General features: G+C 33.3%; 3 protein-coding genes and 1 long non-coding RNA gene across 4 annotated transcripts; 2 read left to right on the top strand and 2 right to left on the bottom strand.

The window, feature by feature from the left end:
* The first annotated feature begins 31,611 nt into the window (after positions 1-31,611).
* LOC112940903 (uncharacterized) lies at positions 31,612-33,716 on the top strand. Its single transcript, XR_003245175.2, has 2 exons — positions 31,612-32,675; positions 32,791-33,716. It is a non-coding gene; the product is annotated as an uncharacterized lncRNA (long non-coding RNA).
* Positions 33,717-34,171: 455 nt separating this feature from the next.
* Positions 34,172-35,444, bottom strand: LOC104645539 (uncharacterized). The gene is made up of 2 exons (XM_010317352.4): positions 34,896-35,444; positions 34,172-34,820 (listed from the first exon to the last, which is right to left on the bottom strand). The coding sequence occupies exons 1-2, from the start codon at positions 34,903-34,905 to the stop codon at positions 34,471-34,473; spliced, it is 360 nt and encodes a 119-aa protein (XP_010315654.2). The 5' UTR covers positions 34,906-35,444; the 3' UTR covers positions 34,172-34,470.
* Positions 35,445-38,736: 3,292 nt separating this feature from the next.
* Positions 38,737-39,567, top strand: LOC138342043 (nuclear transport factor 2-like). Its single transcript, XM_069294225.1, has 2 exons — positions 38,737-39,019; positions 39,182-39,567. Exons 1-2 carry the CDS (start codon positions 38,737-38,739, stop codon positions 39,565-39,567), a joined length of 669 nt encoding a protein of 222 aa, XP_069150326.1.
* Positions 39,568-51,842: 12,275 nt separating this feature from the next.
* On the bottom strand, positions 51,843-53,389 carry LOC138342042 (uncharacterized). The gene is made up of 2 exons (XM_069294224.1): positions 52,963-53,389; positions 51,843-51,895 (listed from the first exon to the last, which is right to left on the bottom strand). Exons 1-2 carry the CDS (start codon positions 53,387-53,389, stop codon positions 51,843-51,845), a joined length of 480 nt encoding a protein of 159 aa, XP_069150325.1.
* Positions 53,390-72,089: the final 18,700 nt, after the last annotated feature.

Here is a 72,089-nt window from a genome sequence, read left to right as displayed (position 1 = left end):
AACATAAACAAGTAATTTCTTAGTGGTTCAATTCAATTCAACACAAATTTATGCATTAAAAAATTCTTATATGATTATGTATTTACATAAACACTCAATAAATTGTTATAAGTTAATAAAAATAAATTACTTAATCATTCCAAAGCATAAACTTGTGTCCATATATAAACACAAAGTGCTTCAATTCAAATATAGAAAGATAATTAACTAATCAATCTACTAAAATATTACTCCCTGCGTTAGGTATTATTTGTCATGGTTTCTATTTTTAGAGTCAAACTATAAAAACTTTGACTAATATTTTAAGTTGTATTTTTTCATCATAATAAGATGCAAAAAAAATTGCAATTTATAGTACTTTTCATATAATTTTAGACTATCAAATTTTTTTTGTTTAAAATATCAAATTAATATGATCAAATTTAACTTTAAAAATTAGTCAAATTGACTTTTAAAAAGTAAACATGACAAATAATTTATGTATACCTATTTTCAAACTTTGATAAACATTAAGCACAAAAAACTACGAATATAATTTTTTCCCCCACAAACACATCATTTTGTTAAATCTTATCTATCTCAAATAAACGATTTCAACCTTTTATCATAATTTCATAAGAATAATTGATCCAGATATTAAATCATATATATCACCTCAGATAATATCAATATTTTTCATATGAGAGTTAAATAAGAAAAAATTTTCCATTCCAAGAACCTAAATAGTTTTAGTATTTCCTAACATATAAAAATTATTATTTTTTGTTCTTTAACGTGGGTGTAATGCACAAATATACTTGGTACCATCCAAGTCTAACACTCAATCTTTTACATATTAGTCATAAGCCCACAAGATGCACAAATATATCATTTGCTTAGTAAAGTTTTTCTTAGAAGAATCATCATTTCTCTAAATCTTCTTCAACGTTGAGAAATCTATTGGCTCAATTTTCCACACACAAATAAATTAAAACTTTAAATATATAGTATTATCACATACCTTCTTCATGAACACAAAAAGTCTAATTATTCTCTCAGTTAAGGATTTACATGGAGTATGCTTGAACTTATCATTTGGCTGCATTGTACACATCAAATCAAATTCCCCATTGTCTCTTGACTATCACTTTGTTCGTTTGTCAGTATTGATTACCACCCTATCGATTTTATCGATTAGTACTATTTTTGGCAAGAAAATAAAGTACATAAAATACTCTTAAGATTGTGAAAAACTTACATAAAATACTTCATCACGAATATTAAAGAAAATTTTTATAAGTTGAAGTATGTACATCATCTACTGCCAAAGAAATGACTCATATAATTAATATATGTGTTATAAATAGCCAGGAGTTAAAAAAAGGCCAAACAAGACTATTTAGGAAATTTAACTATCATCAGAAATATGTTAGAATAACTAATTATATTAAATTTTCGTCAAAAAGTATAATTATATGAACCTAGACATAAGTATGAATATTTTCTTTTGAGATCTAAAATCATTTTTTACAACAATTTTTATATTAAAAATAATTATATTTCGATCAACACTACAAAATTAGTAAAAATTTTACTCGTATAACCAAAGTATCCTCCTCAAGTGCAGGGAAAACAATAGAAAACTCTAGAACATGCAATTAAGCTCTACATATCAGTTTCAATAACATCAGCTGAATTTCAGGGGCAAAATATTCAAGTTTTCAAATATTTGAATTGCTTCTATTACTGGAGATGATTTGAGGTTAGTGAATATAGTGTATCTATCCTTATATCACGAGATATATGTATGTGGATTATCTAGACACATCAAAATTTAATTAAAAAAATTATACTATTACAAACTAAAATATATCTAAATATTTTACTCCAAATTAACTGATAAAATTTCAGTAAGTTTTCTAATAATGTTTGATTATATAGAAAAAAAGAATCACAAAACAAGTTTCAAGTTCAAATTAAAAGAGCAATTTTAATAAGTTTTTCAAGTGAATATTTTATTTAACTTACAAAGTTTTCACTTTTGTTTTATCTAAACATAGCTTGATTTCTAAATAGGGGTACTTAATGGGATTCTTCATACTCCAGCACTCCCTCCTAAGACCACCACATGCAAATTTGCAATCATACAACTCAAGTCAGGAGGTTTTTCCTCCTCACCCTTTATTATAATTGAATGGGAAAAGGGACTGATATACCCTTCAACTTTGTCATTTGGAGCGGATATACCCCTCGTTATGAAAGTTATTTATATATGTCCTTACCGTCATACAAACGGCTCACATATAGCCCTGCCGTTATAAAATGGCTCACATATACCCTTCATTTATCAGAAGTTAAAAAAAACAGTTTTAAATTTATATTTATCACTTTTAATTTTTTTAAAAAAAATTATTTAGGGGTATATATGATTTTTCTATTAAAGTTCAAGGTATATTTTAATTTTTTAATACATAAATTATTTTTTGACTTCTTTATTATAATTATTTGAGTTTCTTATGCTTATTTTATTTTTTCTTTCACTCCTTTGTTTAAAGAAAAAAATTTTAAACTATGTTTTTTTTTCTATATTGTAATTTTATTTTTGTATTCGAAGAAAAAAATTTGGTCACCTACAATAAGTTTAACAAGAATATTAGTGAAACATAAATAAATTTGATTATCAATCTAAATTAGTCATTGAAACAAAAAAAAGTCAAAAATATGTTTGACGAGGATTAAATTTACTCATATGAGATTTTATATTGTAGAAAAAATAATAAAAAGTTAGATTAGAATTATCTTTTTTTTTCATTTCGTTACAGGAAAAGAGTATATGTAAGTCATTTGTTTATAAGTAGGGGTATATATAAATCACTTTCATAACAAGGGGTATATCAGCTCCAAATAACAAAGTTGAGGGGTATATCAAACCCTTTTCCCTAATTGAATTGAGATAAGGTATAGATTTTCTTTGAATTTATCTAAAAAATTTGATTATTCACTTGAATTATCATGTCGATCTATTATACATTTTAAATTTATTTAAAAGTAAATTTATTCACTCCTAAAATTAAAATGACAAAAAATAACCAAAAAAATGAACACACGAGTTAGGAAAATTAAAATTTAAAAATCAGTAAAAAAACAAAAATCGTCCTTACGGTACCCTCCACAACCTAGCGGTGTTGATCGTTGTGATTGTTTATTAGTTGTTCAGATCTGAAAGTGCGAAATTCATTGGAACGTTATCAGAATCATGACAGAAGCTTTGAGCTTGCTAAAACTCCTGCAAAATAAATCAAAAAATAAAATAAAAAAGGGATTAGGAAAAGGGGTTTCATTCGGAGTTTGTTGATGATGATTGATTTGAAGTTTTGGGTGGTTGTTTTTGGGTGTTCGATTGGTGGCTACTAGTTTGTCAGAAAAGGAGAGGGAACACCGTTGTGGAGGTAGGGTTGTGTTGGTGATGAGTTGGTGTTCTTTGGCGGAGAAGACAAAGAAAATTGTGGTATGAGTTGAAATGAACAATTTTCTTGGCAAGATTAGAGTTAAAGTGAGTGAAATTTATTGATGAAAAAAGTATAATTATCTAATAATTTTACTAATTAATTAGGAATTAATTAGTATAAAATATATAATTTATAAAAAAATGTTAATCATAACAAAAACAATAGAAAAAGAATATAAAAGAATTCGTTTCTGATGTGGCGTTGACATAGCATTGAAGTAGCACCTAGTATAATACATCACTTATTGGAAGAATGATATTATACATTTAAATGGTAATAAATTTATTTTTAAATAATAAATATATAATACATCTTTATAATAATTTAAACAAGTAGCTAATATTTTGAAAGAAGAGGAAATTTATGTATTTTTCCTTAAAAGCAATAACAATGTCATTTTACTGAACAGAAGATGCACACCTCGATGTTATTATAAAATTAAGTTTCAATATCTTTAGTCCTAATCATATTATTTGGCTAATAACTTTAGAAAATTAAACTTATTTTAAAATTTAAAAATAAAAAAAAACTTTATTAATTTTTTCCATGATCAATCATCATGATTTTTATCATAATAATAATAATATATTCAATATAATTTCATAAAATAAAGATTATTTTACTTCTGAAGTAATTTTAGTTAATTGTGTATTTTGAAAAGGTAAAAGGATAATTTAGACATGTATAATTTCGTTTATTTATATTCGGTGTAGAAAAAAAATTGTAAGGTAAAATATCAAATCTTCACTGATAATGTAAAATTTTAAATAACCAACAAACTGAATTGAATAATAAGATTCCTCTAAACTCTTACGATTATTGTTTACATAGTTTTCTGTAAATGTATAAGAAAACCTTAACATACAACTAATATGATAAAGTAGGACCGAAGCTTGAAACTTGTTTCATCAAACTATTGAAATTAGTTAATTTTTAAAAAAATTCCAATAATTTTTTTCTAAAAAAGAAAATCTTATGTGAGAATCAATTCGTTTTTGATCAATCAATTTAAAAAATACTTTTAAGTAGCAACTAAAAAGTGTTTAGCCAAATTTTTTACAAGAATCCAGTCAACTGATTATATAAGAATTAAAATAGATGTGTTCGAGAAGTATGACATTTAAGAAAGAATAAGTTGGGTACGGTACAATATCATAACATCAGTGATCTCCAAAATAAAAGAAAAAATAACTAACAAAATTTAGGTAACAAACAAATCAGAAAAGAAGCTTTAATTAGGCCTAATACAATTAGTAATTTTAAGAAAAGAAAAAAAACAAAAAATAAAAAATGACAGACATTCATAGGAATAAAATCATTAATTTGATATTCAAGAATCAATCAAAACAGTGATACTTTATTAAACAAAAAAATATAACTCAAATAATCGTATACTTGTTAACTCCAAACCACTTTGGTTAATATATATATATATATATATATATATTACTCCCTACGGCTTGATTTATATATGATTAAAATAATTTTGTAGGTACAAATAAAGTAGATGTTGAGCTCCTTTTTCTACTTTGTGTGTATATATATTTTTTTACTATATTTTGAACCCCCTTATTAAAAATTCTGGCTCCACCACTACTTCTTGAAGTCTATATGAAGAAAAAAAAATCAACAATTATCTTAAATTTAAGCAATTCAGTTATTTTAAACTAAGAAAAAAAATTAAAAGTTCATTAATACAGGGAGTTAAATAATCTGGTAATGACATTTAATAATATTTGACCAAAAAACAATCACATAATATAACATTTAATAAAATTTGCCCAAATTTTTTTTGAAATCAACATCAAATTGCATAAATACTATTTTTCACATCCGTGGTGTGAAAGTGAAAGCTTTTCACAATTTTGCATTTAGTGATTTTACATACACCTGTCAAGTTTCATTCTATTGCTCAGAAGATAATTATAACAAACAGGTATCCTTTTCAGTCAGTTACTTCTTATTTAGATTCTAGCTAAATTGTATTTTTGAATTAATTTTTCAAGTCCCTTCTTAAATCATGTGACAAGGAACTATTTTGTCATGAAAACTTACAACCACAGAATTAAAAAAATTCTTCACGGTTTTACCACTTTCACATCATGATTATATTATGAACGCCAACACTTTAAAGTAATTTCCTCAATAGGTTTATAATATTAAACTGATCATTAGCAAAATTTATAATGACCTTATTTCGTCGTCTTCTATTTATAATATTTTTCAAAATAAATAAGCATAATGGTCAATTGTTCAATATCTACCTATATATATATTTTTTAAGTTATTATTATACGCGTTATTAATGTTATCGTATGCGTTGATAAAATATCTTAATATTAGTGATCTCCATAACAGAACAAAGAATAACTTAAAAACAAATAGATAACAAACATATCAGAAAAGAAGCTTTAATTAAGCATAATACAATTTGTAATTTTCGGAAAAGAAGAACGAAAAATTAAAAATGACAGAAACTTGTAGGAATAAAATCATTAATTTGAAATTCAAGAATCAATCAAAATACTGATATTTTTCTTAAAAACTAAAAAATGACTCAGATAACCGTATACTTGTTAACTCCAAAACACTATGGTCAATAGATATATTTATTACTCCCAGCAATATGATTTATATAGGATTAAAATAAATTATTAGGTACATGTATAAGATGTTGAACCCCTTTTTCGCTAGTTCATATATTTTTTTTCTTCAGATTTTGAACCTCTTTTTAAAATTCCGGGCAGCCACTAGTTCCTGGAGTTTATATGAAGAATAAGAAATCAACAATTATCATAAATTTTAACAATTCATTTATTATAAACTATGAAAAAATTCAAAAATTTATTAATATAGGGAGTTAAAATAATATGATAATATTACATTTAATAAAATTTGCCCATAAAACAATTAGATGATACAACGTTTAATAAAATTTGCCGAAAAAAACTTTGAAATCAAATACAAAATGCATAAATAATATTTTCTTATGCGTATTGGGAAAGTGAATTTTTTTCGCAAATTTTCATGTAGTGATTTTTCAAACACGTGTCAAGTTCCGTTCTATTTTTAAATAGATAATCACAACGGACATGTGTCATTTTCAGTCGGTTCCTTATTATTTAGACTCTAGATAAATTATATTTTTGGATCATTTCCCAACCTCCTACTTAAATCACGTGACAAGGAGCTATTTCGTCATTAAAACTTACACCCACGAAAATAAAAACGTCTGCACTTTTTCTCCACTTTCACACCTTGATTATATTATGAACACCAACACTTAATATTATCAATAGGTTTATAACATTGAACTGATCATTAGCAAAGTTTATAATAACCTTATTCCATTGTCTTCTATTTCATAATATTTTTCAAAAGAAATAAGCACAATGGTCAATTGTTCAATATCTACCCATACATATATTTTAAGTTATTATTATACATGGTGATAATATTATTAAATGAGATGATAAAATATCATAAGATTAGTGATCTCCAAAACAAAAGAAAGAATAACTAAAAAAATTTAGACAACAAATAAATCAGAAAAGAAGTTTTAATTAAGCATAATACAATTAGTAAATTTTCAGAAAAGAAGAACGAAAAATTAAAAATGACAGAAACTTGTAGGAATAAAATCATTATTTTGATATTCAAGAATCAATCAAAATAGTGATATTTTTTTTAGAACTTAAAAGATATAACTCAGATAACCGTATACGTGTTAACTCCAAAACCATGGTTAATTGATACATTCATTACTCCATGCATTGTGATTTATATATGACTAAAATAATTTTTTAGGTACATATAGTAGATGTTGAACCTCTTTTTGCTATTTTGTGTGTATATATTTTTTTTCCCTAAATTTTGAACCCCCTAATTAAAAATTCTGGCTCCGCAACTACTTCTTGAAGTCTATACGAAGAAAAAAAATCAACAATTATCTTAAATATAAAGAATTCATTTATTTTAAACTATGAAAAAATTGAAAAGTTCATTAATAAAGAGAGTTAAATAATCTGATAATGACATTTAATAATATTTGCTAAAAAAACAATCAGATAATACAACATTTTTATAAAATTTGCCCAAAAACACTTAGAAATCAATATCAAATTGCATAAATAATATTTTTCACATCTGTGGTGTGAAAGTGAAAGCTTTTCACAATTTTGCATTTAGTGATTTTACATACACCTGTCAAGTTTCATTCTATTGCTCAGAAGATAATTATAACGGACAGGTATCCTTTTTCAGTCGGTTACTTCTTATTTAGATTCTAGCTAAATTGTATTTTTAAATTAATTTTTCAAGTCCCTTCTTAAATCATGTGACAAGAAACTATTTTGTCATTAAAACTTACAACCACAGAAATAAAAAAATTCTTCACGTTTTTCCCACTTTCACACCAGGATTATATTATGAACACCAACACTTTAAAGTAATTTCCTCAATAGGTTTATAATATTAAACTGATCATTAGCAAAATTTATAATGACCTTATTTCATCGTCTTCTATTTATAATATTTTTCAAAATAAATAAGCATAATGGTCAATTGTTCAATATCTACCTATATATATATTTTAAGTTATTATTATACGCGTTATTAATGTTATCATATGCGTTGATACAATATCTTAATATTAGTGATCTCCATAACAGAACAAAGAATAACTTTCAAAAAAATAGATAACAAACAAATCAGAAAAGAAGCTTTAATTAAGCATAATACAATTAGTAATTTTCGGAAAAGAAGAACGAAAAATTAAAAATGACAGAAACTTGTAGGAATAAAATCATTAATTTGAAATTCAAGAATCAATCAAAATACTGATATTTTTCTTAAAAACTAAAAAATGACTTAGATATATTTATTACTCCCAGCAATATGATTTATATATGATTAAAATAAATTATTAGGTACATATATTAGATGTTGAATCCCTTTTCGCTAGTTCATGTGTATATTTTTTTCTTCATATTTTGAACCTGTTTATTAAAATTCTGGGTCAGCCATTATTTACTGAAGTCTATTTGAAGAAAAAAAAAATCAACAATTATCTTCAATTTTAACAATTCATTTATTATAAACTATGGAAAAATTCAAAAATTCATTAATATAAGGAGTTGAAATAATATGATAATATGACATTTGATAAAATTTTCCCATAAAACAATTAGATGATACAAAATTTAATAAAATTTGCCCAAAAATTAATTAGATGATACAATATTTAATAAAACTTGCCCAAAATACTTTGATTTCACCGATGAAATGCATAAATAATATTTTTCACATCCATAGTGTGAAACTAAAAACTTTGTGCAAATTTTCATGTAGTAATTTTCCTTACACATGTCAAGTTCCAATCTGTTCCTCAGTAGATAATTACAACAGACAAGTGTCATTTTCAGTCGATTACTTCTTATTTAGACTCTAGCTAAATTATATTTTTGGATCAATTTCCCAAGTTCCTTCTTAAACCACGTGAAAAGGAGCTATCTCATCATTTTCACTTACACCCACGGAAATAAAATACCGCTTCACGTTTTTCCCACTTTCACACCTCAATTTTTTCCCTTTATAATCTCTCAATTGGCTGAAGGTTTCTCCAAGCATTCATCAATAAAAGTGAATTTCATACTTACATAGTTTTTTCCTATTAAGTTTATTTAGTTTGTAATTCAATAGCTTTCTTGTTTTTTTAGTTTTTGTTAACATGGAGAGAGCTAATTATCAAGACAAAAGAAAAAGGATTGTAGTTCTAATGCGATACCTCCAGCCAATGGCACATTGAAGCAAATCCAGCATCTGATTGTAGCAATTATCGAAGCTACTAATGAGCAATGAAGGAGAAGTGAAGATAGTTTGTCTTTGCTATGGCAAGTTTTTGACCCCACTGAATCTGTCAAACATGCAGGTGGAGATGATGTTGAAAAATGGTGATGTATAGAATAACAAAACAAGCGGGATGCCTAAAAAAAGCTTTATTATCTTAGATAGGAGGAACTTAGTCCTTCCTGTACAACAACAAGGAAAGATGAAATAACAACAACGATATAAAAGCTATTCCTTTGTTAAGATAATAAAGGGTTTTCCATCAACTCCACCAACATGTTTGACAAATTTGGCTGGGGTCAGAAAATTACCATGACAAAGAAAAACTATCTTCACTTTATTTATCTTTTTACACGAGTATAAAAGTCGTTCAATCTTCTTTCTTTCTTTTTGGTCCTTCACCTTTTGTGTGGATAGTGATTTCTATTCAATTGAAGATGATTTCACATTGAGAACTATAGGTAAAAATATAAATTATTTCCAACTTCAATTTTGGTACAAATTAAAATTGAATAAATATATATAAATCAATTCGTAAATTCTTGATACCTTGAGTAGGACGTTGTTGGATTTCAACCTTAGCTACACTTGAAACAATACATCCTTGTGATCCACCACCTGGAAACTTCAATGAATATTTTATTAGTTATTCACAAAAAATGATTCATTTTTTCGAGTGAACATCAAAATTACCATTCAATGAAAGCCCTAAATTTTCATTCTCTACATTCCATGAAGTTCCTATTGTTGATACCCAATTTTAGACCTCCGCACATAATTTAATTTTTGAGCTTCATTAATTTTGATTGATTTAAAATAATTAGCTTTATAAAATTTAAAATGTTTTTCAAGTTATTTTAGAGTAGTTTTAGTAGATTTATAATTTTTAAATAGTAAGTATGTTTTTATGTAATTAGTTTATTTTATAAATATTAAATATAATCCTGAAAAGATTTTAATTTTGGTAAGTATTTTATAAAATTAGTTTAGTTTAGGTAATGGTTAGTTTTAAAAATCAACTAGTTTATGGTTGAAATAATTATTTTATTTTGTTAACATTGAGAAGCTGCTAAATTAATTATATCAATTAATTTTATTTAGACTTTAACTGAATTTGCAAATTAAATTTGATCTGGCTAAATTAAAAATTCATTTAGCTAACCCATATTAAAGGACCAAATTATGGGCCTTTATAAAAGCATTTTCTCAGCAGCTCACTCTTTTGTTCTCGATTCCCGGCCCATTTCCTTATCCCCCAAAAAGAAATTCCCAAATGATAGAGCAACAACAATTCTTTTTCTGGAGGTTTCTTCGTCCGGTTTCGTTTGCTGTCCGGGAAAAGGTAATATCTACTCCTTTATTTATTTTTTATTATGTGATGAGTTTGTCTCTGTTAGGTTTTCTTTGGCTTCATTCTCACTTGGTTTGAATGTGAATGGCCATGGTTTATTATCGTTATTGGTGGAATTATTGGCTGATCATTATGTTATTCCTCGATTAGATGTTCCAATCAGTTTGTAATTGTTTAAGTTTATCTTTCGTGTTTTTTCGAATCACATGTTCGTCTTGCTTTGATTCTTATGCCTAACGTGTTCTTAAGCATTAGCTCATTTGTGTGTCGTTAGGTTGATTCTGTTTTCATGTAAAGAAAATTAGCTTGTTCCATGTATATAATAATTTTATTTCATTTTTCTTGTACTAGCATGCCTTTTCTCTTTATATAAAGTTATGTTTACCACTAATCATTTGTGTACCATAATGTGGGCAGCGCTTATAGATTTTATGGATAACTTATCTGTTGCCCCTTAAAGTTGGCATCAACTTTCACATGGACACTCTAAGTAAGATTTGTTCATTTTTAGCACCTCATATCAAACCTCATTGTATCATTTTGAAACTTTTTATGTTTTCAAAACCACATTTTAAGTGTGTACATCCAGACGCCTCTTATATGAAAAATAAACAAATCTGATACATAGAAATTTTATTTTATTATTTAATAAATTAGTTTTACTTTCTTTTTTATTTCTTCCAGATCCCAAACCTCATGGCCCACCTCTTCTCTTCTTTCTTCTTGTTTTCCTTTCCCTTTTGATTTGTTCTTCTCCTTTAAAAAGACAAAGAGCATAGATTAGTTCACTAAGTAAAATACGTTGGAGAATATGAAAAATCATATCAAATCAAAAAGGTTTTGTATGGCTACTACGACTGAGATTTACAATGACGGATTTATAAAATAAATTTCTTTTTTTTCAGTAGAGGTTGTTCTTTATTTTGTTTATCTCTTGAAATCAATATAATTTCGTAATTTTAATGGAGAAGGTAAGAATGCAAATCAGTTTTTCCATTTGAAAGAAGTTGATTTCATTTTTTGTTTCTTTGAAATCAGTTTTGTTTTTAAATATAAATCAAGTGGCAAATTCGATTTTCAAACAAGATGGAAGAATCAAAGAGTGTAACCTAGTAAAGTATTGTATATTTCTTTAAAAATTTGTGTGGTGATGAGGATGGTAAAAGGTGAAGAAGATGGAAGGGAGAAAGTAAGGAAGAAAAAGGAGAACAAAATATTTATAAAAAAGTCAAAATATTTACAATAAACGTCTTTGACCCGCTTTAAATTCGTGTAACACACATACCATGCTTAGTCAGCGAAAAGTGTTTAAAGACACAATGAAACGCGACATGAGGTGTCTAAATTGAACAAAGCCTAATTAAAGTGTCTAACTGAAAGTTTCTGCCAAGTTTAGGAGGCCACTAATGGACTAGGCCTAAATTTTATTGTGGCATATACGTATGTATCTGAAAGTGTCTCAAGTATGGTCTTTTCTTCGGTTTAATCATGTGTTTTGGTATTGCTACCCCACCATGCTATTTTCAATGGACATTATTTATGTAGTTTATGTCATCATTTAACATGTTTGATTTGAATAATGATATCATTTTGTTAGTTCTTTGATTGAAGCTATTTTCTTCTTTATGCTTCAAGTAAGCTAGCTTGCCCCTTTAGTATGATAAGCTGGCAGCTCCAGGTCTCCATGTATGAGCGGGTATCGTTTATTGCATAAAGTGCGATGTTTGTCTAGTGCGAATTATGCTATCTCTATTTTGTTTATGCGGAAAAGAGCCTAAAATATTCTTGAAGTAGCAGAAATGATACAAAATTACCCTCCATCCACCTATTAGCTACAAAATATCTTTCTCATCCACCTATTGACTCCAAAATACCCTTCTCATCCATTTTTGGGTCCAAAATTAACCACTTATATAATGATTTTAAATTTAAACTATTTAAATATTTTTTTAATACATGAGCGCTCAGCTATTTATTATAATATAACTTATTGATATAATTTATAAGCAAATCTATTTCCTATCCATTACTAATTAAACCATGTCTAATTAATAAATCCGCCCCATTACTAATGCACCACAGGAAAGCTACTACCAATGAGTGTTTCTAAAAATTTGAGGCAAAAATGTCTACAGAAGTACATTATCAACATTCAAGTCCTCAATCAAAACATATTATAATTCAAGTGTCTAAATACAAATTACTGATAAACTTAAAACTCTGACTATGTTCATATTAATTATTCATTCGCCTAAATTATGTGATGTTAATTAATCGATAATCTTTTTTAAAAAAAGAATATATTAAGGTTTTAATATTTAAAACAAATAAGAAATATTTATAAATTTATATTTAAAATAGTGCATGAATTAATTCGAGAGGTACTTCTTCTTTACCTTTAATCATAAATTTCGAATTCAAGCTTGAAACAAAATTCTATTGAAAGTGTTTTCCTAAATAAGCGGCTCAACCTAAATTTAATTTGGGCTCCAGTTTGGAATCAAATAATTTTAAATGTCATTTTTCAGGATTCGGTAATTTCGTCATGCTTTAGTAGTGTTTTGGGAGATTTTGATATTAGAAATGATTTATTAATTGGGTGGGGCTTAATTAGTAATGGGTGGGTGGGGGTAGATTTATAAATGATATTAATAAATTAAATTATATCCAATAATTGAGCGCCAATTATTTTCAAAAATATTCAAATAGTTTAAATTTAAAACCGTTAAATTAGTGGTTAATTTGAACCCAAAGGTGAATGACAATGGTATTTTGGAGGCAGGTGAAAAGAGCATTTTGGAGCCAATGGGTGGATAGAGGATAGTTATTACCATATCCAATAGTTTGAGGGTATTTTAGGCCTTTTTTCGTTATTTATATTTGGGATCTATTTATCTGTTAATTATTTGTTTATAAGGTGAGCTGTTTTTGCTATGCCTTGCCTTACTCCTCTCACTTAGCTGTTGTGAGTTTTCAAAATTAAGAAAGCTCCTTTCTCTTTATCTTGTCTTAGTTTATGACCATACTCTTAGTTTCTCAAGTGAACTATGTGTTTATCTTATTATGAATTAATTACTTTACAGTATGTTTGTTACCATTTGTGTTCCTATTCTAATTCTTTTATTTATTTTCCATATGTTTGCATTTCCTTTGCTCTTCAGGTTGGTGGAAATCCAAAACTTCTTTATCGAGTTAGCATTCGTCACTATTCGAGTTTCCGAAGCTGAAATAGCGAAATGGAAGCTAGAATGCAGGTCCAAAAATTAATACAGGTGCTTGAAGAGCTGAATTAGGATGTATACATTGAGTATACAATCCAATATTCAAGGAAAAGAACTAAAATACAGCTCATATACGTCAGTATATAATCAGCGTATACGCTGATTTTTGGACGCGAAAATAGGCGAAAGCCCAAGGAAAGTTGCAGCAGGTCCAACAGGCGTAAAAATAGACAAGGTCCATTATGGGTCATTTTGAGACTCGGGATAGGTTATGAAGATTTGGAATTTTGGCCCAAATTTGATACTCTCTTCCTTTTTACTTATATTATGTTGTTTTGACTTACTTTATTTATCCTATGGTTTAATTTAATTAAATTTCCAAGATAGTTATTTCTCTTTATATTCAAAAAATATGAATATTTATTTTATAGAAAATTACTTAGCTTTTATTTGATATTGGTCTTTATCAACAGTTATTTCCCTTAAGAAAAATCCCCTTAGATCTTTTCACTTAAGATAATAATAATAATAATTAATAATAATAATAATAATAATAATAATAATAATAATAATAATAATAATAATAATAATAATAATAATGATAATGAGTAAACAACAATAAAAAAATAATTTTTTTTACATAATTAAAGTTTTGAAAGTTATTTGAAAAGTCATTTTACTAAAATAGCCGGTAAACCGCAGGTAAGCGGGCATTCCGAGGGCCTAACACCTTACATTGAACTTCAGACCTATTTTTCAAATTTATTTTATCTGTTTAAGTCTTTTTGAAAAACGCAGAGTTTTTTCTTGATCTTTATTTAAAAATTACGTGGTGACTCTGTTTCTTTTGGAAATTTGATTTCTCTTAAATCGTAAGTTAAATCGATTTTGTCGAAAACTTAGTCATTTTTCTTTATATTTTATTTTTTCGAGTAAAACACCAATATTTTCTTTAGCTTTCTCCATGTTAGAAATATCTAAAAATCTGTAAGAGCTATTGCATTTTGAACTAACAAAAATTATAAAATTGGAAAAGAAAAACTCCATAAAAGCTTCAGGGTGGAGAAAATATTAGGCCATTTGGGAGCTTATAAAGGAGAAGATTCATGGGTGGGAAGGTACATAAAGCGTGAAGCGGTATTTCATTTTCCATTGATTTAATAAATGACAAAATAGTTGTTGAAAAGTGATACATGGTTGTTTTTGGAATAATATGACCACGTGATTTAGGAAGGACCTTGGAAATTGATCCCAAGAGGTAACCGCTTAATAGTGAGTGACACATGTCAGTTATAAATTCATTCTATAATTATTATTTTTACCATTTTAAAAAGAGTAAAAAGTTAAATGTATTTTTTTACTTTGTTTTATTGGTCAAATTGATTAATGTTATATTATTCTATAATTTCTCCTTTTGAATATTACTGAATTTAATAGGGTAATACTGTAAATTTAATTTGTATAGAGCTTAATAAATGTCTTTTTTCATGAGTTTTTGCAATTATAATTGTGTCTAATTTTGGTCTCTCGGTACATGTATTTGCCGCGTCTAATTACATGTATCTCATATATACATGATTCAAAATTAGGTTTAATTTATTCTAAATACATTGAATCCAAGTGTATTCCTCTCTCTCTATATATATATATTATTAATTACCACCGATTAGAATCTTTACCTACCATATATAGTTAATTACACATTCTATTTGTATATTATTTTCTTTAAATGTATTTACCATGTTAAATTATTTGACATGCATAGTTTTCTTGTAATCTTCTAAGAAGATAATATTCTTCATTCTAAAGAAATAAAAATGGCCAAACATATATGCAGATCCTTAAACTTGTCATCAAATTTTATTTTGACATTCCAACTCAACCTTGTTCCATTTTAACCCTTCAACTCCAACTTTTATGTTCCATTACTCAAGTTTTTTATCTTGTTCACATGATATCATAGCCTCTTCAATCTTTCTAAACAATCAAAGAGCTGCCGTTGTAAATGGGTGACTATTACTCATACATTGTCGCCCGTCTTGTCACACCTGGAGCCTACACCCTGGATGTGGCCGACACTCGAAGACCATTTATGTCCCCCAAGCGAACCCTTGTCCTGACTTACTTAACTCAGTGGAAAACTAAACTTAACTTAAACAAGAATAAAACATATTTAAAACAAATACTTCTTAAATTAATCTGGCCAAAATGACACTTATGTCTCAACAAGTAAAATAACTCCAAACTGAACTACTCACAGTCTTCAAAGGATGTTTGGATAGACCTTAAATATCCTAAAGCTAAACTAGTAAAACAATGAAAAAGATGTCCTCTGGAATGTAAAGAGACTCACCACTAACTCTGGAACTCAATCTGGATCAACTAAGCGTTGCATGCTGATCCTGATTATCTGCTTCTGCATTATAAGATAATGCAGGTCAACTGACATTAGTACATTGAATGTACGAGTATGCGAGTTGGAGTGCTGAACACAACTATAAAGCTTGAAATGGAGTAAGCATGAATTTACCTTGGCTCTACTTAACTGATAAGATAACAACTCAATATAAAGCAGTAATGACATATGCAATGTATATTTATGTAAAATTGATAAAATAGTGTATTTATTAGTTCATTAAAGATATAACAATAAAAAATTCAGCTGTTCTATACTTTGTCGTTGCATAAAACATCTTCTACCTAGTGGATCCACTGGCTAACCTTAAGTGATCATCTAAAAAGTATGACATGTTAATACCCACGATGGCTACATGGTTTACATGGGGACTTGATTTATCTGAACTCTCATTCACACATCAGTGCTCAATACTACTCCGAAAATGTAATTTATCTCATAGGTTTAATAAAACTTCTTTGCTTTTGGTTGAGATATTTTACTGAACCCTTTAGCTTAGAAAGCTCCTTTTGTAAACAATGTTCGCCTCTTTAGTTTAAAACTCTTTTAAAACTTCTTAGTTTCCTTTAAACTTAAATGTAAAAACATTTATCAGCCTTTAGGGAATACTTAGTCCCCTTTATAACTTTAGAGGAATGGCCTCAACATTTTCTCTTACTTAACTTGATAATTTAACTCTTAGGGAATACTTAGTACCTGTATACCGTTTTACACCTTTTTGAGAAATGAACTCAACATTTACTCTTTTCATTTACTCGAACTTGAGCCTTAAAAAAATAAAAAATGTTTAAGTAAGACTCTAAGAACTTTGAAAACTTTACTCTTACTCACTTTATAACTTTAGACTTAACTTCTTACTTTCTTGACTTTGGTTCTAACTTCCCTTGAATTTGGATCATGGATTCAAGAATCATGATCTCATGTTTATGGATGATTTAATGATATTTAGATGCAATATAGAGTGTTGGAATCAACTAGGAATCAAGGGTACATCACATAGGAACTTGTACAAAAGATAGGGAAAGAACGGGGTCTCCAGGGGTTATTGGCGCTGTGAGAGATGTGGAGAGAGATGTGGAGATCCAGGGTCTATTTGATAGACCGTGGTCGGGGGAGCTATGGCTGGGGCGACGCGGCAGGTGCGGTCAGATAGAGCCTTCCTTGAGGCGCTTTAACAGGTGCGGCATCCCAAGGGGTGTCTGACGGGACCTCCGACTTTTATTCTTCGTTTTTCATATGTAAACCTCCCAAACTCCCATGAATCCCTCCCCAAACACTTAGGATCCCTAATTAACTCACTACCCAATATTTTTGTCACGACCCAAAACGGGCCGCGAGTGGCACCCACACTTATCCTACTATGTGAGCAAACCAACCAATCTAAACCCCAACATCTCAACCATAATAAACAAAATATAATGCGGAAGACTTAAAACTCATTAACGAAATTAATAAATAACTTCTAAAACTCAAAACTTATTATTATCCCCAAAATCTGGAAGTCATCACCACAAGAACAATCTATCCTCAAATTACTAAATCTAAGAATGTCGAGGAAGCTAAAACAAATAAAAGAGATAGTCCATGTGCGAACTTCAAGGACATCAAGACATGAATGAGAGAGTATCCAGTCCGAGCTAGGAACAATAGCTCACCCTGAAATCTGACGTGATGAAGACTGGCTAGAGTTGCGGTTGAGTTGAAGACGACGGTACGTTTGCTGCACTCCACAAATAACAAAGAGAAAACATACAAGTAGGGGTCAGTACAAAACACAAGTACTGAGTAGGTATCATCGGCCAACTCAGAATAGAGAGAAATATATATCAAATAATAACATAAAATCAACCATAACACTTAACAAGTAACAACAACAAGTACCATAACCCTTGGCCACAACCCAAGCACATTTATGAGGACTCAAGCCTCCACACCATACTCATTTGGGAAATAGGTTCTTTAAACCTGAGTACATTAACATGATTCAATATTCATTCTTTTTACTATCGTGGTGTCGGAACGTGACACTCCGATCCTCTACTACTACCCTGGTGTCGGAGCGTGACACCCGATCCTCTATTACTATCCTGGTGTCGGAACGTGACACCCGATCCACTACTACTATCCTGGTGTCGGAACGTGACACCCGATCCACTATTACTATCCTGGTGTCAGAACGTGACACCCGATCCATTACTACTATCCTGGTGTCGGAACATGACACCCGATCCATTATTACTAACCTGGTGTCGGAACGTGACACCCGATCCACTATTACTATCTTGGTGTCGGAACGTGACACCCGATCCACTAACCTCATTCTTTTAGTTCATCAAGCCTTGTTTTATACCAAGGCATCATCATTAACAGAGAGGGTTTTAGGTTTAAGCTTCATAACCTCATATTTCCAACCCATTACAATTACATAATCACATCATGCAAGCATACAATTAAGCATATAGAAGACTTTACAATACTACCAAATACATATCATTCGCTATTAAGAGTTTACTATGAAATAGCATAAACCATAACCTACCTCCACCGAAGAATCGTGATTAAGCAATCTACTTTCCCAAAGCTGTGTTCTTCTCTTTGTCTCGCTCGTTCTCTCTTCCTCTTCTGTTCTTTCTATTTTTCCTTATTCAAACCTTTTTTTCTTTTACCCTAATTACCATATAATTAAGTATAAAAGATGGTAAAAGTAACCCACTATTTATTCCTAGAATGTCTCCTTTAACCCCCAAGTAATTGAATTATTAACATTAAACCACTAACTTTATAATTATAAGTAGAAATAGTCCAAAACGCCCCTTAAAACTTTTAACAGAAATCCGACCCAGTCAGGGTTACGCAGCCTGTGACGGCCCGTTGTGCCTGCGACGGTCCGTCCTGCTGCTTCCATTACAAAGTTCAGAGACTAAATTTCATTAAAGGGTCTGTGACAGTCCGTCGTGGCCACGACGGTCCGTCCTGCCATGTCGTCGCGAAGTTCAGAGAGTTGTTCTCAGAACCCAAATTTTCAGAATCTAAGTGTTTTGTAACGAGACCCCCTCGACGGTCCGTCGTGCCCATGACGGTCCATCGTGGGATCCGTCGACCCAGACAGTTACTACAAGAAATAAACTCTACTGCTCAAAACGACTAACCGATCGTTACAATAGATACCAATTTACTTATCGTTCGTCCCCGAACGATCACAAGAAGAAAAACAAGGGCGAAAAGGAGTACCTGAATCTGTAAACAGGTGTGGGTATTTTTCTTGCATATCAGCCTCCTTCTCCCAAGTGGACTCTTCAATTCCATTGAACCTTGATGGATGCAATCTCCCTTGACCTCAGCTTGCGAACTTCTCTATCTAAGATAGCAACAGGTCCTCCTCATAAGACAAATTCTCATCAAGAAGAACTGAATCCCAACGAATGATGTAGTTTCCATCCCCATGGTATCTTTTTAACATAGACACATGAAATACCGGGTGCACTCCTGACAGTCCTGGGGGCAAGGCTAATTCATACGCTACCTCCCCCACGCGCTTCAGAACTTCAAATGGGCTAATGTACCTCGGACTAAGCTTACCTCGCTTACCGAACCGCATAACCCCTTTGATGGGCGAAACCTTCAGTAAGACTTGTTCACCCTCCATAAACTCCAAGTCTCTAACCTTTCGATCTGCATATTCTTTCTGTCTACTTTGAGCCGCTAAAAGCTTTTCTTGAATGCATTTCAGTTTTTCTAACGATTCTCTCAGAAGATCAGTACCCCAAGGTCTAACCTCAAATGCATCAAACCACCCAATGGGAGACCTACATCTTCTCCCATACAGTGCCTCAAATGGGGCCATATCAATACTTGAGTGATAGCTATTGTTGTATGAGAATTCTGCTAAGGGTAAGAAGTTATCCCAATGACCACCAAACTCTATCACACATGCACGAATCATATCCTCCAAAACCTGAATCGTTCGCTCAGACGGACCATCAGTCTGAGGGTGAAATGCAGTACTAAGATCCAACCTAGTACCTAATTCGGCATGCAATGTTTTCCAAAACTTAGAAGTAAACTGCGTACCTCTATTTGATATAATGGAAAGTGGAACTCCATGCAATCGAACAATTTCTGAGATGTAAAGTTTGGCTAAAACTTCTCTGCATTATAAGTCACCTTGACCGGAATGAAATGAGCAGACTTAGTTAATCTGTCAACAGTTACCCAAATGGAGTCATACTTACCCATTGTCTTTGGAAGACCAACCACGAAGTCCATTGCAATTCTCTCCCACTTCCATTCAGGAATGGGCATTCTTTGAAGTGTCCCTCCAGGCCTCTGGTGTTCATACTTTACTTGCTGACAATTCGGGCATTGAGCAACAAAATCAACAATGTCACGCTTCATCCTACTCCACCAAAAATGTTGCTTTAGATCACGATACATCTTGGTTGCACCAGGATGTATAGAATACCTTGAGCTATGAGCCTCTGTAAGAATAGTGTGAATCAAACCATCGACTCGGGGTACACATACCCTTCCCTTAATTCTCAAAACACCTTTCTCATCGATTTTTGCTTCTTTAGCCTCTCCTCGCAATACCTTATCTCGGATCCGGATCAACTTCTCATCGGTAAACTACTTTCCTTTAATCTTATCAAGAAAGGAAGATCTTGCCTCCACACAGGCCAAAAATCCTCACTTCTCATTTACTTCTAGCCTCATAAGGTCATTAGCAAGAGTCTGAACCTCTCTAGCCAATGGGCGTCTAGAAACCTGCAAGTGAGCTAGACTTCCCATGCTCCCTGCGTTTCTACTTAAAGCATCTGCCACAACATTAGCTTTTTCCGGATGATACAAGATAGTGATATCATAGTCCTTCAGTAGTTCCATCCATATCCTTTGTCTCAAATTCAAATCCTTCTGAGTAAAGACATATTGTAAACTACGATGATCCGTATAGACTTCACATTTAACCCCATATAGATAATGTCTCCATTTCTTTAATGCAAACACTACTGCAGCCAACTACAAATCATGGGTCGGATAATTACGTTCATGCACCTTTAATTGCCTCGAGGCACAAGCAATTACATTCTTCTCTTGCATTAGCACTGCACCCAAACCAGAATAGGATGCATCACAATAAACAATGAAACTCTTACCTTCCACTGGCAGGGTAAGAATTAGTGCAGTAGTCAACAAGGTCTTGAGTTTCTGAAACATTTCTTAATACTCGTCCGACCATACAAATGGAACACTCTTCTTAGTCAAATTTTTCAGTTGGGAAGCAATAGAAGAAAATCGTTTGACAAATCGGCGGTAGTAGCTAGCTAAACCAACGAAGCTCCTTAGCTCTGTAACATTAGTAGGTCTTACCCAACTCTTCACTGCCTCGATCTTAGAAGGATCCACCATCACTCCATCCTTAGAAACCACATGCCCCAAGAAGGACACTGAATCTAGCCAAAACTCACACTTAGAGAATTTTGCATAAATCTTTTTCTCCCTCAACATTTCCAATACCATTCTCAAGTGCTCCTCATCTTCCTTCTTGCTCTTTGAGTATACAAGTATATCATCAATGAATACAACGACAAAGAGATCCAGGTATGGCTTAAAAATCCCATTCATCAAGCTCATGAAAGCAGCAGGGGCATTCGTAAGCCCAAAGGACATTACCAAGAACTCATAATGCCCATACCTGGTCCGAAAAGCAGTCTTGGGCACATCCGTTGCCCGTATTTTCAATTGATGATAACCAGATCTCAAATCGATTTTTGAGAAGGTACAAGCACCTTGTAATTGATCGAACAAATCATTGATGCGAGGAAGAGGATACTTGTTCTTAATAGTTACCTTATTTAGTTGTCTGTAGTCAATGCACATCCGAAAACTTCCATCCTTTTTCTTCACAAACAAAAGAGGAGCACCCCAAGGGGATGCACTTGGTCTAATAAAGCCTTTCCCTAACAACTCTTGAAGTTGGTCCTTTAACTCCCTTAACTCAACGGGAGCCATTCTATAAGGGGGTATGGAAATGGGGCGAGTACCCGGCTCCAGATCAATACAGAAATCAATATCTCTATCTGGTGGCATACCAGGAAGGTCTGCAGGAAACACATCCAGAAACTTACGGACTATCGAAACCGACTCAATTGAAGGTACTTGGGTAGTATCATCCCTGAGGTGTGCCAAGAAAGCTAAACAACCCTTACTAGCCATTCTCTTAGCACGAAGAAAGGAAATGATATGAACAAGAGTTGGAGTGTAGTCACCCTCCCACACTAACGGATCTGTCCCAGGCTTGGCCAATGTCACAGTTTTGGCATCACAATCTAAGATTGCAATGTTTGGAGAAAGCCAAGTCATACCCAGAATTACATCAAAATCAACCATTTTTAAGATAACCAAGTCTACATGAGTATTGCTCCCCATAAAAGTCACAAGACAAGACCTATACACCTTTTCAACTATCACAGACTCACCCACCGGAGTAGAAACACGAATAGGCATGTCAAGCAATTCATAATGTAAATTAAGACCAGTAGCAAATGAGGAAGATACATATGAAAATGTGGATCAAGGATCAAATAATACAGAAGCCATGCAATCACAAATCAAAAGATTACCTGTGATAACAGCATCAGATGTCTCCGCTTCAGACCTCCCAGGGAGAGCATAACAATGGGCCCTATCACCTGTCTGTCCGTTACCCCGACCATGTTGTGCTGCAGTCGCTCCGGCTTGCCCGCCACCCCAGTTGGTTTGGTGACCTCCATTACCTTGACCACCACTTCCTCCAGAATGGCGGTCTCTTCCATGACCACCTCTACCTCTGACTATTGGGGGTGTGTAACTATGTTTTGGACAATACCTCTTAATATGTCCAGTCTCCCCACATCCGTAACACTCACTGGGTTCAAACATAGGTCTCTGTGAGAATGATGAAGTCTGGGGGTAGCCTCCAAACTCAGAGAAATATTGACCGTCCTGCGGTGGACCCCCAGCTACAGTCTGTAGTGAAGAATGAATAGGTCGGGCTGGATAACCTCCTGAACTCTGCCCTCTAGAGTAAGAACCACTAAACTCACCTCCATTTCGAAACATCTTAGTTGTTGATGCCATGGTGAAGTCATCTGGCTTCACTCCCTCAACCTCTATCACAAAGTCTACCACTTCCTGAAAGGATTTTGCTTCAATAGATACCTGTAAGGCTGGAATCTGCAAATCTGACCTCAATCCCTTCACAAAACGGCGAATCCGCTCTTGTGGACTGAAGCAATGCTGGGTGGCATACCTAGATAATGCACGAAACTTAGCCTCATACGCAGTAACCGACATCCTACCTTGCTGTAGGCTCAAGAACTCATCTCTCCTCCTATCCCTCAAAGTCCGGGGTATATACTTCTCCATAAACAAGCTAGAGAATGATGCCGAAGTCATAGGTGGTGCTTGTGCTGGTTGACACTAAACATACGATCGCCACCACATTTTGGCATTTCCCTGAAACTGATAGGTAACAAACTCAACACCGAATCGTTCCACTATGCCCATCTTATGTAGCAACTCATGACAATCAACCAGAAAATCATAGGCATCCTCAGATTCAGCACCCTTGAAGAGTAGAGGTTTCAGTTTCAAGAACTTACTGAAAAGTTCGTGCTGATCACTTGTCATTATAGGCCCTATAGTCAACCGAGGAAACGTGCCTATTTCCAATGAGGCATCCATGCGGGGAGCGACAGCAGCTGCATGCTTTACTCCCGGAACCTGAGGTGCTGGTGCAGAAAACACTGGAGGTGTCTGGCCTTGATCAGATAACCCGCTAAAATAAGCAAGAACCTGATTTATCATCTCAGGGGTAGGTTGGGGTGGTAATTCTTCATTCTGTACTTGCTCATTCTCCCCTTCCTCACCCTCTCTTACTACTTCCTCAGTCAGTGGAGGTGTCACCGCCATAGTACTAGATGGTCCAGGTGCTTGTCCTCTTACTCTAGAGGACGTTCTCCCGCGACCTCTACCATGGCCTCTTGCCACTGCTCTTCTTCATGCTAAAGTCTCAGTAGCTGGCTCAGACGCCTCTTTTCTTGCTGGTGCTGGTGTTGGCGCGGTTGTTGCTCTAGTTCTAACCATCTGCGAAATAGAGTGAAGATGGTCAGATACCAATTTGTATCGCCTAGATACCAATTGGATCCAAGTAATAGCACGAAAGAAGGAAAGAATGGATTTTTCTTAAAGTCTTATAGCCTCTCAAAGAAAAGTAAAGGCGTCCCCCTACCGTTCCTCAAGACTCTACTAGACTCGTTCTTGTGTGATGAGACCAACGAACCTAATGCTCTGATACCAAGTTTGTCACGACCCAAAACGGGTCGGGAGTGGCACCCACAGTTATCCTACTATGTGAGCGAACAAACCAATATAAACCCCAACATTTCAACCATAATAAATAGAATATAATGCGGAAGACTTAAAACTTATTAACGAAATCAATAAATAACTTCTAAAACTCAAAACTTATTATTATCCCCAAAATCTGAAAGTCATCACCACAAGAACAATCTATCCTCAAATTACTAAATCTAAGAATGTCTAGGAAGCTAAACCAAATAAAAGAGATAGTCCATGTCCGAACTTCAAGGACATCAAGACATGAATGAGAGAGTATCCAGTCCGAGCTAGGAACAATAGCTCACCCTGAAATCTGACGTGATGAAGACTGGCTAGAGTTGCGGTTAAGTTGAAGACGATGGTACGTTTGCTGCACTCCACAAAAAACAAAGAGAAAACATACAAGTAGGGGTCAGTACAAAACACAAGTACTGAGTAGGTATCATCGGCCAACTAAGAATAGAGAGCAATATATATCAAATAATAACATAAAATCAACCATAACACTTAACAGGTAACAAAAACAAGTACCATAACCCTTGGCCACAACCCAAGCACATTTATGAGGACTCAAGCCTCCACACCATACTCATTTGGGAAATAGGTTCTTTAAATCTGAGTACATTAACATGATTCAAGATTAATTCTTTTTACTATCCTTGTGTCAGAACGTGACACTCCAATCCTCTACTACTATCCTGGTGTCGGAAAGTGACACCCGATCCTCTATTACAATCCTGGTGTGGGAACGTGACACCCGATCAACTACTACTATCCTGGTGTCGAAACGTGACACCCGATCCACTATTAATATCCTGGTGTCGGAACGTGACACCCGATCCATTACTACTATCCTGGTGTCGGAACGTGACACCCGATCCATTATTACTATCCTGGTGTCGGAACGTGACACCCGATCAACTATTACTATCCTGGTGTCGGAACATGACACCCGATCCACTAACCTCATTCTTTTAGTTCATCAAGCCTTCTTTTATACCAAGGCATCATCATTAACAGAGAGGGTTTTAGGTTTAAGCTTCACAACCTCATCTTTCCAACCCATTACAATGACATAATCACATCATGCAAGCATACAATTAAGCATATAGAAGACTTTACAATACTACCAAATACATATCATTCGCTATTAAGAGTTTACTATGAAATAGCATAAACCATAACCTACCTCCACCGAAGAATAGTGATTAAGCAATCTACTTTCCCAAAGCTGCGTTCTTCTCTTTCTCTCGCTCGTTCTCTCTTCCTCTTCTGTTCTTTCTATTTTTCCTTATTCAAACCTTTTTTTGTTTTACCCTAATTACCATATAATTATGTATAAAAGATGGTAAAAGTTACCCACTATTTATTCCAAGGTTGTCTCCTTTAAGCCCCAAGTAATTGAATTATTAACATTAAACCACTAACTTTATAATTATAAGCAGGAATAGTCCAAAACGTCCCTTAAAACTTTTAACAGAAATCCGACCTAGTCAGGGTTACGCAGCCTGTGACGGCCCGTCGTGCCTGCGACGGTCCGTCCTGCTGCTTCCGTCACAAAGTTCAGAGACTAAATTTCATTAAAGGGTCTGTGACAGTCCGTCGTTCCCACGACGGTCTGTCCTGCCATGTCGTCGCGAAGTTCAGAGAGTTGTTCTCAGTACCCAAATTTTCAGAATCTAAGTGTTTTGGAACGAGACCCCTTCGACGGTCCGTCGTGCCCATGACGGTCCATCGTGGGATCCGTCGACCCAGAAAGTTAGTACCAGAAAAAAACTCTACTGCTCAAAATGACTAACAGTTTGTTAGAATTTCAGACCCAAAAACTGTACAGAAACATGAATCAAAACTACTAGAGATTCTAGAATTCAATCAACAAGAACTTCAGAACTTTTCATCTAGAACTTCAAGATTATCATTCAAATAACTCTAAATTATTGTATTGAATCATGTTTTAGGGTGGGTGAAAGGAACCAACACCGAATGATCTAACATACCTTGATAGAGACCACCCCCGACGAAATCCACGCAACGATCTTGGCGTTCATGGACGATTCTTGGTCTTCATATTCTTTTCTCATTTTCTCCCAAACCCTAAGCATTCTGAAATATTGAAAAACATATTTGGGACTTTTTTTCACCCCTAATATAACTTTAAAAAATTAGGAAATACTAGGGTGAAAAGACAACTTTGCCTTTACTAAAATTCTGATTGGACTTTCCTCAGTCCAATAACCCTACTTCTGAAAGACATTTCTCCCTCATACGACATCGGAGTTATGAAAACTAGGCAGCGTTGGAAAGATCTTCTCAAGGTATTTCCAACCATATAAAGAACTCACCCAAACCTCTTTTGAGATGGAAATTATGGCCGTTTGAAAATGACCAAAACTCGCTCGAAATTTTCCAGATTTCCTTACTTATTTTCAAAAATAATTATTCTTGGCTTCTTATATTATTCTTAGTTAATTTTAGTTACGAGATGTTAGACGTCTGTCCAAAAGTTATATAAGAAAAAGTTGAGTAACTACATATCTTTCTGGTGATACTCTCTCATAATTGATTTTTATAGCACCATGCCACATTTTTGGTGATTTCTTTCCCATATCTTATTTCCTGTAGCACTGTACCATATTTTCAGTTATTTTAAAAGAATTACGGTAGGTAGAGATTGTAATTGATGGTGATTAGCATCCCCTCAAACTATTGGTGGTCAACCAACATTAACACACTGTTTGAATGGTTGTAGCCTGTTGTATTGTATTGTGTTATTAGTTTAAATATAATATTACGTAATTAATTACTTTATATGGAATATGATTGTGAAATTTGAGTGTCAACTATGAAGTCACTATAAAGAGTCTGAAGTCTGAAGTGTAAACCCTAAAGGCTAAGAGTGCATCACACTCAACTATAAACTTTTGAGTAAAGTTAGGTAGATGAAGCACTGGTACTGATGTCAAGATCCTCTTTAAATTTTGGAAAACCTCTTCCACTTTTGCATGCTAAGAAAAAGCATCTTTCTTGATCAATTTTAGAAAAATTTGTGGCTCCATGTAATTCATCTAACAACTCATCTATATAGGGAAAGGGTATGTGTCTGAGACTGTGATTTTGTTTAGTCTACAGTAACCCACAAAGATCTGCCAAGAGTTATCTTTCTTTTACACTAGCAGAACTGTCTAGCAAAGGGACTTGAACTAGGACGTATGAAACCAAATTTAAATAAAACTGCAACTTGGTTCTCAGTTTCAGTATTTTGACCATGTGGGTAATGGTAAGGTCATGTGGGTAATGGTAAAGTCTGATGTTTGGAGGTTAGAATTTGGTAGTAAAGGAATAACATGAGAATATGCTCTAAATGGTGGAAGAGATGTTGGTTCAGAAACCAAAACTGAAATTAATCTAGAAGTGTTTGAATTTGATTATGTGGACTTTCTTATAGCATGTTAAAGATTGGAGAGAAGCTGTGTCTGAATCTGTTGATCTCAAGCATTGCAATTTGTAATGTTTCCCTTGCCAATTGAAAATTTTGAACATATCCTTCTAGTTAGCTTGAATTGTCTTGTGATTAGCCAACAATTTGATACCAAAAACCAAATCAGCCCCTGCAATTACAAAAGGGTAGTTATCTTGAATTGAATTTGAAGATTTCGGGCATACTTTTTTGCAGCATATGATGTACCCATTCCCTATTTGCACATTGAATATTAGAACTATTTCTACAGATAAATTATGCTTTTTCACATTTCACAATGGATTCAACAACAAAATTATGTGTGGGACCACTATCTTTTAATACATCACTATATTTTAGTATTAAAACCTTTCTATGGTTGATCTCAACCTGAAACTTCATTGTAGCATCAATTGACTGTCCCAAAATGGCATTGAAAGAAATTTCAGCAATGTCTGTTTCTTGAGGTTTATCTCCAACTACTACATTGACCTCATAAACCTCTTCCAATTGATCTTCTCTGGTAATCTCCATGAGAGATAGTTTTGCAGATTTGCATCTGACCGGGTGCAAATTTCTCATGGAAACGATAACAAAGTCCTTGTTCCATAAGATTTCTCCTCAGTTCCAAAGTCTGCATTTGAAGAGGTTGGGAAACGTCTGGGTTGGAAGTAACATTGCTGCGCGGATTGTGATATGTAGAGGAAGAATTTTTTTGGGTGTTTCCATAGAATTCAATTGTTGTACAATGGGTTTGTTGATTAGGGTCCACTTATGCACTCTATTACTTCGAGTTGGGCTTAATTTATTTTCAAATTCAAGTGCCAAACTCATAGTCCCGTAAACAATTCAAGGACACTCCAAAGAGACAGTGATCCATCCAGTTTATGACCCTAGACGAATGTTTTGCAAATTCTTGACGATACCCAGTATAAAACTCGTTTGTTGAATTTTACAAAGGTGCTTGTCGGGATTTTGAAACTCTGCAAAACCATAATTTTATTGCAATGCTTTTTTAACAAGTTCTTCCCAATAAAGTAAAGTTAGCTCACGATTTATCCAAGAAAAGAGATCCAAAGCAACATCCCCTTCCAAATACATCGCTGCAATGTCAAATTAATGTTCCGCTTGAGTTTATTAATAGCAGAAATAATTTTCTGTTTTCAAAATCTATCCTCATCGGTATATGGCCTCGGGGAAGTATTTTTTGGCCAAGCTGGACTATCAATGTCTTCTTCCTTTTCTTGCCAAGCAGATTTTCCTCTACTATGGTTTTGGTGACTGGATTCTTCTTGTTGAGGGCAACTAGTCTGGGCTTTCAACGTTGCAACATCTGCTGCCAGTGAGTCAGTCGTATTTACTTTAGATGCTATGACAAATATTTGTTAGACAAGAGATTCAGCATTGTGAACGCTTTCTTGTGAATTAGAAAATCTGGTAATGACCATGTTGGATCGATATGCTATGATACAAACTGATATTTACCATATGTACAGAATCGAAGAAATAGAAAAAAGCAAGTAAATTTATTGACAATAGTTTGTGCAAGAATCTTAAAAACAATTATACTAATAAAGTTGTCCGTATGGAGAGGACAATACTCTAGAATATAGTAGTTTTAATTCTTAATCGCATACCCCAAATAACTAATCGTATTACATATATATAGAGAACATAATAGGATAATACTGACACCATAAACTACAAACTAGGAATAATATAATTGCTAGACCAATCGCTGGAGCAAATCTAGGGAACAGGTCTATCTGCTGTAGCAGTTGTGTTTGTCTAAAACTCTTAAACTCTTTATTCTTTTGTTGAAACTTTCTTCTGAAGTACCTCTTGATAGGTGGGTCAGTATCAAAATCCTACTTCTTGTGCGAGATATGATTTTAGAAAAAACACTGATTTTAAGAATTGGCACTTTACAGTGCATAGTAAGTAGAGTCTGCAAATGTGATAGCTGGATTTGTTTGGTATTCATTTCATTTCTCTCTCTAATAATTTTTGATATACTTGCTAATGAAAAGATCCCTTTTGAATGTTTCTTCCACTTGCCCTATATCTCCTCCAGTAATAGAAGCAATGCAGATATTTGAAAGAGCTGTAGTTATTGAAACTGATATGTAGAGCTTTTATAGTTTAATGCTTAACTGCATGATCTGTAGTCTTCTATTCTTTTCCCTCGACTTGAGGATGATACTTTGGTCATACCAGCAAAACATTTACTAATTTTGTGGTGCTAATTTAAAAGTTTGAAAGCTTTTGGTATTCCCAATTTTTTAAATTTGGGAAATTCTGAGTTATTGTTGATTTGTTGTCGAAAGATATCTTTCTTCTATTTGTGAAAATAGGTATCACCAATTGTTTACCTTCCAAAGTAAAAGAAGATAATATCAATTATTTTCCTGTAGCATCTTTTACTTCCTGTTTGAGAAAATTGAAATGGGTACCTGACGTTCTTCGTATACTTGTTGGAAATGGGCACTTAGTTGATGTTGTAGAGAAGATGCTTATTTAACACCAAAAAATACTTTGAATTTGACAAAGGCATGTAACCTTTGGTTCATGAATTTTAAAGCGAGGTTAAAAGCTTGATGTAACAACTTGGTGGGGTCTTAGAAAGTAGTGCGTGGAGTTATTCTCAAAATTAATTTAGGATGCTCTTTCAGGAAAAATAAACGTGGTTGGTAGTATTGGAAAAGTTGATTTTGAGAACTGGCCCTCAATGCCTTTGGTATAATAGCAAAGGTAGTACAACATGGACATGATGTTCACGCACGTCATGGCTCAAATTCTGTTGTGAACCGAATTTTGTATTTAAGTAAAGAAGGGTGGAAGGTGACCTATTATCCATTGAGTTTCGGTGACAGCAACAACAGATTTTCGGTCATAAAAAACGTGTTTCAAAGTTATGACTTTAATTCATGCTGTCCACTATGTAAAATGAAAGAATATGACCAAGAGAAACTATTGGTATCCTGAAGTTGGAAGTCCTTTCAGAGATTAAGAAATGTGTAAAACCTGTTTGTATTACAACGTATAGATGTTCCAAGGTCCTTGGTATCTTCTTTTGATAAGTAGATCTTTGGGTGTTAAAAGCTGGCAACAAATTTATTTGAGACTTGGAGAACGGAGAAGGGCCTAAAATACCCTTATAGTATTAGAATTGGTACAAAAATACTCCTCGTTTATCTTTTGGCCTTAAAATAACCTTGGGGTTAACCTTTAGGGACCTATTTTGCCTTTTTGGCTAACAGACTACTAAGTCAATATTTTTAATTATTTCATTTATTACGTGGCATGTTGTAATTGGTTAAAAATTTAATTATTTAAATTCTAATAAGTTTTACCCAAACCACCCTATCCACCCGAATCGACCCGACCCATCTTTCAAAATACCCAACCCATCCAAATAAAACATCCATTACCCATTTCTTTTTTAAAAAACCCTACACATTTCCCCCAACATCATCAGTTCTTAGAGCTCTCTTGGAGTTCATCTTCTTCAGAAGATTTGTTAAGTTTTCTGGGAGGATTTGAAGGATATCACTCTCATTATCCTCATGGTTTGTGTTGTTGTCTCCATTAGTTTGGGATTTGTCATGGAAGGCTGGCCAAAAGGAACGTATGATGGACTAGGTATTCTGCTTAGTATATTCTTGGTAGTTGTTGTTACTGCAATTAGTGATTATAGGCATTCGTTGCAGTTCAGGGATTTGGATAAGGAGTACAAAAAAGTACTTATCCAGGTCACAAGAGATGGATCCAGGCAAAAGGTTCCGATTTATAATTGTTGTTGCGGTTCCAGAAGGACTGCCTCTGGCAGTGACATTGAGTCTTGCATTTGCAATGAAAAAGCTAATGGATAATAAGGCATTGGTGAGACATCTTTCCCCATGTGAGACGATGGGATCATCTACTTTCATCTGCACATATAAGACATGAACACTAACAACAAACCAAATGGTAGTTAACAAGATATGGATTTGTGAAAAAATGAAAAAGGTAGAAACTGATGCAAGTCGGGATGCAATAACTTTGACCATACGTGAAAATGAAATGACATTGCTGCTGCAGGCAATATTTCATAATACGGTAGCAGAGGTTGTTAAGGCAAAGGGCGGAAAGAAATCTTTTCTTGGTACACCAACAGAATCAGCAATATTAGAATATTGATTGCTTCTTAGTGGTGATATTGACAAGCAAAGAAGGGGCTGTAAACTCCTGAAATGCTCGAATCTTGAATGTAGGTGAATACTCGAGCATCACCAATGGACAAGCTTGTGTGGCTATAGAACCACCACATGAAGAACTAATGAACAGACCTCTTGTTGGAAGGGAAGTGAGTTTGATTTCCAAGACGATGTGGAGAAACATAATCGGACAAAGTATCTTCCAACTAGCTATACTTTTAGTTTCCAACTTCACGGGAAAGCAGATTCTGAGGCTCGAAGGTTCAGATGCTACCATAGTTCTCAATACTTTCATTTTCAACACATTTGTTTTCTGTCAGGTACTTGCTGTAAACTTTGGTGCATTATACGGATGGAAAATAAATGAACATTTTCCTTGTTATGGATTCACATGTGTAATATTGTCACTGAGATATTTTCCGTGGTTTGATACAGGTTCGTAGGTGTCATAACATCCACTGTCGTTTTCCAAGTTATCATCGTTGAGTTCTTAGGCACGTTGGCAAGCACTACACCGCTCAACTGGAAACTATGGCTACTCAGTGTTTTAATTGGTGCTGCAAGCTTGATAGTTGCAGTAATATTGAAGTTGATACCTGTTGAACACAAGAATACGCATCATGATGGTAATAATCTACTACCAAATGGTCCAGAACTCGTCTAAGAGAAAGGAAGATCAACCAATGCGATATGGAATGACTCGTTTTCCTATTCAAAGATCAGCGCCCTGGCTCTGTGTTTTCACATCGAGAAGTAAAAGGGACAAACATATGGTTTAATTGGTCAAGGTTCGAGTGCGGTGAGAAAAGGAAAAGAAACAACCAAATACAAAGAAAATACAAGCTGAAGACTTTAAATTCAGTCTCGAAATTGCCCTTGCATATTGCCCTCGAGGTCCAACTAAACATACATTTCCTATTTTTTTGCCACGAAACCAATCTCGAACGTACATACATACATACATCCACCAATATTTACCTTGTCCATGAGAAAAAATGTAAAGTTAATACCACTATAGTAAGCCATTCAGGAGAAACCTTTCAGCATGGAAGATTCATCATTCGCGTAAATGTGATATTGTTCGTGATTTTCTTCCTCTCTTGTTGGTGATGATGAGCATTGTGTACAGAATATCATGTTTGGTGTAGCTCTGTTCTATTAGTGTGTAGTCGGTCTATAGTAGTGTGGTGTAGTCATTTGTATTTTGATGTAATGTTAGCAATCTGCAGGTTACAACTAATGTAATGTCATCGTGTTTTGCTTGTGGAAAATTGTTAGTAATCGTGTTAATCTCTTGATTGTAATGGAAAAGCTCTTTGCAATCTGCATTTTACCATTTAGCAATCTGCATTTTACAACAATCCACATTTTTATGGCAAACTTCAATTATTTACAGCACCATGCAATCTGCAATTTTAAACAGCAAAATGCAGTGTGCAGAATCTTCAAGTTTTTACACCTATTACACATCAATTTGTAATCTGTAAATTTTTGCAGCAAAATGCAATTAGCAAATTTTTCATCAATCTGCAAATTTTTACAGCAAAATGCAATCTGCAATTTTTAGAACAATTTGCAAACTGTAAATTTTTACAGGAATTTACAATCTGCCAATATTATTGCAAAAAGTGCAATCTGCAAAATCTTACAACTCAATCTAGTTAAAAAGAAATATCACCAGGGATTCACAACACAGAAGATCTGTTAAGACTACCATCAAACAACATGCATAATGCAACTGAAAAACAAAATACAACAACTCCACAGATAAGTGATAATGGCATTGTCATATATTTTAAACCTACAAAAAGTTACAGGCACTTGTTCAAGACATAGTAACATTAAAAAAGTCAAAATATTTAAGTTTCATCATGCCATAACAAAACACCAGAAAACAAAAAAAATAACAACTTCATAATGCAACTACTTCATCCCACCCCTCTTTGCCTTCAATTTGCCAATTCTTTTCTCCTTTTCAATTGTGAAATGATCTGAAGTCGTAGCTTCTTTTCCTTTCCATGCCAATTTTCTTGGTGAGTATGGTAGATTAGTTGGAATGCTCACACCATTCTCATCTCCTTTGAAGTCAATCCTCCTGGTACCAGTTTGTCGAATCTACATCTTTTTAGCTTGAAGCCTAGTCCTAGATTCAGAAATTGCCTTTGGCTTTAGAATAGTCTGCTCGTCTCCACTTTCATGTTCATCTCCATCCTCATCAGCAACTGCAATTGAAGGTTCAACATGTTTCCCATCCTCAGATTCATAAACAATTATTTTTCTCTTTGACTTTGAAGGTCCAGTTGGGTTCTTTTCAATTTCCTTTGATTTTGAAGGACCATCAGGTTGGCTACTCTGTTGACTTGAAGAAGCAACAAAGCCAGGAGTAGACATGATACCATATTCTTCTTGAATGGTTGGGGTGTTGACACAAGCACATCTTGGGCTGGTTGCTTTGATCTTTGAAGCTATAAAAATGGCAAAATTAGTTCGATATTGAAATAACTAGTGTAACTATTGACCAAGTAAAGAAAATTACATACCATAGGACATCTTCTTTGGTTGTGACCTGTTGCACTACAATGTTCGCACATCATTTTTAGTCCTTTTCTTGAAGCAGACCACACCCCTTCCCTTTTCCTTGCCTCATCTTTTTCTCTCTTTCTCTTAAGTTTTGGCCTGCCTACCAATTTATGTATTTTTGGTGGCTCAATAGCATGAGAAGGATCAACTTTCCAAAACTTGTCACCTCTAACAGGTTGTATTTTATGCATGTATATCAACATGTAAGCTTCTCTGGAATACCACCAACTCAATTGATCTAGTGGCTCTTGTTTGTCATAAAGATATGCTTTAATGGCATGAGGACATGGTATACCAGTCAAGTCCCATGTCCTACATGTACACTTCTTCCTATTAAGATTCACCACATGCCTATCTTCACCCTCAACTACCTCATATCCTTAGTCTCCATTAGATTGAACTTGACAACATTGTGCAATGATATTGAAATCATTATACAACTCCATGGCATATGGACTGAATTATCCATTCCAATTTCTACCCTCTTCTTCAAGTTTTTGCAACTTATTCATAACCTATATAACAATACAGAAGTCAGAACAACATTACCTATCAATGTAACAATCACATCAATCTATATTCTATAATTTCTATTAAAACACTAGATCTGTCAATGGAAATAAATTTACACAGAATTGAACACTGCTCTTTAAAGCTTTTATCTCAAATGTGAAATTCAGTTCCTGATAAGTTGGTTTTTTAAATATCTAAGAGATTCAAATAAAGAGAAACAAGGTCATAGATCACAATAAAAAGCAACATTCATTGAAAAGAATAAGAAAAAGTACAACTTTATGAGCTGAAAACTCAAAATCACCAAACTATAAAAATCTCAAACTCTAATTTTCAGTGTTATCCCACATTAATCTAACCTATATAAAACCTATCAACTATATTAAGGTAATATAAATGATGATATTATAAACAGTAACAACTCACCTTGATTCTAATATTTTCTAACATCTTGATTATAGGTTTTGCCCTTGCATCTATAATTCATTTGTTGAATGACTCTGTAAAATTATTCTCACATGAATGATTTTTGCAGACTGTGTCAAAATAAGCCCTGCACCAGTTTTGTGCAGGGTACCATACCAAATCCTTTGCAGCTTGTTTAGACATAGCACCCATGACTTTCAATTGATCATGAAATTCTTCTTCATAGGTGCTCCAGGCACACCACCACAGTAACTTCTTCATTTGTACACTTTTCCAATCCTTGCTCCAATTAGCTTCTATGTACCTTGCACACCATCTATGATGTGCTTTACGAAACACCTGACTAAAAGCATTCAGTAGCCCCTGTAACAATTAAAATCATAACAAGTTAAAGTATTATTTGTATAAGAATTTCACTGAAATAAAAAACTTACTAAAATCAGAAACAACTACCTTATGCATATCAGACATGAATGTTACTCCTTCACCATCTGCCAGGTCTAGAGAATTTCTCAACAGCTCAATAACCCATCTCCATGTTCTAAGTGTCTCTCGTTCCACCATTGCCCAAGCAAGTGGATAAAAGTGTTTCATTGAATCTTGTCCCATTGCAACCAATAAGATTCCCTTGCATTTTCCTTTTAAAAAGGTCCCATCTAGCCCTATAAAAGGCCTCAAACCTCCTTTCCATCCATTTTTTTAAAACTTGAATGCATACATACATTCTTAAGAATCTTCTTTTTCCTTGTTCCAAAGCCTCTCTAGATATATTTATGATAACATCAGTACCTGGGTTGCTGTTCTTCAATTCTTGAGCATAACCCTCCAACTTATTGAATTCATCAATGTAGCTACCCTCCAATTTCTCTAACACGAGCCTTTTTAACTCTCTTCATCTTGGAATAACTAACATTCAAATTAAAATTATCATCCAAATCTTGTCTCATATCTTAACACTGTACTTTGGATTATTCTAAAGTTTTTTCTTGAAGTAGTGTGCTAAAGCTTCTTGAGTGGCTCTTCTATTCTTAAAAGCATTTTCACCACATGAGTGTTTGGTGTTCAAGGTTTTAATTTTGAATCCCTGATTTTTCCTATCTTCAGATATCAAACACTCAAATAGACAACCAATATCACACAAATATCTCAATCTTGTAGAGTCACTTTTTTCAACTTTAAGTGCAACCTTTCTAACAATAGAGTAAAAACTCACAATTCGTTTAGCTTCTTTAATATCTTTAAAGCACATACCTTTTTCCAACTGTAAGAATCTGTCTATCTTGTCATTGATCTCTTTTTTTTTCCTTTTTAAAGACTTCCAACTCATCACTATTGTAATCACTAAGAATAGGTTCATTCTGATCCTCATCCTCTTCATTTGATTCACAATCTGTTGCTACCTCTACTGGCACAATAGGGTAAGGCTTGTTCAAGTCACAAATATTAGGAATAACAACAGTAGCTTCACCCTCATCTACAACAAATAATTGAAGAACACTAAACTGGTTAGACAGAGCAGATTGTAGAGTCCTAATGCTTGAATCATCCTCAAGCAAATAATACCTACCAGTTGGTCCTGTTACTAACATTTGTTTCACAGCCCTAAATCCACATTTATTAATGAACTCTAAGCAAATGTCAATATATGACAGCAAATCCACATCATAACCATGCCAGGTTTCATTTAATTTTTTAATGTATACAACTTGAGGAGAAAGGACTCACTTGCCCCCATAGTTAAATACTAAATCAACTTTTTTGGTCATTCTTCAAATTTTTCACATGGAAGAAAAAAAATTAAAAGGAATTGTTAGCTATAAACAAAACAACTTATAGGAAAACTAACATTATTTAATATAAAGATAAAGGTAGTAAAGTTATAGGGACCACTAACATTATTTATTCACATGGAATACAACACAAAACAAACAAAAATGCACAAATTGGGACCAATGAAGTCATACACATACCAATCACACACATACATACTCGAGAACAATCTATAAAACATGTATGAAGCGATAAAAGACTCTAACATCAGAAAATAATATATAATGTTAACCCTACACAAACTTCACACACTACAGTACAAGAGACAAAATGCAATCAAAAATTGAATAAAACTAAACCCTAACTATTTACGAAATACATTTAATCGAACAATCATTACACAATATTTATGAAAATTATTAAAAGTAAGTCTTCAGTTCTTACTTTATCGGAGTAGAAAATCAATTTCTTCACTTTGACTTGAACATCGCCGCAGCTCCAAGAACAGATGATGTTGGGGGAAATGTTTAGGTTTTTTAAAAATGAAATGGGTAACGGATGTTTTATTTGGATGGGTTGGGTATTTTGAAAGATGGGTCGGGTCGATCCGGGTGGATAGGGTGGTTTGGGTCAAACTAATTAGATTTTAATTAATTGAATTTTTAACCAATTACAACATGCCACGTAATAAATGAAATAATTAAAAATATTGACTTATAGTCTGTTAGCCAAAAGGGCAAAATAGGTACCTAAAGGTTAACCCCAAGTGTATATTAAGGCCAAAAGAAAAACGAGGGGTATTTTTGTACCATTTCTAATACTATAAGGGTATTTTAGACCCTTCTCCGCTTGGAGAATTCCATTGGTCTAGAAAATGCCTTCCTCATATCTATATTGTGTACTTAAAGTGTTGCTAACTTTACATGATTAGTAGAATGCCAAAAGTGTATTACTTGTATTGTTCTTTGGTGCACCTTTTTTAAAATCTTGTTTAGAGATATTATTAATTGAAGAATCATTAGCAAGAATTGTATGATAAGGTGATAAATTGAATATTATCTTGCAATATGTAAAACCTTATAGCTTTTCTTGATGATTGAGCAGAATATCAACACTTTGATATGTTCATTGGACTACAAGAACTACAAGGCCGAAATAAGGACTGCAGATGCACAGGATTCCTTCAAGGATGGGGTGGTTGTTTTGGTGAATGGATGCTTAACCGGAAGGGATAACTTAAAAAGGAAATTCGCCCAGACATTTTTCCTTGCTCCGCATGAAAAGGGTTATTTTGTGTTGAATGATGTTTTTAGGTATGGCGAAGATAATAAGATTTATACCATTTCAGAAGTGCTTAATGGAACTGAGGATGCCAGTCAGAGATTTTTACCCCTGATCAAGGTTGGATCTCTTTTCTAATTCAATAAATGTACTTGTTCTTTTATCCTCTTAAAATATTTTACTATTTTCATTTTGAATACAAAACCTACTCATGTGGTTGATCCTCCAAATCTCGACCAAGCTGACTCACCTGCAGGAGAAGTTCAACATGTTGAGGAAAAAGCCAATGACTCTTCGATAGATAGGAGGCAAGTTGCTGATCAAAGAGAGATTGTTGTGGAAACTGGATCATATTTCAACGAGGACCAGCACCCTACAAATACAGAATTAGCTAATTCTGTTGCCCAAGGGGATGCTCCAAAGAAGTCGTATGCATCCAATGTTAGTTCACAAATAAAGAAAGGGCCAACCAAAATCCATGTATCCACCAATACTTCCAGAGTGGCTCCTCTGAAGGCTGTAAAACAACCAGTTACTGCAGTAGCACAAAACGCAGCTCCTGAATCATCAAATCCTACTACCAATAGTGGAATCGATGTACCTGAAGATAATGATGTTGAAGATGAAGATATAATCTCTTGAAACCTGTCTGAAATAAACTCAACACTTCGATCATGTGATGGACACATCTATGTCTGAAAAAATTGAATAGCGATGTCCATATTTAATTTTTGTAGCAAATAAAGGAGCACAATAAGTAGATGCGTTTTGAGTTTGATCTAGATGTTGTATTATCTGATTTGCTTGCAATTGTCATGTTCATTTTGCTTTTGAATTTCTCATTGCTTAAAGTCCCATTAAGAGTACATTGTCATCTAATTTACTTAAATTTGAATTCTTGCAGCTGAGGGATACTTTATTTATGTCCGAAATTTGCCTCTAGAGGTTACTGTAGCCCAACTTGAAGCTGAATTTAAGACATATGGGCCTATTAAGCAAGAAGGCGTACAAGTTAGAAGTAATAGGGTTAGTGCATCACGTTATATCATCTTGGTTCAGTTACCTACAAATTGTCAATATGTGTCTACTTATTCCCTTTTCTGCAGCAACAAGGATTCTGCTTTGGTTTTTTTGAATTTGAAGATATGAGATCCATGAACAGTGCCATACAGGTATGTGCCCCTGAAATATCATTGCACTGTCTATCTTTTTATAGAATTTAGAATGTGTTTACTTCCTAGACTTTTTAGTACATGATATGAAGATGCATTACTGTGACTATTCATTTTTCAGGCTTCACCCATTATCATGGAGGCTTGTCAAGTTGTTATCGAGTTGAAAAGAACAACAACTAGAGTTAAGTGGACACATGATAACAATCTGTAGGTGTTAGTGAACAAAGATGAATATAATGTATGCTGAACCAACCCTATTACTTCTAACTTGTACACCTCCTTTCATAATATGCCTAAATCTCATAAATTCAGCTTCGAGTTAGGATACAGTAACATCTACAGGCAAATTGCAGACATAAATAGAGTAGCACTCAACTCCAAGAATTAAAATCGAAGTAAATCAGATGACAATGTACTCTTACTGGCGGTAAACAATGAGTAAGTCTAAAGCTGAGTAAGCATGACAATGCTAGTAGATCAAATAACCCAACATCTAGATCAAACCACATATACTTATTCATTTTCTCAAAAACTAAATACTAACATGCCTATTCCATTTTTTTGTCACATATAGATGTGTCCATCAAAAGATGAGTAATGAGTATATTTCAGGCTAGTTTCAAAGAAATTGTACATTCATGTTTCGTATCATTAGTTTCAGGTACATTAACACCACTGGGGCAGTAGCATTTGATGCTTCAAGAGCTACAGTTTGTGCTACTGCAGCAACCGACTGTTTTACAGCCTTCGGAGGAGACATTTTGGAAGTATTTGTGGGTACCTAAAATTTGGATGTCCCTTTCTTTTTTGTGAAGTGACGAATGATGCATATGACTTCTTTGGAGAATCCTCTTGGGAAACAAAATTAGCAGATTCTGTATTTGCTGGGTTCTGATCCTCGTTGAAACGAGATTCAATTTCCACAACGATCTATCTTTCATCACCAACACGTCTCCCATCTTCCAAAGAGTCGTTGGTCGTTTCCTCAACATGTTGAACTTCTTCAGCATGTGAGCCAACTTGGTTGATATATTGGAGGATCAACGACATGAGTAGGTTTTGAATTCAACATGAAGATAGTAAAATTTTTTTTAGAGAAAACAGGAACAACTACACTTATTGATTTAGAAAAGAGAACCAACTTGGATCGGGGAACGAAACCTCTAACTACACATCCTCAACTGGATTAATCATTTTCGAGACGGTATCAATCTTATTTTCTTCTACATACCTAAAAACAACATTCGAAACAAAATAACGTTATCTTGTGGAGCAAGGAAAAATGTCAAGGCGAATTGCCTTTTCAACTTATCTCTCCCTGATAAACTTCCCTTCAAAAAAACAATCAACTCATCCTTAAAGGAATCGTATGCATCTACAGTCATTATTACGATCTTATAGTTCTTGTAGTCCAATGGACAATATCAAAGTATTGATATTCCACTCAAACATCAAGAAAAACAATAAGGATTTAAATTACATTATTTTCTTGTTTTTTTTTAAATTACAAAAATCTCTTAAAATTTATGGATTTTGGATACATTACTAGTTCTTGATACATGACTCGACTTCTGGATACATAGGTGAGGGATGTATCCGCAAGGGGAGGGATGTATCAGAGATGGGATATGACATCCGAATGCATCACTTGACTTACAGATACATCAGCAAACATCCGGATACATAGGTGAGGATGTATCAGGGGAGTTATTTATTTGTGAGGGGATATAATGTATCATCGAGAGGAGAGTGATGTATTCGAGAAGAGATTTTTGAAACATTTTTAAATGATAGAGAATTTTAGAGATTATGGTAAAATAAGATGTGTATTCAAAATTTTGAGATGATGGGTGCACTATTACGAAAAGGTAAATCTAAGCTTCTCTTAGAGAGGTGCACCCAATCATCATCGCACGACATTATACAATACTTCATATGTGGGTTCACACATATATATTTAAATACTTTTTTAAAAAAATATAATACTATTATATATGATTTCAGGAGTAGAGCATGTGTTCACGTGAACCCTGTGACCCCCTCATGAATACGCCTTTGTGTGTATTTAGGTTATTCTCTTTTTCAGTATTGCAAGATAGTATTCAATTGAATTTATCACCTTATTATGCAATTCTTGCTAAAGCTTCTTTGATTAATGTATCTCTAAACAAGATTTAAAATAAGGTGCAACAGTTCTAACTCTTGGTATAACAACAGTTCCTCTCGGTCATATTCTATCATGTTTAGAGTGGACAACATGAATTGAAGTCAAAACTTCGAAACGTGTTTTTATGATTGATAAATCTGTTATTTTTTTCTCCCACACTCAATGAATAATTGGTCACGTTCTATCCTTCTTTACTTAAATACGAAACCCGGTTCACAACAGAGTTTGAACTCATGACGTGCGTGCACCTCATGTTCATGTTGTACTACCTTCGCTATTCTACCAAAGGCATTGAGGCCATAGTTCTCAAAACGAACTTTCCAATACTACCAACCACAAATATTTTATCTAAAAGCATAACCTAAAAGTTGTTACATCAAGCTTTCAACCTCACTTTCAAGTTCAAATAGAAAGTATTTTTGGTGTTAGTAAGAACTACTCCTCTACAACACTCAACTAAGTGCCTTTTACCAACAAGTATATCTATTACCTACAGATGCTATAGCCCATAGGAACATAATTGGTATTATCTTCTTTATTTTGATGGGTAAACAAGATTAAACTTACAAGAACAATTAGTGAAGTTTAACTTTTATGAACCAATAATTCTTTTGTAAATCAGTGTCTTATGTTGTGACATTATACTTCTTTTATCTTTGTCGTTATTGTGGTTTTGCGCTGAAATGCCCATGCGCTTGTTATTATTAATCTCACAACAATTCTTTTATCACATTACGTCTTAAACAGATGTATCTAATTTTAGCACAAAAAAATTAATTTTATTCCATTTAGAATACACACTAAGAATTATTATAACCACTTAGTCTGATCACTAATCAACTCCAGTACAACAACTACTCTAATTAGTTGCCTTTTATGTTATGGCACCATCATCAATAATAACTCATCATTACTAGCAAATTTTGAGATTCATATTGCTTCATAGTACGCTTCTAGAGTTCTAGTACAACAAAATATTTAATTTATTTGATACTATACTTGTGGCACCTCTAGTGCATCACAAATTATTTCTTTTCAAATAACGCATCAAGAAGCAATATATCAACAAGAACATGAGAAATATAATAAATTATAAAAAATTAAGAATATATTTTCCCACTCTAACGTTACATCCAATCATATCACAATTGATCAACTATCACAAATATGTATATGCAACATTTATTAACATATAATTAAAAAAACCTTAGATTCTATTTTTTCTTTTCTTACGAATATGTTACACAACCTTAACAAAACACATCTACACTTTCAAATATTTCATAAAGGAGAGATAACTTTTTCATTAAGTTTTCAATTCTATATGTAAATACAAATTTATAAATTAAAATGTCAAAATATTCATCTCTTTGTTTTCAACAAAAACCTTTTGCATATGTATAGAAGAATATTCACAAATGTAACACAATAATAATTTTCACATCTAGTATTAAGTTTCAAGAAGTTCAAAAGAATTAAGTCTAAATTTTGATGCTCAAAAAACACAAACATGTAATTTATTAGAATGTTCAATTTCAACACAAATTTATGCATCTAAAGCAACCCATTTATGATAGCTTAGCTACTCAATAAAATTGTTACAAGTTAATGGTCTCTAAAGTACTCGATCAAACAATAAGCATTTAACAAAACATTTTTTCACCAGACTAATATCATCTATCTCAGTTACTTTAAATATTATAAAATATGTTTTCTTTTTAATTATCTCTAGTCGATTATTTGTAATTTTGTTCCTCTCTCATAAGATTTTAAAATATTAATGCGTTTATTAGGGTTCGGGGTTCAACCTTTTAAAGTATTTTTATGTTATTGCTTGACTATAAAAATTTCATTTCTTGCTAAAAATAAGTTGTTTTCTTTATATGTTAAGATTTGCTATCGACTTCTAACTTAAAGGTTTTTAAGTTTATTTTTCGAGTTATAATTTTTATTTTCTGCTATATCTAACAATTGTGTTAATATATATGTTATCCCTCTTTGATTATGTATAATTTTGTTCTTCTCGTAAGACTACAGTAGTTATGTGTTGATTATAATATGGGGATTAGATTTTTAAAGGTTTCTAAGTTATTTTTTTGACTTAAAATTTTCATTTGTTGATAAATAATTTTAATCATTTTGTTAAATTTTATCTAACTCAAATAAAAGGTTTCAACTTTTAATCATATTTTCATAAGGTTCATTGGCTCGAATATTAAATCATATATACCACCTTACATAATATCAATATTTCCCATATGTGAATTTAATAAGAAGAACTTTCCATTCTAAGAACGTAACTAGTTCTAGAATTCCTAATATACATAAAAATTAATTTTCTTGTTCAACTTGGGTGTAGTGAACAAATATACTTGGTACCATCCAAATCTAACACCCAATCTTTTACATATTAGCCATAAGATTTACTTGAGAAATGACCACATAAATATATCTGTTTAGTCAAATTTAATTTTTCTTAGTGAAATTATCATTTCTCCAAATCTTCTTCCACTTTAAAGGATATATAAGCTCAATTTACCACACACAAATAAATTTAAACTTGAAATATATATAGTGTTGTTACATACCTTCTTCATGAACACAAAAAGTCCAATTATTCTCCTAATTGTAGACTTACATGGAGTATATATGCTTGAACTTATCATTAGGCTCCCTTGTACACATCAAACCAAATTCCTATTGTCTCTTGACTATTTTTCGTTCGTTTGCTAGTGTTGATCACCATCCTATCAATTTATCAATTAGTAGTATTTTTTTGTAAGAAAATAAAGTATATGAAATATTTTTAGGATTGTTGAATATTTTATAGAAAAATACTTTATCATGAATATTTTAGAAAATTCTTATTATTTGAAGCGTGTTTGACAGTACGAGCAAAAGAACATAAAATAGGATATAAATTGAATAAAAAATTTGCCTTAAATGTACAAAATTAATGTGCATAAACTCATTCTTACAATTTAATTTAGAATTGTAATAAAGAAATGACTCATAATTGATATATGTTGTAATAGCAAGGAGTTGGAAGAAAAGGTCAAACAAAACTATTTAGGACATTTAATACTCATAAGAAATATGTTAGAATAATTAAAAAAACTCAGATGCAATTTTTTCTTTCTTAAAATTATATACAACACAATCTTTATAAAACATCCTAATATTTCATAACAAGGTATAACTTTTTCATAAAATTTTCTATTTTGAATGTACAATATAAATTTATAAATTAAAATGTCAAATTTCATCTCTTTATTTTCAACAAAAACCTTTTGTATATGTAGAGAAAATATTCACAAATATGATTATAATACTTTTCACATTTAATCATTATTTATATAAGTCTTAAGAAATTCGAAAGAATTAAATCTAAAATTTAAATGCTCAAAAACATAAACAAGTAATTTCTTAGTGGTTAAATTCAATTCAACACAAATTTATGGCTAAAAAAATCCATATATGATTATGTATTTACGTAGACAGTCAATAAATTGTTATAAGTTAATAAAAATAAATTAGTAAATCATTCCAAAGCATAAACTTGTGTCCATATATAAACACAAAGTACTTCAATTCAAATATAGAAAGATAATTAACTAATCAATCTACTAAAATATTACTTCCTCGTCCGGTATTATTTATCATGGTTTCTATTTTTAGAGTCAAATTATAAAAAACTTTGATTAATATTTTAAGATATATTTTTTCATCATAATAATATGCAAAAAAATTGCAATTTATAGTACTTTACATATAGTTTTAGGTTATCTAATTTTTTATTTATATCGAATTAATGTGATCTAATTAAATTTTGAAAATTAGTCAAATTAACTTTTAAAAAGCACACATGACAAACAATACCGGACGGAGAAAGTATGTGGGAGATTTACACATGAACCACATGATCATAGTAAAATTCAAAATAATAACTTTTAAACAATTTATTTTGAGTATTCTAGAATAACATGAACCAAAAATAGCAGCATCCAAAAAACTATGAACATAATCCCCCCCCCCCCCCCACACACACACACACAAACACATCATTTTATTAAATCTTATCTAACTCAAATAAAATATTTCAACCTTTTATCATAATTTCATAAGAATAATTGATCCAGATATTAAATCATATATATCACCTCAGATAATATCAATATTTTTCATATGAGAGTTTAATAAGAAAAACTTTTCCATTCCAATAACCTTAATAGTTCTAGTATTTCTAACATATAAAAAATGCATAAATAATATTTTCACATCCGTATTGTGAAAGTGAAAATTTTTCGCAAATTTTCATGTAGTGATTTTTCAAACACGTGTCAAGTTCCGTTCTGTTTTCACTAGATAATCACAATGGACATGAGTCATTTTAAGTCGGTTCTTCTTATTTAGACTCTAGCTAAATTATATTTTTGGATCATTTCCCAAGCTCCTTCTTAAATCACTTACAAGGAGCTATTTCTTCATTAAAACTTACACCCATGAAAATAAAAACGTCTGCACGTTTTCTCCACTTTCACACCTTGATTATATTATGAACCTTAACACTTAATATTCTCAATAGGTTTATAACATTGAACTGATCATTAGCAAAAGTTTATAATAACCTTATTCCATTGTCTTCTATTTCATAATATTTTTCAAAAGAAATAAACACAATGATCAATTGTTCAATATCTACCTATACATATATTTTAAGTTATTATTATACATGGTGATAATATTATTAAACGCATTGATACAGTATCATAAGATTAGTGATCTCCAAAAGAAAAGAAAGAATAACTAAAAAAATGTAGACAACAAACAAATCAGAAAAGAAGCTTTAATTAAGCATAATACAATTATTAATTTTCAGAAAAGAAGAACGAAAAAATTAAAAATGACAAAAACTCGTAGGAATAAAATCATTATTTCGATATTCAAGAATCAATCAAAACACTGTTACTTTTTTTAGAACTTAAAAATATAACTCAGATAACCGTAGACTTGTTAACTCCAAACCATTGTGGTCAATAGATATATTTACGGAAAAAGGTCAAAAATACCCTTAAATTATCTGAAATAGCTCATATATATCCTTAAAATATATTTTGGCTCAAAACTTCTCTTCTCGTCAAACTATCGGGTCAAAAATGTCCTTCTAATTAACGGAAATCGTTAAATGCCATGTGGATGCCACATGAACGCCACATGGCATCCCAATAGATTTTCACTGCGACATAGAATAAAAGGAAACGGGTCAAAAGTACCCTCAAACTATCCTAAATAGCTCATATTTACATTTAAACTATATTTCGGCTCAAAACTACCCTTTCCGTCAAACTATTGGGTCAAAATTGATCTTTTTTAGCGGAAGTTGTTAAATTCCACATATACCACATTGACTAAATCCCTAAATCTTAATTACTCATTTTCCCCTCATTTCATTATTTTCCAGAAACAATTTCATCCTTATCCCTCATTTTGTGGCTAAGGTTTCATAGTTTTCTTCGTTGCTGGGTTTAAAAATGGATATTCGTGGTTATGAGTTAGTAAACTTTTTTCTTATTTTATTGTGTTTGCAACCACAAAAATCTACTTTGAAACTCATCATAGAAGAAAATTATGGAACCTTGGCCACAAAATGACGGGAAAGTTGTGAAATTCTATCTATCATACTTTGATATCTTAACTGTAATAAAATAATAAAAAATATTGACTAACCTACCACCATAAATATCCATTTGAAAACTCAGCTCCGAAGAAAGCTACGAAGCCTTAGCTGCAAAATGAGGGGAAAGTTATGAAATCCTAACTATCATGCTTTGAAATCATAAACATAATAAAAGAAAAAAAATATTTACTAACCTACATGTATGAATATCCACTTTGAAACTCAACCACGAATAAAAGTATGAAACCCTAGCCGCGAAATAATGGAGAACTGGTGAATATATCATTTTTGAAATAATGAAATGAGGGGAGAAGTAATTAGGATTTAGGGATTTAGTCTATGTGGCATTAGAACCTTATTGGCATGCAATGTGGCATCCACATGACATTTAACAACTTCTGTTAATAAGAAGGGTACTTTTGATCCAATAGTTTGACGGGAAGGGTAGTTTTGAGCCCGTAGTATAATTTAAGGGTATACATGAGCTATTTTTAATAGTTTAAGGGTATTTTTGACCCTTTATATTTAGTCTACGTGGCACTGGAATCCTATTTGCATGCAATGTGGCGTCCACATGGCATCCACGTGGCATTTAACAACTTTCGTTAATACGAAGGGTATTTTTGATCCAATAGTATGACGGGAAGGGTATTTTTGAGCCAAAATAAACTTTAAGGGTATATTTGAGCTATTTCGAATAGTTTAGGGGTATTTTTGAGACTTTTCCGATATATTTATTACTCCTAGCAATATGATTTATATATGATTAAAATAAATTATTAGGTACATATATTAGATGTTGAACCCATTTTCACTAGTTCATGTGTATATTTTTTTTCTTCGGATTTTGAACCTCTTTCTTAAAATTATGGGTCAGCCACTACTTGCTGGAGTCTATTTGAAGAAAAAAATCAACAATTATCTTAAATTTTAACAATTCATTTATTATAAACTAAGGAAAAAATCAAAAATTCATTAATATAGGAAGTTAAAACAATATGATAATATGACATTTAATAAAATTTGCCCATAAAACAATTAGATGATACAACATTTAAAAAAATTTGCCCAAAAAAATTTTGAAATCTAAATAAAAATGCATAAATAATATTTTCACATCCATAGTGTGAAACTGAAAACTTTTTGCAAATTTTCATGTAGTAATTTTCCTCACACATGTCAAGTTCCATTCTGTTTCTCAGTAGATATTACAACAGACAATGTCATTTTCAGTCGATTACATCTTATTTAGACTCTAGCTAAATTGCTTTTTTGGATCAATTTCTCAAGTCCCTTCTTAAACCACGTGACAAGGAGCTATTTCGTCATTTTCACTTACACCCACGGAAATAAAATACCGCTTCACATTTTTTCCACTTTCACACCTCAATTTTTTCCCTTTATAATCTCTCAATTGGCTGAAGGTTTCTCCAAGCATTCATCCATAAAAGTGAATTTCATACTTACATAGTTTTTTTCCTATTAAGTTTATTTAGTTAGTAATTCAATAGCTTTCTTATTTTTTTAGTTTTTGTTAACATGCAGAGAGCTAATTATCAAGACAAAAGAAAAAGGATTGTAGTTCTAATGCGATACCTCCAGCCAATGGCACATTGGAGCGAATCCAGCATCTAATCGTAGCAATTATCGAAGCTACTAATGAGCAATGGAGGAGAAGTAAAGATTGTTTGTCTTTGCTATGACAATTTTTTGACCCCACTGAATCTGTCAAACATGCTGGTGGAGATGATGTTGAAAAATGGTGATGCATAGCATAACAATACAAGCGGGATACCTAATAAAAACTTTATTATCTTAGATAGGAGGAACTTAGTCCTTCCTTTAAAACAACAAGGAAAGATGAAATAACAACAACGACATAAAAGCTATTACTTTGTTAAGATAATAAAGGGTTTTCTATCAACTCCACCAACATGTTTATTTAGTAAGAAAATTATCATGACAAAGAAAAACTATCTTCACTTTATTTATCTTTTTACACGAGTATAAAAGTCGTTCAATTTTCTTTCTTTCTTTTTTGGTCCTTCACCTGTTGTGTAGACAGTGATTTCTATTCAATTGAAGATGATTTCACATTGAGAACTAAAGGTAAAAATATAAATTATTTCCAACTTCAATTTTGGTACAAATTAAAATTGAATAAATATATATAAATCAATTCGTAAATTCTTGATATGTTGAGTAGGACGTTGTTGGATTTCAACCTCAGCTACACTTTAAACAACATATCCTTGCGATCCACCAGCTAGAAACTTGATTCATTTTTTCGAGTAAACATCAAAATTACCATTCAATGAAAGCCTTAAATTTTCATTCGCAACATTCCTTGAAGTTCCTACTGTTGATACCCAACTTTGGACCTCCGCACATAATTTAACTATCAAGCTTCATTAATTTTGATTGATTTAAAATAATTAGCTTTATAAAATTTAAAATGTTTTTAAAGTTATTTTAGAGTAATTTTAGTAGATTTTATAATTTTTAAATAGTAAATATGTTTTTATATAATTAGTTTATTTTATAAATATTTGAAAATAATCCTGAAAAGATATTAATTTTGGTAAGTATTTTACAAAATTAGTTTAGTTTAGGTTATGGTTAATTTTAAAAATCAACTAGTTTATGGTTGAAATAATTATTTTATTTTTTTAAGATTTAGAAGCTCCTAAATTAATTATATTAATTCATCTTATTTACACTTTAACTGAATTTGCAAACTAAATTTGATTTGGCTAAATTAATAAATCATTTAGCTAACCCATATTAAAGGAACAAATTATGGGCCTTTTGTGACGACCCAAAAAGGGGTGTGATGGCATTCGTCTTATCCCAGCAAGACAAGTCAGCCTAAAACCAAATATCTAACAAAGTGCGGAAGTAAATGACAATCCAACAACAATTTCTAGTATGAAACCAAGTCATATTAATTCAATCCCCAAAACCAGGTTGTCACGTGCACAAGCCTCTAATGTAAACATTAGAATTGAAAGAAAATAGAAGTCTAAAATGAAGTTGTCTTTCAAGTAAAAACAAAATCATAAACTGGAGTAGGAAAGTTCGCTGAGATGACAAACAACTACCTCACAATCCTCCACAAGATGCCTCGGAAACGAAGAGAATAGAAGGTATCACAAAGATCCAGGCTCGTAACCTACAAAAATTTGTAAAAGCAAGGGGTGAGTACCAAACCACGCGGTACCCAATAAGCAAACCTCTAAACACAAGTTAAGTGAACAAAATACGGGTACTCCTTACACCCTATCTAAACCTCCACGCTACAGCCTAACAGTTTACCAAACACACCACTCAATAACCACACTCTATCAGTTTACACATTCTCAATAACAACTCAATATTCAACAATCACAAACTTCACAGAGAAACAGTCACAAGATCAGCAAAACACTTGTTCAAGTTCATCAATAGTAAAATGTGCAATGCCATGAGATGCAATATCAAATATCGTGATGCATGTCTTTCTTAACGATACACACCCGCTGTCTCTCAGTCCGGGACCCATGGGGGACATATCTGTCCATACATCTGTCGCGGCGCACGACACGACTCTTTATAATAGTAACCATCGCGGCGCGCGATACGTCCCTCGAAATAATATCCATCACGGCGCGCGATACGACGCTCGAAATGATACATCCTTATACCACAATCATGTCTCAGATACAATGCAATTGACATGCTCAAATGAAAATGAGGAGACAACCATTTTGATACCAAAGAGCAATTTACAACAAGGAATACAACACCAACAAATAAGCAACAAGTCTCCAAATCATTCTCAACATCACACAAGAAGATACACGAATTTCATACGCTTAACAAGAGTTTAGAAATCCACTTACCTTAACCACTCGAATAATCAGTCTGGGACTTGAGCCTTCCCTTTCTGTTGAGCTTCCAAATCGATGCAATCTATGAAAGTATATACATTCACAATAAGGTTTCAGAACTAACAACACTCACACTTTTGTGTGTTTAATCTTGACCTAAAATTTCACCTCAAATTTATAATCAAGTTCGTAACTCTTGATGCCAACTAACATTTCAACTATTATATTTTTTTAAGTTCCAAGTCTAAGGTTAAGTCCCTCCTTTTTTTTTTCTTCAATACCACTCTAATAATCCACCAACAATTAATTATCTATCTTAGTATAACAAACATAAATTATAATATGCTAACAATAGTAAGGATATTTCTAAAAAATAATCTCCAATACTTCCATCTAGTCAAAGGCTTAATCAGTAGAGGTCACTATCCGATAAATTCTCAACTTCACAAAATACAAATTTTTATATATATTTTCCTTTCCAATCACTTCCAACAACCCAATTTAATAATATTTTATTTTTATAATGTGAACAATAAGAAAAGAAAAATAAATAAAGGAAAAGAAAATATTAAAGTTGATGATTTTACGAACTGGGAAAAAAAGAATAAAAAAAAGAAATTGCAGATTTGATAATCTGCATCCAAATTTTGCCAAACACAAACATTAGATCATATCTTGGCAATCATTGCCAATGATTAGGTTATTATTATTATTTTAAATTTATTTTTTTTTTGTTTACAACCATCAAAATATATACTATAATAAAAATTTAAAGGGATCCTAATTCTCTTTCTTCCTACCATTCAATCTTATATATATAAACATATGTGTGCAACAATTAAAGAAATTAATGCAGGTGTAGTTTACCTGAAGCTGTCGAACCCTTCGTCCGTTCCGTCTTTCTCCTTTCTTTTTTTTTCTTTTGTGAATTAATTAAGTACTAATTGTGATAGGTTTTACCCACATATTTTATTAAATAAATGCTAAAGTATAGGGTCTTAAATAAATTATCACTTTAGCCCATAAACTATCGATTAATTAACTTAAGTTAAACAAATATTCAGAACTCTAAAGAGGAGCTTTTGGGTCATTACATTATCCACCACTAAAAATCATGTTCGTCCTCGAACATAGAGTAAAAGAAAGTACCTGAAGCTTCAAAAAGTTGAGGATATCTGGCGCGCATGTCAGACTCAGTCTCCCAAGTTGCCTCTCCCACTGTTCGGTGCTTCCAATGCACCTTCACTGAAGCAACCTCCTTGGTCCTAAGCTTTCGAACCTGCCTATCCAAAATAGCTATAGGCTCCTCCTCAAATGTCAAGTCTGGACCCAACTCCACAGAATCAAGTGAAAGCACATGAGATTCATCCGTAATATACTTTCGAAGCATAGAGACATGGAAAACATGATGAACTGCCGACAAACTAGGTGGCAAGGCCAGCTTATAGGCCACCTCTCCCACTCGGCTCAAAATCTCAAAAGGTCCAATGAACCTAGGGCTGAGCTTGCCCTTTTTCCCAAACCTCATCACACCCTTCATGGGTGATACTCGGAGCCAAACATGATCACCCTCCATAAACACTAAGGCTCTAACTCTCCGGTCTGCATAACTCTTCTGTCGACTCTGGGCTGTCAACAGTCTATACTGAATCATACGGACTTGTTCCATAGCATCTCTAAGCAAGTCTGTATCCAAAGAGTCCATCTCCGCCGAATCAAACCAACCAATAGGAGATCTACACCGTCTACCATACAATGCCTCAAATGGGGCCATTTGGATACTAGAGTGATAACTGTTATTATAGGCGAACTCCGCTAAGGATAAATGTCGATCCCATCTTGCACCAAAATCGATTACACACGCTCGAAGCATATCTTCCAATACCTGAATGGTCCGCTCAGATTGACCATCTGTCTGAGGGTTAAATGCCGTACTCATATCTAACTGAGTACCCAGACCATGTTGTAATGCCTTCCATGAAGTGAGAAGTAAATAGTGAACCTCGATCTGATATGATAGAAACAGGAACTCCATGTAGTCACACAATCTGACTGATATATAGTTCGGCTAACTTTTCTGCTGTTTACTTTACCCGAACCGGGATGAAGTGGGCAGACTTGGTCAGCCTATCAACAACAACCCAAATAGAGTCATAACCACTCACTGTGGTAGGCAAACCCACAACAAAGTCCATAGTAATCCGCTCCCACTTCCAAGTAGAAATAGGCATCCTTTGAGATACACCACCAGGCCGCTGGTGCTCATACTTGACCTGCTGGCAAGTCAAACACCTCAAAACAAAGTCTGTAATATCTCTCTTCATCCCACACCACAAGTAATGTTGACTCAGATCATGATACATTTTCGCCGCTCCCGGATGGATAGAATATCGAGAACAATGGGCCTCCTCAAGGATCAATCTAATCAAATCGCCTGTCTTGGGACCACAAATCCTGCCTCCAATCCTCAAGACACCATCAGAATCAAGGACAGCCTCCTTAGCTTCCCCTCTCAATACTTTGTCTCGAATGAGACATAATTTTTCATCATCAAACTGGTGTGCACGAATCAGCTCGACTAGAGAAGATCGAGCCTCAATAAAAGCAATTATCCCATCACTCTCCTCTGAGATCTGTAATCGGACAAGACTGTTAGCTAACAATTGAACATCTCTAGCCAATGGTCTCTCCTCAACACTAAGAGATGCAAGACTCCCCATGCTATGAGTCTTCCTACTCAAAGCATCGGCCACAATATTGGCCTTCCCCGGATGATACAGAATGGTCACATCATAGTCCTTCAGCAACTCAAGCCATCTTCGTTGCCTTAAGTTCAAATCCTTCTGGCTAAAGATATACTGAAGACTCCGATGATCAGTGAAGATCTCACAATGCACTCCATACAAATAATGACGCCATAACTTAAGTACAAATACCACAGCCGCCAACTCCAAATCATGAGTAGGGTAGTTCTTCTCATGGGATTTCAACTGCCTAGAAGCATAAGAAATCACTTTCCCCTTCTGCATCAAAACACCACTCAAACCAACTCCTGAAGCATCACAATACACAGTAAAGTCTACACCTTCCTCAGGTAGAGTCAACACAGGAGCATAAGTCAACAAAGTCTTGAGCTTTTGAAAGCTCTCCTCACACTCATCAGACTACTGAAAACTCACATCCTGTCGAGTCAATCTAGTCAATGGAGCTGCAATAGTAGAGAAACTCTGAACAAATCGTCGATAATAGCCTGCCAATCCCACTAAACTCCAAATCTCAGTAGGTGAAGTAGGTCGCGTCCAGCCTCTAACTGCCTCAATCTTGGCCGGATCTACTCTAATACTCTCCCTGGACACCACGTGTCCCAAGAATGTCATAGAAGTAAGCCAGAACTCACACTTTGAGAACTTGGCATACAACTTCTCTTCTCTCAACCTCTGAAGTACAATCCTCAGGTGTCGGACATGGTCCTCCACAGTCTTAGAGTAAACCAAGATGTCATCGATGAAAACAATCACAAAAGAATCAAGGTATGGTCGAAACACCCCATTCATCAACTCCATGAATGCTGCAGGGGCATTAGTCAATCTGAAGGACATCACTAGAAACTCATAATGCCCATACCGGGTCCGAAAAGCTGTCTTAGGGATATCTGATGCCCTAATCTTCAACTGATGATACCCAAACCTCAAATCAATTTTTGAGAACAATGATGCTCCCTGTAACTGATCAAATAAGTCATCAATACGCGGAAGAGGATAATTATTCTTAACTGTTACCTTGTTCAACTGTCTGTAATCAATACACATTCTCATAGTCCCATCCTTCTTCTTCACAAACAATACAGGGGCACCCCAAGGTGATACAATAGGGCGAATAAAACCCTTACTCAATAAATCTTGCAACTGATCCTTCAATTCTTTCAACTCTACTGGGGCCATACGATATGGAGGTATAGAAATAGGCTTAGTGCCCGGCTCCAAATCAATAGCAAAATCGATATCCCTATCGGGAGGAACACCTGGAAGATTAGAAGGAAATACATCGAGAAACTCCTGAACCACGGGAACAGAGTCCATGGAAGGTGGTTCAACACTAGTATCCCGAATAAACGCTAAGTAAGACAAAGACCCCCTCTCCACCAATTTCTGAGCACGGATAAAAGAGATGACCTTGCTAGGATAAGAACCACTAGCACTCTTCCACTCAACCCTCGGAATACCATGCATTGCTAAAGTCACAGTCTTAGCATTACAATCAAGGACAACATGATAAGGAGAAAGCCAATCCATACCCAAGATAACATCAATGTCCACCATCCCCAGAATGATCAAGTCTACCCAAGTGTCATACCCAGCCAAAGAAACAAGACAGGATCGATACACTCGATCCACCACTAAGGACTTACCCACGGGTGTAGAAACACGAATAGGTACAGTCATGCTATCACATATCATATCAAATTTAGAAGCAAAATACGTAGACACATAAGGGAATGTAGAACCTGGATCAAACAACACAGACGCATGTCGATGGCATACTGGGATGATACCTGTAATAACAGCATCGGAGGTCTCCGCCTCAGGTCTCCCGGGGAAAACATAGCAGTGGCCTCCTCGTCCGCCTCCATCCTGGGTGGTACCTCTACCCCCACTCTGCTGAGCTGCAACACCACTACTAGAAATTCTATCACCTCTACCTGACTGAACTCTGCCACGACCTCTACCCTGTGGTGCTGGTGGTCTAGTCTGGAAGGAAGAATTAGGTCGAGGCCCACCACGACCCCTTTGTGAAGTACACTGCCGCATTAGATGATCGGGATCTCCACAAGTAAAACAAAATTTCTGACCTAGGAACTGTTGTGTGGACCCTGAAAATCCACTATAATTTCCTCGCCCTGTAGGTTGCAGCTGTGAACCGTTCGAGCCCTTACCTGGGCCATAAGAACCCCTAGATGTCTGGCCACCCTCAAATGTCGGCATAGATGCATGAATAGGTCTCCGCTGCAGAAAAGAACCACTCACTCTCTGTGATCCCCTACCTCCAGATGAGGCACCCTGAAACTGACCTGATATACGAGCTCTTTTAGGGTCTCCAAACTCCTCTCTCTCCATCAATTCCGCCTCTTTGGCGGTGCTCACAATAGACTGGAAAGAAGTCCCCTCCCGAGATGTCCGAAACACAGCTGACCTGATAGAGAAAGTCAATCCCCTCACAAATCTGCGAATCCTCTCTGTCTTATTTGGAATAATGGCCAACGCATGCCTAGACAACTGGCAAAAAAGCGCCTCATACTCTGTAACCGATAAACCATCCTGTCTCAGGCTCTCAACTCTCCTCTCTCACGCTCCATGGGTTAAAACAATCTTGGAATGCACTAGCAAACTGCTCCCAAGTCACTGGAGGAGATCCAACTGGCAAACATCCTGAATAAGTCCTCCACCAGTCTCTCGCTGGTCCACGAAGCTGGAGTGTAGCATATCGAACTCCATGTGACTCAGCTAATCCAACCACCTCTAGTAACTCTCGGCAGGTAGTTAGAAACTCATGAGCGTCCTCGCTCTTCCCACCCTGAAACTGAGGTGGGTCCATCTTTCGAAATCTCTCATACCTATGCTGCTCATCCTCTGTCAGAACAACCATCGATGCAACTTGACCCCCAACTGCTTGTGCAATATCATTCTAAACCGCGAGATCTACTGGTAGTTGCCCCACCGCATCTTGAACAGCTGGAGCTTGTTGCTGCTCTTGGGTTTGAGCCCCCTCTCTAGTACGGGAGTCATGTGGTGTGGTAGTCACACCACCACCCTGAGAAAAGCCTTCAAGAACACTTAACACCCTCAATAGTGTATCCTAAAGCAAATGTGTGACTACAGGATCTTGAGGAACCTGGTCCTCCCTGCCATCAATCTGAGGTTCTGTAGAGACCTCTCTAGCACGACCTCTCACTGGAGCTGCTCTACGTCCACGACCTCTGGCTACTGTCGTACTACTAGCATGACCTCTAGCTCAAGATCTACCTCTACCCTTAGCTGGGGCCTCAACAACTGCCTCGGAAAGTGCCTCCCCTCTACCACCAGTAACATTAGTTCTAGTCCTCGTCATCTGTCAAAAGAGTATACAACAACTCAGTACTAACGAAGGTAACTACGCACGATGAGAAAGAATGAACAAAAGGAAGTTTCATAGTAATCTTTATAGCCTCTCAGAGATAAGTACAGAAGTCTCCGTACTGATCCTTGAGACTCTACGTAGACTCGGCTTGTATACACGTGAGACCTATGAACCTGGGGCTCTGATACCATTTTGTCACGACCCAAAAATGGGTGTGATGGCACTCGTCTTATCCCACCAAGACAAGTCAGCCTAAAACCAAATATCTAACAAAGTGCGGAAGTAAATGACAATCCAACAACAATTTCTAGTATGAAACCAAGTCATATTAATTCAATCCCCAAAACCAGGTTGTCACGTGCACAAGCCTCTAATGTAAACATTAGAATTGAAAGAAAATAGAAGTCTAAAATGAAGTTGTCTTTCAAGTAAAAATAAAATCATAAACTGGAGTAGGAAAGTTCGCTGAGATGACAAACAGCTACCTCACAATCCTCCACAAGATGCCTCGGAAACGAAGAGAATAGAAGGTATCACAAAGATCCAGGCTTGTAACCTACAAAAATTTGTAGAAGCAAGGGGTGAGTACCAAACCACGCGATACCCAACAAGCAAACCTCTAAACACAAGTTAAGTGAATAAAATACAGGTACTCCTTATACCTTATCTAAACCTCCACGCTACAGCCTAACAGTTTACAAAACACACCACTCAATAACCACACTCTATCAGTTTACACATTCTCAATAACAACTCAATATTCAACAATCACAAACTTCACAGAAAAACAGTAACAAGATCAGCAAAACACATGTTCAAGTTCATCAATAATAAAATGTGCAATGCCATGAGATGCAATGTCAAATATCATGATGCATGTCTTTCTTAACGATACACACCCGCTGTCTCTCAGTCCGGGACCCATGGGGGACATATCTGTCCATGCATCTGTCGCGGCGCACGACACGACCCTCTATAATAGTAACCATCGCAGCGCGTGATACGTCCCTTGAAATATAATATCCATCGCGGCGCGCGATACGACCCTCGAAATGATACATCCTTATACCACAATCATGTCTCAGATACAATGCAATTGACATGCTCAAATGAAAATGAGGAGACAACCATTTTGATACCAAAGCGCAATTTACAACAAGGAATACAACACCAACAAATAAGCAACAGGTCTCCAAATCATTCTCAACATCACACAAGAAGATACACGAATTTCATACGCTTAACAAGAGTTTAGAAATCCACTTGCCTTAACCACTCGAATAATCACTCTGGGACTTGAGCCTTCCCTTTCCGTTGAGCTTCCAAATCGATGCAATCTGTGCAAGTATATACATTCACAATAAGGTTTCAGAACTAACAACACTCACACTTTTGTGTGTTTAATCTTGACCTAAAATTTCACCTCAAATTTATAATCAAGTTCGTAACTCTTGATGCCAACTAACATTTCAACTATTATATTTTTTTAAGTTCCAAGTCTAAGGTTAAGTCCCTCCTTTTTTTTTCTTCAATACCACTCTAATAATCCACCAACAATTAATTATCTATCTTAGTATAACAAACTTAAATTATAATATGCTAACAATAGTAAGGATATTTCTATAAATTTACTCTCCAATACTTCCATCTAGTCAAAGGCTTAATCAGTAGAGGTCACTATCCGATAAATTCTCAACTTGACAAAGTACAAATTTTTATATATATTTTCCTTTCCAATCACTTCCAACAACCCAATTTAATAATATTTTATTTTTATAATGTGAACAATAAGAAAAGAAAAATAAATAAAGGAAAAGAAAATATTAAAGTTGATGATTTAACGAACTGGGAAAAAAAGAATAAAAAAAAGAAATTACAGATTTGATAATCTGCATCCAAATTTTGCCAAACACAAACATTAGATCATATCTTGGCAATCATTGCCAATGATTAGGTTATTATTATTATTTTAAATTTAATTTTTTTTTACGACCATCAAAATATATATTATAATAAAAATTTAAAGGGATCCTAATTCTCTTTCTTCCTACCATTCAATCTTATATATATAAACATATGTGTGCAAAAATTAAAGAAATTAATGCAGATGTAGTTTAGCTGAAGCAGTCGAACCCTTCGTCCGTTCCATCTTTCTCCTTTCTTTTTTTTTCTTTTGTGAATTAATTAAGTACTAATTGTGATAGGTTTTACCCACATATTTTATTAAATAAATGCTAAATAGTATGGGGTCTTAAATAAATTATCACTTTAGCCCATAAACTATCGATTAATTAACTTAAGTTAAACAAATATTCAAAACTCTAAAGAGGAGCTTTTGGGTCATTACACCTTTATAAAAGCATTTTTTTCAGCAGCCTACTCTTTTGTTCTTACTATTTCCTTATCCCAAAAAGAAAATCTCAAATGATAGAGCAACAACAATTCTCTTTCTAGAGGTTTTTTCATCCAGCTTTGTTCGCTACACGGGAAAAGATAATATCTACTCCTTTGTTTATTTTTTATTATGTGGTGAGTTTGTCTCTGTTAGGTTTTTTTGGCTTCATTCTCATTCGGGTCGAATGTGAATGGCCATGGTTTATTATCTTTATTGGTGGAATTATTGGCTGATCATTGTGTTATTCCTCGATTAGATGTTGAAATCAGTTTGTTATTGTTTGAGTTTATCTTTCTTGTTGCTTTGAATCACATGTTTGTCTTGCTTTGATTCTTATGCCTAACGTGTTCTTAAGCATTAGCTCCTTTAATGTCATTTGTTTGTTACTAGATCCTTTGGCTCAATTTTGTTTCTTGGAAGCTAAGTATGTCTCCGTTTTTCTTTGTTCGAAATCGTTTAAAGTTCATTTGGTCCAGCTGTGTCTCATTAGGTTGTTTCTGTTTTCAAGTAAAGAAAATCATGTTGTTCCATGTATATAATATTTTATTTCATTTTTCTTGTTCTAGCATGCCTTTTCTCTTTATATAAAGTTATGTTAACGACTAATAATTTGTTTACCATAATAATGTGGGCGGCCCTTATATATTTTATGGATAACTTATCGGTGAGCCCTTAAAGTTGGCATCAAATTTTACATGGACACTCTAAGTAAGATTTGTTCATCTTTTGCACCTCATGTCAAACCTCATTGTATCATTTTGACACTTTTTATTTTTTCAAAACCACATTTTAAGTATGTACATCCAGACGCCTCTTATGTGAAAAATAAACAAATCTGACACGTAGAAATTTTATTTTATTCTTTAATAATTTAGTTTTACTTTTTTTTTTATTTCTTCTAGATCCCAAACCTCATGCCCCACCTCTTCTCTTCTTTCTTCTTGTCTTTCCTTTCTCTTTTGATTTGTTCTTTCCCTTCAAAAGACAAAGAGCATAGATTAGTTCACAAAATAAAATACGCTGGAGAATATGAAAAATTATATCAAATCAAAAAGTTTTTGTATGACGTCTAAAAGAAAATAATTTCTTGTGCTACTATGATTGAGATTTACAATGACGGATATATAAAATAAATTTCTTTTTTTTCAGTGGAGGTTGTTCTTTATTTGTTTTATTTCTTCAAATCAATTTCATTTCGTAATTTCAATGGAGAAGGTAAGAATGTAAATCAGTTTGTCCATTTGAAAGAAGTTGATTTCATTTTTTGTTTCCTTGAAATCGATTTTGTTTTTAAATATAAATTAAGATGAAAATTTGATTTTCAAACAAGATGGTAGAATCAAAGAGGGTAACCTAGTAAAGTATTGTAATATTTCTTTAAAAAGTTCTGTGGTGATGAGGATGGTAAAATGTGAAGAAGATTGATGGGAGAAAGTAAGGAAGAAAAAGGAGAACAAAATATTTATAAAAAAGTCAAAATATTTACAATAAACGTCTCTGGCGCACTTTAAATTCGTGTAGCACACATACCATGCTTAGTAAACGAAAAGTGTTTAAAGACACAATTAGACGCAATATGAGGTGTCTAAATTGAACAAAGCTTAATTAAAGTGTCTAACTGAAAATTTCTGCCAGGTTTAGGAGGCCACTAATGGACTATGCCTAAATTTTATTGTGGAATATATGTATGTATCTGAAAGTGTCTCTAGTATGGTCTTTTCTTCGGTTTAATCATGTGTTTTAGTATTGCTACCCCACCATGCTATTTCCAATGGACATTATTTATGTAGTTTATGTCATCATTTAACATGTTTGATTTGAATAATGATGTCATTTTTTTTAGTTCTTTGATTAAAGCTATTTTCTTCTTTTTGCTTCAAGTAAGCTAGCTTGACCCTTTAGTATGATAAGTTGGCAGCTCCAGGTCTCCATGTATGAGTGGGTATCGTTTATCGCAGAAAGTGTGATGTTTGTCTAGTGTGCATTATGCTATCTCTATTTTGTTTATATGGAAAAGAGCCTAAAATATCCTGAAAGTATCAGAAATGGTATAAAATTACCCTTCATCCACCTATTAGCTCCAAAATACCTTTCTCATCCACCTATTGACTCCAAAATACCCTTCTTATTCATCTTTGGGTCCAAAATTAACCACTTTTATAATGATTTTAAATTTAAACTATTTAAATATTTTTTTAATACATGGGCGCCCAACTATTTATTATAATTTAACTTATTAATATAATTTATAATCAAATCTACTACTCGTCCATTACTAATTAAACCATACCTAATTAATAAGCCCGCCCCATTACTAATGCACAACAGGAAAACTACTACTAATGAGTGTTTCTAAAAATTTGAGGCGAAAATTTCTACAGAAGTACATTATCAACATTCAAGTCCTCAATTCAAAACATATTATAATTCAAGTTTCAAAATAAAAATTATTGATAAACTTAAAGGTCTGACTATGTTCATATTAATTATTCATTTGCCTCAATTATTTGATGTTACTTAATCGATAATCTTTTTTAAAAAAGAATATATTAAGGTTTTAATATTTAAAATAACTAATAAATATTTATAAATTTATATTAAAAATAGTGCATGAATTAATTCAAGAGGTACTACTTCTTTACCTTTAATAATAAATTTCGAATTCAAGCTTGAAATAAAATCATATTGCAAGTGTTTTCCAAAATAAGCGGCTCAACCTAAATTTAATTTGGGCTCCAATTTGGACTCAAATAATTTTGAATGTCATTATTCAGGAATCGACAGTTTCATCGTGCTTTAGTAGCGTTTAGGGAGATTTTGATATTAGAAATGATTTATTAAATGGGTGGGTGGGGGTAGATTTATAAATGATATTAATAAATTAAATTATATCCAATAATTGAGCGCCAATTATTTTTAAAAATATTTGAATAGTTTAAATTTAAACCATTAAATTAGTGGTTAATTTGAACCCAAAGGTGAATGACAATGGTATTTTGGAGCCAGGTGAAAAGGCATTTTAGAGCCAATAGGTGGATAGAGGATTGTTATTACCATTTCCAATATTTTGAGGTTATTTTAGGCCTTTTTTCATTGTTAATATTTGGGTTCTTGTTATCTGTTAATTATTTGTTCATAATGTGAGCTATTTTTGCTATGTCTTGTCTTGCTCACACTAAGCTGTTGTGAGTTTTCAAAATTAAGAAAGCTCCCTTCTCTTTATCTTGTCTTAGTTTATGACCATACTCTTAGTTTCTTAAGTGAACTATGTGTTTATCTTCATTATGAATTAATTACTTTACAGTCTGTTTGTGAGCATTTGTGTTCCTATTCTAATTCTTTTATTTTTTTTCCATATGCTTGCTTTTCCTTTGCACTTCAGGTTGGTGGAAAACCCAAACATCTTTATCGAGTTGGCCTTTATCACTATTCGAGTTTTAGAAGCTGAAATAGCAAACTTGAAGCTATAATACAGGTCCAAAGATTAATACAGGTGCATGAAGAGCTGGATTAGGATGTTATTGAGTATACAATCCTATATACAGGGAAAAGAACTAAAGTACAGCTCATATACGGCAGTATATGAGTAGTGTATACACTGATTTTTGGACACAAAAATAGGCGAAAGCCCAAGAAAAGTTGCAGCAGGCCCAGCAGGTGTAAAAATGGACAAGGTCCATTATGGGTCATTTCGAGACTCGAGGCAGGTTATGAAGATTTGGAATTTGGCCCAAATTTGATACTCTCTTCCTTTTTACTTATATTGTATTGTTTTGACTTACTTTATTTATCCTATGATTTAATTTTAATTAAATTTCCAAGATAATAATTTCTCTTTATATTCAAAAAATATGAATTTTTATTTTATAGAAAATTACTTAGCTTTTATTTGATATTGGTCTTTATCAACACTTAAGTTATTTCCCTTTAGAAAAAGCCCCTTAGATCTTTTCACGCAAGATAATAATAATAATATAATAATAATAATATTAAAAATAATAATAATAATAATAATAATAATAATAAATAAAAAAAATAAATTTTTCTTTACTTAATAAAATTTTTTAAAGTTATTTGAAAAGTCATTTTACTCAAATCGCCGGTCAACCGCAGGTCAGCGGGCATTCCGAGGGCCTAACACCTTACATTGAACTTCGAACCTATTTTTCAAATTTATTTTATCTTATAAATCTTTTTGAAAAACGCAGAGTTTTTTTCTTGATCTTTACTATGAATTAAGTGGTGACTCTGTTTCTTTTGGAAATTCGATTTCTCTTAAATCATAAGTTTAAACGATTTTGTTGAAAACTTATTCATTTTTCTTTATATTTCTTTTTTCGAGTAAAACACCTATATTTTTTTTAGCTTTCTCCATGTTAGAAAAATCTAAAAACTGTAAAAGCTATTGCATTTTGAACTAAAAAAATTACAAAATGGGAAAAGAAAAACTCCATAAAAGCTTCAGGGTGGAGAAAATATTAGAACATTTGGGAGCTTATAAAGTAGAAGATTTATGGGTGGGAAGCTAAAGCGTGAAGCGGTATTTCATTTCCATTGATTTATTAAATGACAAAATAGTTGCTGAAAAGTGATACATTGTTGTTTTTGGAATAATATGACCACGTGATTTAGGAAGGACCTTGGAAATTGATCCCAAGAGGTAACCGCTTAATAGTGAGTGACACATGTTAGTTATAAATTCATTCTATAATTATTAGTTTTACCACTTTAAAAAGAGTAAAAAGTTAAATGTATTTTTTTTACTTTGTTTTATTGGTCAAATTGATTAAATGTTATATTATTCTATAATTTCTCCTTTGAATATTACTGAATTTAATAGGGTAATACTGTAATTTTAATTTGTATAGAGCTTAATAAATGTCTTTTTCATGAGTTTTTGAAATGATAATTGTGTCTAATTTTGGTCTCTCGATACATGCGTTTGCCGCGTCTAATTACAAGTATCGTATATATACATGATTCAAAATTAGGTGTAATTTATTCTAAATACATTGAATCCAAGTGTATTCCTCTTTCTCTTTATATATATTATTAATTACCATCGATTAGAATCTCTTCCTACCATATATAGTTAATTACACATTATATTTATATATTATTTTCTTTAATTGTATTTACCATGTTAAATAATTTGACATGCATCGTTTTCTTGTAATCTTCGATGGAGATAATATTCTTCATTCTAAAGGAATAAAAATGGAAAAATATATATGCAGATTGTTAAACTTGTCATTAAATTTCATTTTGACATTCCAACTCAACCTTGTTCCATTTTAACCCTTCAACTCAAATTTTTACGTTCCATTACCCAAGGTTTTTCTCTTATTCATATGATATCATAGCCTCTTCAATCTTTCTAAAGAATCAAAGAGCTTTCGTTGTTAATGGGTGACTATTACTTATACATTGTCGCCCGTCTTGTCACGCCTAGAGCCTACACCCTGGATGTGGACGACACTCGAAGACCATTTCTGGCCACCAAGCGAACCCTTGGCCTGACTAACTTAACTCAGTGAAAAACTAAACTCAACTTAAACAAGAATAAAACATATTTAAAAACAAATACTTCATAAATTAATCTGGCCAAAATGGCACTTAAGTCTCAGCAAGTAAAATTACTCCAAACTAAACTACTCACAGTCTTCAAAGCCTCTAAACTGACTGAAGAGGGATGTTTAAATAGACCTCACAATTTCTTGAAGCTAAACTAGTAAAGCAATGAAAAATATGTCCTCTGGAATGCAAAGAGACTCACCACTAACTCTGGAACTCAATCTGGATCAACGAAGCATTGCATGGTGATCCTTATTACCTGCTTCTGCATTATAAAACGATGCAGGTTAACTTGAATTAGTACATTGAATGGACGAGTATGAGAGTTGGAATGCTAAACACAACTACAAAGCTTGAAATGGAGTAAGCCTGAATTTACCTTGGCTCTACTTAACTAATAAGATAACAACTCAATATAAAGCAGTAATGACATATGCAATGTATATTTATGTAAAATTGATAAAATAGTGTATTTCTTAGTTCATTAAAGATAATAACGATAACAAACTCAGGTTTACTTTTTACTTATATATATGAAAGTAATATAGTTTCGGCGGGAATTTTCCTTACCGACAATCACAACTATGAGCCTAAGTGGTGATACAACGTCTTGCCCATGCTGCCAGAACTGTTCTATACTTTGTCGTTGCATAAAACATCCTCTACCTAGTGGATCCACTGGCTAACCTTAAGTGATCATCTAAAAAGTATGACACGTTAATACCCATGATGGATACATGGTTTAAATGGGGACTTGATTTATCTGAACTCTCATTCCCATATCAGTGCTCAATACTACTCCGAAAATGTAATTTAGCTCATAGTCTTAATAAAACTTCCTTCCTTTTTGTTGAGATAATTTACTGAACCCTTTAGCTTAAAAAACTCGTTTTGGAAACAATGTTCCCCTCTTTAGTTTAAAACTCTTTTGAAACTTCTTAGTTTCATTTTAACTTAAATGTAAAAACATTTATAAGTCTTTAGGGAATACTTAGTCCCCTTTATAACTTTAGAGGAATGACCTCAACTCTTGCTCTTACATAACTTGAAAATTTAACTCTTAGGGAATACTTAGTACCCTTATACCCTTTTATGAGTTTTTTGAGAAATGAAATCAACCTTTATTCTTTTCATTTACTCGAACTTGAGCCTTAAAACAAATTAAAAACGTTTAAGTAAGACTCTCAGAACTTTGAAAGCTTTACTCTTACTCACTTTACAACTTTAGACTTAACTTCTTACTCTCTTGACTTTGGATTTAACTTCCCTTTAATTTGGATAATGGATTCAAGGATCATGATCTCATGTTTATAGATGATTTCTTGATGTTTACATGTAATTTAGAGTGTTGGAATCAACTAGGAATGAAGGGTACATCACTTAGGAACTAGTACGAAAAGATAGGGAAAGAACGGGGTCTAGGGGTTATTGGCGCTCTGAGAGGTGTGGAGAGCCAGGGCCTATTGGACAGACACTCGTCGGGGGCGCTATGGATGGCACGCCGCGCCAGGGCCTGTCACTCAGAGCCTTCCTTGAGGCTCTCTGGCAGGCGCGGCGGCCCAAGGGGTGTCTGACAGGACCTCCGACTTTTATTGTTAGTTTTTCATATGTAAACCAACAAAAATCCCATGAATCCCTCCCTTCAAACAATTAGGATCCCTAACTAACTCATTACCCAATAGTTTAGACCCGAAAACAGTAAAAAAACATGAATCAAAACTACTAGAGATTCTACAATTCAATCAACAAGAACTTCACAACTTTTCATCGAGAACTTCCAGATTTTCATTCAAATAACTCTAAATTGTTGTATTGAATCAAGTTGTAAGGTGGGTGAAAGGAACCAACACTGAATGATCTCACATACATTGATAGAGATCACCCCCGACGAAATCCACACAATGATCTTGGCGTTCATGGACGATTCTTGGTCTTCATATTCTTTCTCATTTTCTCCCAAACTCTAAGCGTTCTTAATTATTGAAAAACTTATTTGGGACTTCTTTCACTCCAAATATAACCTTAAAAAAATTAGGAAATACTAGGGTGAAAAGACAACTTTGCCTTTACTAAAATTCGGATTGGACTTTTCTTAATCCAATAACCCAACTTCTGAAAGACATTTCTCACTCATACGACATCGGAGTTGTGCAAAATCAGCAGCGTTTGAAAGATCTTCTCAAGGTATTTCCAAACATATAAAGAACTCACCCAAACTTCTTTTGAGATGGAAGTTATGGCCGTTTGAAAATGACCAAAACTTGCTGGAAAATTTCCAGATTTCCTTACTTATTTTCAAAAATAATTATTCTTGGATTCTTAGATTATTCTTAGTTATTTGTAGTTATGAGATGTTAGACGTCTGTCCAATAATTATATTAGCAAAAGTTGGGTAACTACATATCTTTCTAGTGATATCTCTCATAATCGATTTTTATAGCACTATGCCACATTTTTTGTGATTTCTTTCCCATATCTGATTTCGTGTAGCACTGTACCATATTTTCAGTTATCTTAAGAGAATTATGGTAGGTAGAGATTGTAATTGATGGTGATTAGCATCCCCTCAAACTAATGGTGGTCAACCAACAGTAACACACTAGCTGAATGGTTGTAACCTGTTGTATTGTATTGTGTTGTTAGTTTAAATATAATATTATGTAATTAACTTTATATGGAATATGATTGTGAAATTTGAGTGTCAACTATGAAAACACTATAAAGAGTCTGAAGTCTGAAGTGTAAACCCATAAGGCTAAGAGTGCCTAAGACCTTAAGTGATATAAATGTAGTTAATTGAATTTCGTATCGGGTTATTAGGCACCCAATAAGAAATATGATCAAACCGAGACCCAAATTGTTAAGCCCATAAGAAGTTAATAGTAAACTAAAAACTCGAACTGTTAACCCATTAAGCCGAACCATTGACCCAATAACCAAATTATCGATTTGGATAATCAATTTTGCTTCGACCCTGAATATGAATTATTCTGTTTTTAAATACTGCTTGACATTAAAGGAAGGTTTCATCATAAACAAATTTAGGATACTCAAAATACAAAATTATCAGAAAGTGATTCATGATGGAATTTTTGGGTTTCCATTTTAAAATTGCTTTTTTTTTTTGTTAAAACAAATTTACCACTAGTGAGAGCGTCTAGCGGCCTTTTATTGAAAATAAAAAAATATCAATAGGGATAAGTCCAAGCAAGTGGGTCTAGGCCTTACCTTACTATTGCTAATGAGATAACAAGTCTGTACTAATTAACAAGCATGGAGAAAATAAAAATTAGAGAAAACTAGATATTCTATGATCATCACCAAGTTTATAATTCTCACTATGATGATATTACAAATGAGGATGCTTAAGTAATGCAAGAATATAAAAGCTAGGAATAAAGATGAGTTATCCAACTCAAACTTCAGTTGATATATGCATGAACTAAAAAAAGTTGTTTGCCCATTAGAAGTAATCTAAAGTATTTTCTTCTTCAAACTTTTGAAAAAATGATTGATAGTTCATCACTTCTTGTTGGATTTGTTGGATCTTGATAAAGTTGTTGTCACTGTCATATGATTTTGCTGTGCCAGTCGCACGGTAGGTGCCTTGGAACAAATTCCCCACTCACCTTACCATCCCAACTATGTTGTCTTCCATATGTCTTCTTTTTTGCATTTGCTGCTTCCACTTCTTTGTTGTCTAGGTGAAAGATCCCCATCCTTAGCCACCTTATCAAAGAATATATCCAACATATCACCTTCATCATCCAATAAGATATGTCACAACCCAAGTTAGGAAGTAAATCCTTATTATCTAAGATTACTTTTGTAGCACTCAAATTAGATAAAGTATCTAAGACTGCCATCGATTCATTTGTCTTACTTGTAGGCACAAATTTGAGTGCTTGAGGGATTTACTTACTCCAACTAGATGAAGGAGTATGATTCTCTACCTCAACTATATCTTCCCATCTCGAAGCACTCGTTTCCCCTTGTTTTTCCTTAGCTTCACTCAAATCGGTTGTAGCTATCTCTTGATTCGAAATAAACATGGCAGGTATATTTGGATGGATTTCTTTTCCACCTATATCCTCAGTTACAATGGACTCTTTTTCATGTGTCACAAGAGCTTGTTGACCAGCATGATCATCATGGCAATGTTCTTTAAACTTCCCCGTTTGCTCAATCGGTTTTCAATTCTTAAGTATTCCCTGATTCAGAATATAATTCAGCCGTACCGTGTAGCCTTCGTATTGTTCAAAATTCTCATCTTGCAACACATCAAACTGAGTACATTCAACGACACTATTACTTCTATCAAGCTCAACTTGTGTAGAATTGTTTTAATGGAAAATGTGATTATTTGAGGACTTAAAGACAACCATTTTTTATGTGACACCAAAGTCCATTGATTAATGGGTTGTTCTATGATAATGCTGCCTTGTATGTAATTATCTCAAACTACAGGGATAATAATTAGTTAATAAGGTAAAAATATGTAATTATGAAGTTTTTTCAACTTCATACTCCCTCTATCCATGTTAAGTAAATTATTGGGATTTGACATATTTTTTAAGAAATATATTTTAGAACATAACTAATTGAAATGCTATTTTCCACTATTGTTATTTATATCATTTTCAAACTATTCACCTATAAAATGTTAAAATAGTTAAGAACCTCGTTAAAAGAAGGATATATATGAATTGTCCCAAACAATTCTCTTAAGTTTCAAACTACTCATTTATTTTAAAATTCTAAAAAATCCACTCAATAAAGACAAAAATAATAAAAATATATCTTTTAACAAATTCTCATAAACTGGCCACAATGATTTTGTGTTAATGGTGTACGAATTAACGAGTTTAAGGATTTTTAAATTAGGTTTGCCTGCTAAATTTGAAAAATAATGTGTTAAATTTATTTTTAAAAAGATAGTGAGAATTCAGCTTTTCGAGGTCAAATTAAATTTCATCAAATACTAAGTTTTCATTTTTTAATTCGGTAAATCAATAATATATATCCTAAAACTGGGCATCTATGATTTGTCTAGGAAGAACGAGTCATTAATATGTGGAAAACTTTATCTAAATACAAATTGTATTTTACTGTAATCTCTCAATTTTTCTACCATTTAAGAAAAATACAATCATCTCATCTCAATATCTTTATCGGTCTCGGATATATCCCTCCCCTCTCGGATACATCACTTCCATTATGTAATGTATATTTACAATCAGTGAACTATGTATCCGCAGGTTTCCTGATGTATTTGATATCCTATAATTTTAAGAACTTTTTGTAATTTAAGAATCAATAGAGATGTGATGTAATTAACTCTTAACACTGTAAGATTTATGTAATATTTACAATATACCATACAACACTTCATTAAAATTATTTTAGATGGTCAATATGTTAATCATTACGGCCCATTTTGTCAAATAGTCCTCTACTTTGTTGACTTCTCTAAAACAGTGGTGACATTAACATCATCCTTATTAATGCGAACGATTGTTTCTTTCGCAAAAATAACTTTAAACCCCCTATAAATGTTAAAACTCCCAAATATAATTAACACATAAATGTTAAAAATCTTACAGGAGATCAGGAGCAAAAACACTTATAAAGGGATAATTAGATAGTGACATTTTTATAATTTTTAGACAAATGACATACATTGCTGATATTCACTCGCCGGTTACTCATCTCCTCTCTCACACGGTTATTAACACGTAATGTTTTGAATGAGTTGAAAATTTAATGCATTATTTAGTTTACTGGCCCGAACTTGTGCAAATTAATTTTAAACAAACTTATTATACATAGCCCCATTATAAGTTACATAGTGAAATACTTGCTTTTAATTTGTGATAGAAGAATTTCCTAACAATATACACAGAAAGTAAGGGATATCTAAAAATAGTTTAGGCCATTAAGTTACAATAATAAGTTCATATTTTTTTTCTTCAAATAATCTTTTACTACATTAAAAAACACTTGGAAAATAAGTTATTTATGAAAGATAGAGCACTCTTCAATCCATTTGTCTGAGTTCAAAATTATAAAACTATAGCAAACTCTAGTTAGATCAATTATTTAAATCAATTAAATTATAATTATATTTTTTTTCTAACTCAATTTCCATAAGGTTCGTACTTGCACAAGCTTGCCATCCTCTGATCTCGTTAAC

The sequence above is a fragment of the Solanum lycopersicum genome, chromosome 2 (genome assembly GCF_036512215.1).
Source record: "Solanum lycopersicum chromosome 2, SLM_r2.1".
In the NCBI taxonomy this organism is placed as follows: domain Eukaryota; kingdom Viridiplantae; phylum Streptophyta; class Magnoliopsida; order Solanales; family Solanaceae; genus Solanum; species Solanum lycopersicum.
Note: the sequence above shows the minus strand (reverse complement) of the source record. Positions and strands in the feature narration are given on the sequence as shown.

Coding starts and splice junctions, on each gene's coding strand:
- LOC138342042 (XM_069294224.1), bottom strand. CDS start 53,389: ATGGAGGGTGATCATGTTTGGCTCCGAGTATCACCCATGAAGGGTGTG. Junction 51,896..52,962: donor TCAACTTTTTGAAGCTTCAG/GTACTTTCTTTT, acceptor ATACTTTCATAG/ATTGCATCGATTTGGAAGCT.
- LOC138342043 (XM_069294225.1), top strand. CDS start 38,737: ATGATTGAGCAGAATATCAACACTTTGATATGTTCATTGGACTACAAG. Junction 39,020..39,181: donor TAATGGAACTGAGGATGCCA/GTCAGAGATTTT, acceptor ACTCACCTGCAG/GAGAAGTTCAACATGTTGAG.